Here is a 72,089-nt window from a genome sequence, read left to right as displayed (position 1 = left end):
GCATGCTTTCCTCTAAGCTAAAAGAGTCACTGCTCCATATAAAGCCTCCAGAAACATAGTTTGTATTCGTCAGCCCAATAGTCACCATGTGTCTCCTGATGTGTCAAGAATTAAGGGACTTCTGGCCAATCAAAACCTCTATCACTCATAATGACTCTTCTAAATGCAAAAATCTACATATAAAAATGTATGTATATTTGAAATACAGCTCTATCATTTTGAAAACTGTGTATTTCATGTAACCTATATCTCTATCAAGACATAGACTATTTCCATCATACCAGCAAGACCCCTCAGGATAACTTTAAACAGCATTAACTAAAATATATGTAAAAATTGTCAAAGTTGGCTTATAGAAGAGGCGGCCTTATGCTACATGCAAAGGATGGTTCTATGTGATCTAAAAGTATGAAATAAGCAAATTGGCAAAGATGTATCAGCTTAATAAAACAAAACAAAGCAGGACATCCAATATTAACCTTAGTCAAATTTAAATATCAGGTACTGACAACTAGAGGGTAGAAACCAGAGATGCTTCTAAACATCCTACATTGCTGTGGACAGTTTCTACTGTCCCCAGTAAACAATTATCTGGCCCAAAACATCAATAGTACCAAAGCTGAGAAGACAGTATACATCAAACTCAATACCAATAATAGGAAAAGAATACTGTATTGTAGAAACAAGTATAATTGATATTTAGAAAATATAAATATTGTTAGTAGTATCCTAATAAACAAAGCAAATTTCAATGACATTCTAAACTTTAGGATATATACCATATTCTCTAAACAAACAGCAATTTCAAACCCTCTAAAAATTTCACATCTTTCCTTTAAACAATTATTCTGCTATGAAGAATCAAGACGGAAACTGTAGAACAATTAGAAAACAATATTTTAAGAAAACACAATATATCCGCAGAAGAAATCAATACTCCAACATTCAGATGATAATGAACAAAAAATAGCTAATTAAGTACCAAATAAGAAACTCAAAAAGAAAACAAAACTAATATACCTAAGACATTTGGAATTCACTAAAAGTAGAAATTAATGAGTTTTAAAAAACAGGAAAAAAAAAAAAAACCCTAAACCCACAAACCCAAGAACAGATTCTTTAAAAAGGAAAACCAAATAAAAGTTAATACTATTATCTGATATAGCTTTTTAAAAAATAAGAAATGCATAAACACACAAAATTAGAATAATGCATTTGCAGATTATCCTAGTCAGTTTGGAGCACCATAACAAAATGCCTTAAACAGAGTGGATTAAAATCAATAGAAGTTTATTTACACAGTTCTGAAGGCTGGAAGCATGGTCAGGTTCTGGTAAGAGCCCTCTTCCAGGTTGCAGACTGTTGAATTTTCATTGTGTCCTCACCTGGCAGAGAGGAGGGAGAAAGCAAGTTCTTTTGTGATACTTAGAAGAGCATCTGTTCCATTCATGAGGGCTCCAAAATCATGACCTCATCTAATTCTAATTAACCTCCCAATGGTCTCATCTCCTAACATCACATTAAGGAATATGGTTTCAGTGTATGAATTTGGAAGGGACACAATCAGTCCATAACAGAAAAAAATACAGAGTCCAAGGAAAGACTGTGTGTGTCCTCAGTCACTCAGTCAAGAGCAACATGAGGATCATTTTCTTATCTCTATGTAAATAGATGTGGAAATTACATGAATTGATTCAACATTTATTCTTGATTTTTTAAAATGTATTTGTAAAACGGCACTATAATTAATTAAAAAACAGATAACATTCCCATTAAAATCATGAAAAAGACAAGGATGTTCATGCTATATGACATAAAAGTTCTGGGAAAAAGTCTTATGATTTTTAGAATTTGCAGATGATAACAAATACTTGGGAATGCTTTAAAAAATGCTATTAAATATAATCAGATAATTCAGTAAAATGTGACAGTACTAAAATATTAACATTTCTATATTTAAATATAATTATAGAAATTTATCTGCATATTAGAAATTGTTCAGATGTATACAGATGATAAACAATAAATGAAAAAAGGAAAAAACTATGTTCTAAGGGCCAATGTTGTAAAGATGTCATTTTTCCCAAATATAATCTATAAATTAAACTTGATTACTGTAAAACTACAGTGAAAAGTTTCATTTGCAATGTGAAAAGCTGATTTAGATACATGTTGAAAAATCAATATGCAAAAATAGCCCATAAAATTTTCAGAAAGAGGAATAATCTGAGGGTAATGACCTGACAGATATTACAACATAGTGAAAGGCTAGAGTAATTAAAACAATTTGGTAAAACCATATGAATAGAAAGACAAATCAATACAATTGAATATAGTCACAAGCATCTTTATCATTTGGTAAATGACAAAAGGGACATTTAAAACAGTGTGGAAATGAAGAATTATTTAATACATGTTATTAGGGTAATGGACTAGTCAAGGGTGTAAGAAGGAAAAAAATTAATGCCATGCCTCATTGTACACAAAAGTAATTGTTAAACTGACAAGCATTTAAATACAAAAAAACAGATGGTTATTATATGAGAGAGATAATACTCAGAACCAAAGAAGGAAATATTTTAAAAATATTTGTATTGGGGGGAAATCACCTAAATTCAAATTATAAAAGCCAAGGAATTTTTAAAGACAAACAGAAGACAAAGGGCTGATTTCCTAATACTCAAAGAAAAATCAGTAAATAAACAACCCACAAGTACAAAAGCAAATGGCAAATCTATTAAAGTAGTTTGAGGAGGAGAGATACCAATAACACAAGGAAATAATGCATAAGTTTGGGTAGAAGATTAAACTTGGGACCTGAACAGACCTAAAACTGCCTGGAAGGGTGACCTGATCTGCCTCCACACCATATCATTACTTTTGAATCTTCTGATTTAAGATAAATGTGGACTGTGAAGTCGTAGGAAACAGATTTTATTAGGAAGCCCCTGTTTGAATCATAGCTGAGAAAGCTTTGATTCCTATGGAAGTCTTGGGACTGTGGGATTATAACATAAAGACCTGGTGGAAACAAAGGTAACAGCTTCTCTGGGGCAAGAGGAAGTACCTTGATCTTATCCTCCATGAGACGAGTGTTCTATGTGTGGATGAGGAGTCAGGGGAGGGAGACAGGAAGCTCCATACAGGGGCTATGCTATGGCAGCTTCACTATGGAGGCAGTGTATGAAAGCCGCAGTGAAATTAAGACACAGCAGAGTTCAGTTGAGTTGCTCAGTCCTGTCGGACTATTGCAACACCATGGACTGCAGCACACAAGGTTCCCCTGTCCATCACCAACTCACAGAGCTTGCTCAGACTCACGTCATTGAGTCGGCGGTTCCATCCAACCATCTCATCCTCTGCCCTCACCTTCTCTGCCTGCCTTCAATCTTTCCCAGCATCAGGGTCTTTTCCAATAAATTAGTTCTTCTCATCATGTGACCAAAGTATTGGAGCTTCAACTTTAGCATCAGTCCTTCCAATGAATATTCACGACTGATTTCCTTTAGGATGGACTGGTTGGATCTCCTTGCAGTCCAAGACACTCTCAGAAGTCTTCTCCAAAACCACAGTTCAAAAGCATCAAGTCTTCAGCACTCAGCCTTCTTCACAGTCCAACTCTCACATCCATACATGACCATAGGAAAAACCACAGCCTTGACTAGACACACCTTTCTTGGCAAAGTAATGTCTCTGCTTTTTTTTTTTTTTTTTTAGTGTGACACTTTTATTTATTTTTTTTTTTTTACTTCACTTTCACTTTTCTTTTTTTTTTTTTTTTTTTCCCATCCTGAACCCTCCTCCCTCCTCCCTCCCCATACCATCCCTCTGGGTCGTCCCAGTGCACCAGCCCCAAGTATCCAGTATCGTGCATTGAACCTGGACTGGCATCTGCTATCTAGGTTGGTTATAACTTTCCTTCCAAGGAGTAAGCATCTTTTAATTTCATGGCTGCAATCACCATCTGCAGTGATTTTGGAGCCCCAAAAATAAAGCCTGACACTGTTTCCACTCTTTCCCCATTTACTTCCCATGAAGTGATGGGACCAGATGCCATGACCTTAGTTTTCTGAATGTTGAGCTTTAAGCCAACTTTTTTTTTCAATTTCATCAAGAGGCTTTTTAGTTCCTCTTCACTTTCTGTCGTAAGGGTGGTATCATCTGCGTATCTGAGGTTATTGATATTTCTCCTGGCAATCTTGATTCCAACTTATGCTTCTTCCAGCCCAGCATTTCCCATGATGTACTCTGCATATAAGTTAAATAAGCAGGGTGACAATATATCAAAGTCTCACAAAATGCAAATGAAGAGTGTAGAAACTTTGCATATTTATCAGTAGTTCAACATGACATACACACAGAATAACTGAGAGTGGGAAAGAGGATAATTTTAAAAAAGAGATGAAAGAGAAGAATTAATATCAACTAACTGGATGTAACAGAAGGAAAGTTATGACCAACCTAGATAGCATATTCAAAAGCAGAGATATTACTTTGCCCACAAATGTCCATCTAGTCAAGACTATGGTTTTTCTAGTGGTCATGTATGGATGTGAGAGTTGGACTGTGAAGAAAGCTGAGCGCCAAAGAATTGATGCTTTTGAACTGTGGTGTTGGAGAAGACTCTTGAGAGTCCCTTGGACTGCAAGGAGATCCAACCAGTCCATTCTAAAGGAGATCAGTCCTGGGTGTTCTTTGGAAGGACTGATGCTAAAGCTGAAACTTCAGTACTTTGGCCACCTCATGCGAAGAGTTGACTCACTGGAAAAGACCCTGATGGTGGGAGGGATTGGGGGCAGGAGGAAAGGGGACAACAGAGGATAAGATGGGTGGATGTCATCACCGACTTGATGGACATGAGTTTGGGTGAACTCCGGAAATTGGTGATGGACAGGGAGGCCTGGTATGCTGCAATTCATGGGGTCTCAAAGAGTTGGACACGACTGAGCAACTGAACTGAACTGAAATGAACTGGATGTAACACTAGAAAATAAGCACACAGTGTAATTTAGTAAATATTTTCTCTTGACTAAGTATTATGAACAAGATACATTAATTATCCATTTGATCAAGGCAATGGCACCCCACTTCAGTACTCTTGCCTGGAAAATCCCATGGGCGGAGGAGCCTGGTAGGCTGCGGTCCATGGGGTCGCTAAGAGTCGGACACGACTGAACGACTTCACTTTCACTTTTCACTTTCATGCACTGGAGAAGGAAATGGCAACCCGTTCCAGTGTTCTTGCCTGGAGAATCCCAGGGATGGGGGAGCCTGGTAGGCTGCTGTCTATGGAGTCTCATAGAGTCAGACACGACTGAAGCGACTTAGCAGCAGCAGCAGCAGCAGAGACTGTCTAAGAGAAAAATATATACATACGCTGCATGTGGACAAATCCATAATAACATTTACATCTGAAATATTCTCTGGGTTTTCTCAAATTTAAATGTAATTCCTGTTTGTTAAAAAAAAATCAGTGAATCTGTAAAATGGCAAAGTGAACATTTCCTCCCCAAATGAATACATCTTTCTCTTAATTCACACAAATATACACAAGATTGAAGGCACAAATATGGGGTTATATAATAATTATTTGACTTGATTTTTTTCTTTCATATATCAGCACATATAGATCTATTTTGGTCCTTTATGCTTATAAAATATGTTCTATGATTTTAATGAAGAATTTTTATTCCCTTTTTCTTTATCTCATAACTCCAATTCCTACTCTTTACCCATATTCTCATCCCTGAAATTCAAATAATATTGTAATTTGTGTGTTTGTGCATGTGTGAATGAATAGTTTCATCTAAGGGGTTGAATTATATAAGCAGATGAATGAATTTTTACTTTTTTAATATTATTTCCTTGTAAAGAGGTATAATATTAGTGTTTATATATGTTTCATTTTTCTAGCAACTGTCAAATAGAATATTCAAAATGAATTTATATGTCAATTTTACTTTATCAACCTTAAAGTGTACATATATTTCCTGGATATATACACAGTATACATATGTACATAGTATATAAGTACATACATATATATATATATATGCTTTATAAAGTTGACATTCATTGTAAGTATTACATTTGAAAATTGTTGGACAAATAAAATATTTGAAACACTCAGATCAGATCAGTCACTCAGTCGTGTCCGACTCTTTGAGACCCCATGAATCGCAGCACTCCAGGCCTCCCTGTCCATCACCAACTCCCGGAGTTCATTCAAACTCACGTCCATCGAGTCAGTGATGCCATCCAGCCATCTCATCCTCTGTCATCCCCTTCTCCTCCTGCCCCCAATCCCTCCCAGCATCATAGGCTTTTCCAATGAGTCAACTCTTCGCACGAGGTGGCCAAAGTACTGGAGTTTCAGCTTTAGCATCATTCCTTCCAAAGAACACCCAGGACTGATCTCCTTCAGAATGGACTGGTTGGATCTCCTTGCAGTCCAAGGGACTCTCAAGAGTCTTCTCCAACATCACAGTTCAAAAGCATCAATTCTTCGGCGCTCAGCCTTCTTCACAGTCCAACTCTCACATCCATACATGACCACAGGAAAAACCATAGCCTTGACTAGACAAAACTTTGTTGGCAAAGTAACGTCTTTGCTTTTGCATACGCTATCTAGGTTGGTCATAACTTTTCTTCCAAGGAGTAAGCATCTTTTAATTTCATGGCTGCAGTCACCATCTGCAGTGATTTTGGAGCCCAGAAAAATAAAGTCTGATACTGTTTCCACTGTTTCCCCATCTATTTCCCATGAAGTGATGGGACCGGATGCCATGATCTTTGTTTTCTGAATGTTGAGCTTTAAGCCAACTTTTTCACTCTCCTCTTTCACTTTCATCAAGAGGCTTTTTAGTTCCTCTTCACTTTCTGCCATAAGAGTGGTGTTATCTGAGGGAAGGCACCAAGATGGCGGAGGAGTAGGACAGGGAAAACACTTTCTCCCCCACAAATTCATCAAAAGAGCATTTAAACGTCGAGTAAATTCCACAAAACAACTTCTGAATGCCGGCAGAGGACATCAGGCACCCAGAAAAGCAACCCAACTCCTTGAAAGGAGGTAGGAAAAAATATTAAAGACAATAAAAGAGACAAAAGAGGGAGGGACGGAGTTCCGTCCCGGGAAGGGAGTCTTAAAAAGAGAGAAGTTTCCAAACACCAGGAAACCTTCTCACTGCCGAATCCGTGCCGAGCTTTGTAAGCACAGAGGACAACATAACAGGGAGAAAAAATAAATAAACAATTAAAACTCGCAGATTGCGAGCCCTACGGTAACTCCTCCAGCGGAGAAGCAGCGCAGACGCCTGCATCCGCCATTAGCAAGCGGGGGCTGGGCAGGGAGGCGCGGGGCGGGCTGCATCGCTGAGAGTAAGAATCTGGCCTGAATACCCTGAGCACTATCTGAGCGAAATAATTTGGGCTAGCAAACCAGACTGTGGTATATCTACCATGCGAAAAGCCAGCCCTAACCTAAGACACCGCCAGCCCACGCACGGAACAAAGGACTAAACAGAGGTAGCCGGCTGCAAACCTTCCCCCTCTGGTGACAGGCAGCCAGAGCCGGAAGGGGGCAATCGCAGCCCCAGAGAGACATTATCTATAAAACTGGCTTCTTTGCTAACTAAAACTTATTGGGGGTCTGGACGGTCAACATATGCCTGAGAAGGTGCGCTGGTTTTACACCCAGATAACCAAGTGGCAGGGAGGCGATAAGTCGCAGCATTGGCGCTCGCCAAACACCTCGTCACCTGAGCTGCTCGGACCTGGGAAGAGCACAAAACGCAGCCCCAACTGAGTCTGCGCCTCTGAGGACTACCTGAGTGCCTGAACCTGAGCGGCTTGGACCTGGGAGGTGTATGCAACCCAGGGCCAGCCTCGGATTGTTCCCGGCGGAACAACCTAGAGCCTGAGCAGTGTGGGCAGGGAGGCTACACGCGCCGTGAGCGGGGGCAGACCCAGTGTGGCTGAGGCACTGCGAGCGCATGCCAGTGTCATTTGTTTGCAGCATCCCTCGCTCCCTCCCCACAGCGCGACTGAACAAAGAGAAGAAATACAGCTCCACCCACCAGAACACCGACACAAGCTTCCCTAACCAGGAAACCTTGACAAGCCACCTCTACATACCCACACACAGCGAGGAAACGTCACAATAAAGAGAACTCCACAAACTGCCAGAATACAGAAAGGACTCCCAAACTCAGCAATTTAAACAAGATGAAGAGACAGAGGAATACCCAGCAGATAAAGGAACAGGATAAATGCCCACCAAACCAAACAAAAAAGAGGAAGATATAGGGAATCTACCTGATAAAGAATTCCAAATAATGATAGTGAAATTGATCCAAAATCTTGAAATTAAAATGGAATCACAGATAAATAGCCTGGAGACAAGGATTGAGAAGATGCAAGAAAGGTTTAACAAGGACCTAGAAGAAATAAAAAGAGTCAATATATAATGAATAATGCAATAAATGAAATTAAAAACACTCTGGAGCCAACAAATAGTAGAATAACAGAGGCAGAAGATAGGATTATTAGTGAATTAGAAGATAGAATGGTAGAAATAAATGAATCAGAGAGGATAAAAGAAAAACGAATTAAAAGAAATGAGGACAATCTCAGAGACCTCCAGGACAATATTAAACGCTACAACATTCAATCATAGGGTTCCAGAAGAAGAAGACAAAAAGAAAGACCATGAGAAAATACTTGAGGAGATAATAGTTGAAAACTTCCTAAAATGGGGAAGGAAATAATCACCCAAGTCCAAGAAACCCAGAGAGTCCCAAACAGGATAAACCCAAGGAGAAACACCCCAAGACACATATTAATCAAATTAACAAAGATCAAACACAAAGAACAAATATTAAAAGCAGCAAGGGAAAAACAACAAATAAATACATAAGGGAATTCCCATAAGGATAACAGCTGATCTTTCAATAGAAACTCTTCAAGCCAGGAGGGAATGGCAAGACATACTTAAAATGATGAAAGAAAATAACCTACAGCCCAGATTATTGTACCCAGCAAGGATCTCATTCAAGTATGAAGGAGAAATCAAAAGCTTTTCAGACAAGCAAAAGCTGAGAGAATTCTGCACCACCAAACCAGCTCTCCAACAAATACTAAAGGATATTCTCTAGATAGGAAACACAAAATGGTGTATAAACTCGAACCCAAAACAATAAAGTAAATGGCAACGGGATCATACTTATTAGTAATTACCTTAAACGTAAATGGGTTGAATGCCCCAACCAAAAGACAAAGACTGGCTGAATGGATACAAAAACAAGACCCCTACATATGTTGTCTACATGAGACCCACCTCAAAACAGGGGACACATACAGACTGAAAGTGAAGGGCTGGAAAAAGATTTTCCATGCAAATTGGGACCAAAAGAAAGCAGGAGTCACAATACTCGTATCAGATAAATTAGATTTTAAAACAAAGGCTGTGAAAAGAGACAAAGAAGGTCACTACATAATGATCAAAGGATCAATCCAAGAAGAAGATATAATAATTATAAATATATATCCACCCAACATGGGAGCACCACAGTATGTAAGACAAATCCTAACAAGTATGAAAGGAGAAATTAACAATAACACAATAATAGTGGGAGACTTTAATACCCCACTCACACTTATGGATAGATCAACTAAACAGAAAATTAGCAAGGAAAAAAAAAAAAAAACATGTATCTATAAAGCTCACTAAAGCAAAGCACAGTAAAATGAGGTATGGCAATAAAAGGCGTTAAATTTATCAAATAAAAAAAAAATAAAGTGCTGAAAAATTAAAGCTGTCAAAAAAATAAATAAATAAAAATAAAAATAAAATACCCAGTTATTGAATGAAAAAAAAAAAAAAATACTGAGAGAAATGTTTCTACCCATCACAGATGCTTCCAGCCATATCATTACATGATCTACAAAATAAAAGTCCATTAGTTAAAGGAAACAGTAATTGATACTCAACTTAGTAATCTGAAGGAAAATGTATCTCAAGGCTCAAAGGCATAAGTTGAATAGAAGTTCTTACGCTAAAAATAAAGATAAAAAAAAAAAGAGTGGTGTTATCTGCATATCTGAGGTTACTGATATTTCTCCCGGCAATCTTGATTCCAGCTTGTACTTCATCCAGCCCAGTGGTTCTCATGATGTACTCTGCATAGAAGTTAAATAAACAGGATGACAATATACAGCCTTGACGAACTCCTTTTCCTATTTGGAACCAGTCTGTTGTTCCATGTCCAGTTCTAACTGTTGCTTTCTGACCTGCATACAAATTTCTCAAGAGGCAGATCAGGGGGTCTGGTATTCCCATCTCTTTCAGAATTTTCCACAGTTTATTGGGATCCACACAGTCAAAGGCTTTGACATAGTCAATAAAGCAGAAAGAGATGTTTTTCTGGAACTCTCTTGTTTTTTCCATGATCTAGTGGATGTTGGCAATTTGATCTCTGGTTCCTCTGCCTTTTCTAAAACCAGCTTGAACATCAGGAAGTTCACGGTTCACGTATTGCTGAAGCCTGGCTTGGAGAATTTTGAGCATTATTTTACTAGCGTGTGAGATGAGTGCAATTGTGTGGTAGTTTGAGCATTCTTTGGCATTGCCTTTCTTTGGGATTGGAATGAAAACTGATCTTTTCCAGTCCTGTGGCCACTGCTGAGTTTTCCAAATTTGCTGGCTTATTGAGTGCAGCACTTTCATAGCATCATCTTTCAGGATTTGGAATAGCTAAACTGGAATTCCATCACCTCCACTAGCTTTGTTCGTAGTGATGCTTTCTAAGGCCCACTTGACTTCACATTCCAGGATGTCTGGCTCTAAGTCAGTGATCACACAATTGTGATTATCTGGGTCATGAAGATCTTTTTTGTACAGTTCTGTGTATTCTTGCCATCTCTTCTTAATATCTCCACTAATGTGACATAATTTTACATATATAATTATACTCATTTTTATTTTATAAATAAATAATAGAAAAAATAATATAAATAATAGTGTCTACTCTCAGATGACTAAGCTATATTAATGCATATTTGTATACGCATTTACCTTAGCATCATTTTCTTGGGTATACTGATTTTCTTAAGACTCACATGCTGTGGTAGAGTTTTAGTATTTACCTCACAGCTCTTAATCCCCTGATGAAAGTTTTCTGAAGAATTAATCAATTCTAAAAGCAGGCATAATACACTTGCAGTGTATTCACATTAACATCTCCTTCACCCTTTGACTTTTGGGCTAATTACACTCATGATCCTTCTCTCTATGGACACCTTGAACTCAATGATTTTGAGTGAGTATGTTTGCTTCACTTTTCTTTTTTGAATTTTTCTGTTTAAATTTTTCTTTTTCCATTTTTCTGACAATTTTAAAAAGCGTATCTATAAATTGTTAATATCACCTTTCTTTTAAAGCATTTATTGTTATTGAGGATACTATATAAGAAGCTTAAAAATCATGGGGTTTAATTAAATTCAAATGTATTTCTATATCTGGTGTAGAAACTGACTCATTTTTAAGGTCAATGTTACATTCATTGGCACTGTTATTTTTAACTAAGAATTTATTCTTTTTTTCCATTTGTCCTCTTCATCTAATATTTATACTTCCATTTTCCAAATTTAGGAAGTTTTTAAAAAGCTTCAGTGATTAAGAAAAATTTCCACTGCAAAGGAAATATATTATCATTATAAACCTTGTAACATTAATATCTGTAATAAAATAACAACACCAACAAATATTTGCATAACTTTCTGTATCATGCAAAGTACCAATGTATTATGTCAGCAGATCAAAATAATAACCTAGTAATATGTAAATCAAGGACATTTGCAGATATTAAAATCAGGAGCCACAGACATTAAAGTCCTCCAAATAACTATTTGACAAGAGAAAAAATTTTACAAAATAATATCCAATACCCCAAAAATGGTTCCAGATAATTTCAAAATTCTCCAAACTCTTTGCCTATCATAGCTTTCTCTGAGGAAAACTTACATTTCCCTAATGAAACTCTTAACTTTACTACCAATCAACGGTCCGTCTAGTCAAAGCTATGGTTTTTCCAGTGGTCATGTATGGACTGTGAAGAAGGCTGAGCACCGAAGAATTGATGCTTTTGAATTGTGGTGTTGGAGAAGACTCTTGAGAGTCCCTTGGACTGCAAGGAGATCCAACCAGTCCATCCTAAAGGATATCAGCCCTGGGTGTTCTTTGGAAGGAATGATGCTAAAGCTGAAACTCCAGTACTTTGGCCACCTCATGCGAAGAGTTGACTTATTGGAAAAGACTCTGATGATGAGAGGGATTGGGGGCAGGAGGAGAAGGGGATGACAGAGGATGAGATGGCTAGATGGCATCACTGACTCCATGGATGTGAGTTTGAGTGAACTCCGGGAGTTGGTGATGGACAGGGAGGCCTGGCGCGCTGCGATTCATGGGGTCACAAAGAGTTGGACACGACTGAGCAACTGAACTGAACTGATGAAATCACAATACCTGTATATAGGACCAATCAATGTACACTTAAGATGTACAAAGTACACATACACACTCATACACACACACACACACACACACACACACACACACACATACAGCACTTACTGTGTGGCAGGCATGATTCAGCCAGAGAAGTTTATAAAAATCCAGTTCTTATACTTAGGGGTTCTGTGGTAGCTCAGCTGACAAAGAATCCGCCCGCAATGTAGGAGACCCAGGTTCAATTCCTGGGTGGGGAAGATTCCCTGGAGAACTGGGAATGGTTACCCACTCCAGTATTCTGGCCTCTCTTCTTTAACTAAAGAACATTTATTTGTTTTTCACAAAGGCTTTATCTTGAGGATATAACTAAACTGTGCCACTGCCCCCCATCCCAGTCTGAAGAAGGATTAGTTCAGTGGATGTTATCAAGCAGGAATGAACAGTTTGAGGGACTGGAACCAACATTAACTGACAAAAACCAACTTCCATCTAAATCATCATAAAAATGTATAAGTGAAAAATGGAGGGGGGGTGGTCAAAGGGGGTTTCAGATTGAACAAGATCATCACACTTTATCTAATACATTCAATTCTGGCTAGGGTATACCAAAATGGAAACAGGATAACTATAATACAAAACTTGCACAACAGCACACTGTACACACCTGTGTTCCAAGCTCACTCCCGTTCCTCTAATGCTTCCAAATGTGCCAGCCTGTTGGGCCTGTAGATTAAACAGCACACAGATTTTCTGTTTTATCCAGTCTTTGTCATAAGGCTGGTATGTCTGGGTATCAGCTCAGTAAACAAGGCAGATGCCAGGTCATCAATAAAATCAAACAACTGATTGATATCATATGTGATAGGCTTTTGGGATTCATTCTCTTTAGATGTTCTTCATAATTTTATAAACACCTTCCATACACTCATTCACAGATTCATAGTCAGCCTAAGTTCTGCCTTCTGGCCTATCGGTAGGCTGTACCAGCAAGATGGTGCGAGACTTCGCGCCAAAGTCTCCCCCTGCAGCCAATGCCGACTCTGCCGCCCCAACGAGCTTATCCGCAAGGCCACCGACAGCCAATACTCCGGTATTCTGGCCTCGAGAATTCCATGGACTGTATAGTTCAGGGGTCGCAAAGAGTCAGACAGGACTGAGCAACTTTCACTTTCAAGTGTCAATGTACTGAAGAAGGTGGAACCATAGGAAAATAATTTTATACATGTTATCATAATGTAGGAGTCTGATAGAGGAACATGGACTTTTTGAAGTGCAAGTGAATTCAAAAGGAAGATCTTCCCAAGGGATAAAAGACAGAAAAAAAATCTTTCTTTTAGTTTGGCAATCTATCATAGCCAACATGATTATATACCTTGTCAGTTACTAATTAGTATCTAGAAAAACAGGCATAAACTGGGACTTTCCTGTGTAAACCCAAGCTTATGGGGCCCTAACTTCCTCCAGAAAAAAAGACTATAGTATAAACAAGACTTACAAACAGCAATACCATTCTATTTATTCTCAGAAGTCACTCTGACATCGCTATCCCATGTATCATGTAGTGCTATCACACTGCTCATTTATTCATGACAAAATCTCAGGATCATTCTAGACCTTCCCTATCTGCTCCATAGATCCTATTATAATATAAAGCATGTAAAACATATCTGTTCTTTTGTTCCATCACAATTGTCATGACTCTGAATGGGATCTTGTCATCTTATCCCTAGACTTTTTCAGTACTCGCTAATAAGTCTCCTTTCCTTCTGCCTGTTATTCTCCATGAGGACCCAGATTAAATTACTTACAATCTGTATGTAATCATGGCATTCACTGGGACTCTGGGTTCAGTACATATACATTGACTGGTACATAGGCTTCTCCTGATTTGCCCCACCGATCAGTTTGCTTTCTAACTTGCTGCTTCTTTCTCACTCTTTATATTTCAGACTTAATATATCCCCAAATAGAGATACTTTTCTTCTACCTCTGATTTTTCTATATGCTGCTTCCTCTGCATATGTATTAAACATAAAAGTTCTCATTTATAATAATAATCCAAGATGACACAGAGATGGATGACAAAGGGGATAATGTAGAGAGGAGGAAGTATTTTAAAATAAGTTAGGAAAACTTACATCAGATTTAGTTCAAAATTAGAATCAGGTGGACAATTAATCTGTTACATATTTATTATTTGTTTAGGATAGAAGAAAATCCTACATTAGATTAATTATATAATGTCTAGAATGTACCTTAAAATATTTAGAGACTGGCCTAATATATGCAAGTCATTGTGTTTTAACTGTTAAAAAAAAAAATGAAACTGCTCTACAAAACACAAATTTAACTACCCCATGAAGCTAACAGGTTCCAACCCTTTATGAAAAATTCTATAATTTTTTTACTAGAGACTAGAGGAGAACTGTTAGTTTCACAGGTAAGGCTGAGAAGTCTAATAAGTTTGTATCCTACTGTTTGCCAAACCTACAAGCTGACTCCACAGGCTACATGACTGCAAATGTGTTTCTGGCATAAGCTCCCTTGTGAAAACTCTGAAAGCCAAATTTACCATCCTTAGCTGAGACGAGAAGCCACCGAGGGCATCAGTAGCACCTCTGACCTTGGAGGAAAAATCTCACTGTTCAAAGTCAGAGAGTCACCTTTGGACCTTGAAAGGCTTGAAAGAAATACTGGAAATCAGGAGCTCTATTATTCTCTTAAAAAACAAACCAAAACCACCAAACTATACTTAGTACATATCTACAGCAAACTTTTAGTAAATTAATGAAAATCCAAACTTTACATTGAATCACATCGCTTTGTTGTTCAGTTGATAAGTCGTGTCTGACTCTGCAACCCCAGGTACTGCAGCACGCCAGGCTTCCCTGTCCATCACTATCTTCACATCACTTTAGAATATTGATTATAAGTTGAAGAAACAAATTGGAAAGTGTGCCCTTGACTGTGAATCTCTAATACACCAGGATGAAATATGCTCAAAGCCATAAATGCAAGAAGTCAGCCTAATTTTCATATCAAAGTATTTTGATGTTGAGTGATATGGAATTTTGGTGATTACATACTCTATGAGCCAATGATTTATTTTTGCCATTCTTTTCAATTACAAGATACACTGCAGTTGTCCTCCCATAGTCCTGGTTTATTTATATTAGTCAAAACTTGAAAAACAACCAAGTGGTGCATCAAGTAATGAATGAATATACTAGTTGTGGTACATCCTTAGAATGGAGAATTTACTCAGCTATAAACATGAAAGAACTACTGATTGATATATGCAACAGCATAAGCTCAAGAAAGAACACAAAGAAAAATGGATTTGAAAAAATAGTGAATGAATACTTCTCAAATTTGGTGAAAGTTTAAACTTACATATTGTTAATAAGTTCAGTTTATCTAAAGTAGGAAAATGTGAAGAAAACAAGACCTTGACATATCCTGAACAAATCATTAAATATAAAGGTAAATAAAAAATGTTAAAGGTATCCAAATAAAATGGACACACTGCATACCTGGTTGCTTATATAGAAGACAAAAATAAAAAATAAATCCTCATCATAATCAATGCAGATATGAATACAACTTTAAAGTGCTAAAAGAAATAAAATAGCTTTTCAATCAAGAATTTATACCCAAACATATTATCCTTCAAAATACAAAGATATTTTAGATTTTAAAAAAATGGTAGAATCTACTACCAGCAGATCTGCAGTAAAAGAACTGTCAAAGGAAGCTTTTCAGGCCGAAGTAAAATGATACCAAATAAAAACTCAGGTCTATAGAAAGGAATGGCATTATCCAAAATTATATATGGATAAATATTGAGATTATCTACGGTTGTAAATTGTTTAATAAGACAAGGAAGAAGTAACGAATATATCTACTTAGCACCCTCTTAATTGGTCTTTGCATCTTTTCCAGAGTGTATTTTTCTTTGGCCTAATACATTCACTTGGAAATAAACTTCAAAACTTAACTAAGCCTTTATCAATTTCTTCAAATAACCATTTGTTTTACAATTATTAACTTCCTTAACTAAATGGTAAAAGATAAGACAGGTATTTTCTTTTGAAAAAAAATACTTAAATATTGAAACATTATAATAATAGAACATAGCATGTTATATTATTGAAATAATAATATATTATATATTAACATATAATCAGGAAATTACCAAAAAATTTTGTTATTAACTTTTTAAAATAGCCTGTATGCATTTAAGACAAAGGTATTGAAAAAGCCCAAATTATATTTAGGAAAGTCTTTAGGAATGGCAAATCTCTGTAAGAAAACATTCAATGTCAAGATTTAGGCTATCCTACATAAAATTTAGAAAGTACATAAAATGCAAGGTACATAAGAATATACAGTCAGGCCTTCTATATCCATAGGTTCAGCCAACCTAGGATTTCAATCCGCAATTGGTTGAACCCCCAGAAGCATCACCCGCAGATAAGAATAAATGGAAGGGCAACTGTACTCTGCCATGTTATATAAGGGACTTGAACATCTGAGGAATTTGATACATGTGAGGATCAAGAATCCACCTGCCAATGCAGGAGACTCAGGAGACATGGGTTCAATCTCTGGGTCAAGAAGATACCCTGGAGGAGAAAATGAAAATCTACCCCAGCATTCTTGCCTGGACAATCCCACTGACAAAGGAGCCTGTCAGGTTGAGATTTATGGGATTGCAAAGAGTCAGACACAACTGAGTAAGTATGCAAGCACGAGGATCCTAGAATGAATGCCCCATGGATATCAAGGGGATTGTGCTCTTCATAGTCATATTTTATTAATTATATTATGTATATAATATATATTATTGTGTAATTATAATAATCATTCTATCTAGTCAGAAAATTTGTGAAAATATTAGACACACATTTCTGAAGAGGCAACTAACTTAAAGAGACTGTTTAGCATCTAATCTCACTTTAAAGAGAAAATAGTAACTTTTGAATGTGAATCATAGAATAAATATGATTGTAAAGGATGAGGCAAATTTTTAATATAAAACATCAAATGGTACTATAGACTAAAAGTAATCATTTTCTCCACTACTATCATTCTTCCTTACTTTCTGTGTCTCTTTTAAAAATGTTCAAATAAGTTCCTTAATTTCTTTATAGAGACATGATGATATTAACAGTAATTTTTATAATCCAATTCTTCTCTAAGTGCATTAAAGTTTAATGTAGTCTGGCAATGGCAATTCTAGCAAAAACATAATTTGCATAAAACATGAGGCAGCATGAAGCAGAGTTATTCAGAAGGGATTCAGGCTTCCGATGTTAACACTCACAATTTAATTCTATGCCTTGAAAACACACACACAAGTTTACAATTCAGAATTAATAAAAGTTTCAATGTTTCAGAGATGGATCTGTCATACATCCTCTTTCCATCTAGATACTTCCAACTGTTCAGATCTCAGATATGAAAGTATACATCCCTGTAGATTACCTGTAGAATAACTGTAAATTAAAGGTAATTTAACATTAAAATAACTCATATTATTAAACACAGCTCTAATGAATTTAGCAATATCACACATATACAGAGAATTTGAAATGCTTGGTATTAAAATAATTATGTTCAGCTATAAACTGCATCCTGATTTACCATAACAAATTATATGTAGAAGAGAGCATGCTGTCCTTGAGGAATTTAAAATTTATTATCAGACATAAGATCTGAAAAACAAAAGGAGTAAAATTCAGGATGGGACAAGCTGCTACTTAGGAATGAGAGACCTTTCATTTCCTGCTAGGATCTGATGAATCATGCAATCACATAAACAGAACAGACACCAAATGAATTAATTTATTCATGTACTGATAACACCAGAATAGTAAGGAATGAGCTGCTTCTCCTCTCACAGATTAAGGATAACAAATGTAAACTTTAAACAGTTTAAACCTGCTCAGCCATTATTTTATTTTATGTATTTGTTTATTGTTTGGTTGGTTTTTTAGTTGGAAAGATAATTTTGTTGGTATTTATTAGTTTGCTTTTAAACAAAACTATAATCCACGTGGGAAATCAGTCACTTTCACAAATGCACTTTTGCTTTCTTCTCATACAAGTAATTATGTTTATCATAAACCTAATTCTTCAATACAATAGAGTGAAATGAGTCAACAAAAGTTTGCTTACACCTCTCATTTTACTCCCAAGGGTTAAATCCCCAAATTCAGAAATAACATTGGTGACAAATAAAAGCAATGCTGTATCATCTGTGTGGTTCTCCCAACTCACTCCTACCATAGAAACAAGCCTCACTGTGCTGTTCAGAAGTTAATCAGTACACCAGGCAGGCAGTGATCATATTTATGCATCAGAAGAAAACTCAGTGGAGAAGGAAGGAACTCAGCCATAAACATACATGTATCCATTCTTCCCCAAACTCCTCTCCCATCCAGGCTGCCACAAAACATTGAGCAGAGTTCCATGTGCTAATCAGTAGGTCATTGTTGATTATACATTTTAAATATAGCAATGTGTTCATCCTGAAACTATCACAACATTGTTAATCAGCTATGCATACGTGCTCAGTCGCTTCAGTCGTGTCCTACTCTTTGCAACCTCATGGACTATAGCCCACCAGACTCCTCTGTCCATGGGATTCTCCAGGTAAGAATACTGGAGTGGGTTGCCATGCCCTCCTCCTAGGGATCTTCCCAACCCAGGGATCGAACCAGCATCTCCTGCATTTCCTGCATTGCAAGTGGATTCTTTACCCACTGAGCCACTGGGGAATCCCTAATTGGCTATATATCAATGCAAAATTATAAGTTTAAAAAAGAAGAAGAAACCAGTCTTCTCTCTCTCCACTATGTGAGGATACAGCCAGAAATGAGTTATTTAAAAACCAGGAAGAGGGCTCTCACCAGACACTGTATCTATGAAACCTGGATCTTGAACACCCCAGCCTTAGAACTGTGAGAAATATTAATAAATATTTGTTGTTTCAAAACAACAACAACAACTCAATGAAACTCCTTGCAGATACACAACATTTTGGATAAATTACTCAATAGAGAGAGCAACTAATTGAAACTCCTCTCCTCATTTTTCCATATTTGATTGTGCTTTATCTTTTCCTGATGCTTCATCTTGATTGTTCCTGAGCAAGACCGGAGGGAAAGATTTATACTTGCCCAAATAGAAAGTTTAGGAAGTTTCACCCAAGCCTGTATTTCTATAAAACATACTGCCATTACCTGTAGAGGAATAGATCATTACAATACAAAGCTAATGGTAATTGCAATCTGTGTGAGAAAACAGTAATATCAAAGAAAAGTTAAAGCATAAAATTTTAAAAAGACACATTGAGCTTGACAGAAATGATCCTTTCTTTCACAGGTCTCAAGAGGATAGCCCTTGGTGAGAAACCATGCTGACATCCTGTATCAGCTCACCTTGTACAAGTGGATATAAACTTCACACAAAGCAGAAGCCAATTTTATTGTAAATTTTTTCATTGCTGCCATTGACTCACAAGAGACTCATTTTCTTGTGGGTCCCAAAGGAGGGCAGTCACACAGCATTGTTTAAGCAAATGCATTACCGTGCAAGAGATGCCACATAAACCTTCCATCTTAAACAACAGATTCAGTTGTATAAACAGTATAAACATGGTTCTTTAAACAAGCACTTTAAACCAAAGAAAAGCTGTAGTTACAACAGGAATCAAGACATTGCTTATAAAGACTGTTAACATAGGCACCAAGGCAGACTTCATGTACATATTTTTGAGTGCTTGCTCTGTGCTAAGTGATTTAAAGGAATAATCACACTTGATATAAGAACGTAACTGACACACAGAGTCTGACTCTAAATTCTGGGTTCTTGGTACTTCAATCTCTTTAGCGTTGATAGTTTTCAGCCCCAAATCTGGACTTCCTGAACTCCTATTTTTTATGTTATCTGAAAGTTTCGCCCCATTCCAAACTCCAAGGTTCTTGCTTCTAGTTATTGGAAATTTAGTAACAATTAATATTGTGAGTTTTAGAAGATTATTAGGCCTTGATGGGCTTCACAGGGAGGACATTGATGAGGTCTGTTATTTCCAAAAATGGGAACCTCTACTATCCTCTATAAGCTCAGGCTTGGGACTCAGGTAACTTGTGGTTGTTGAAAGGTTTAGGACTGATAATGCCTACTAACCTATAATCATTGTGGCTGACACAAAGTATTAAAAATAAAAAGGTGATTATTTATCAGGTGTTTTTTTCACAACACACCTAAGCCAAATGAAATACCTGATGGTTCTATTTAGTAAGGAATTTGATCCAAACAACTTAGTAAGGTTTAGATTCTAACAATTTAGTACCATTAGAAAAACTGATAAAAATAAATTTAAAATATTTTATTTCATTTTTAGATAAGCACAATCACTTGCTAAGGAGATATATGTATCTGGGCTCTGTGAAATTTCTCCAACCCTGGAGTCAAACTGTGCAATTACACCTTTATTTCTTGTCCTATAGATATTGTTGCATTTCTCTCAAAAATTTAAATTATTGTGTAAGATCCGGTAAATCCACCATGGCATCCCAGAGCACCTCATTACTTATTCTTAAAACTGTACATGTAGGCATGCCAAAGGTAATTTTCTCCCAAACCTTTCACAGCAAATCAATAATCAAGATTTACCCATTCCACCATTTCAATACCATTTATTTATCCTTCCTTCTCTATATCTACAGCTATTCCACTACTTCATTCACTTTGCACTTGGATTTCTGGATAAGCTTTATAACTTCTACCCCAAGTTCCCTGAGTCCAATCTATTTTCCATCTATATCTCAGGCTTTCTATTTAAAAACCCAAGTCTGATTGTGTCTTTATTAGACAGTGAAATCCTTCAAGGGCTCCTTTGTTTTTATGATCTGCACCCTGTGAACTCTAATCACTCCTTATGTTTTCACTCTCTCTCCCAGCTGTATTCAGAAGTTTACAAAGCCACATACTCTTGCTTACTTTGCTGATACTTATTACTGCTTTGTCCTAATAGAAAAATCTCTATAGTCCTTTATTTAACTGGTCAGTGTCTACAGAGGCTTCAAACATTAGCCCTACCATCATTTTCTTGATGTTGCAATCCTTATTGTGTCTCACTTGTCTGTACCAATATCATTCTGTGAAAATCTTTATAGGAACACTTTTAAAACATGTAATGTTCAGCCCAATTATAAGCTAGCACTTATAATTGGCCCAATAAATATTTGCTGAAATGATGAAATGCAAATGAATGAATACATGTCAATTTAGTCAATGGAGAAATGTTATACAAATCTTGTCAGAAACCTAAAGTAGACAGAAGCTGTCTTCTAGAATGAGTTTCCAGAGGTGTTGACCAATTCTTTGGGGGAAAGCTGCCATAATACATTTAGCATAAAACTGATCAAGCTTGATAACATGGTGCAAAACTCAATCACATGCAGATGTTCACAATTTAAGCTTTAACTCCCCTTTTCATTTCATCATGCTCTGACTATGTCATTGGGAAGCCAATCCAGTCTATTGCTACTGCAATAGTATATCCCAGTACTCTAATTTTTCCAACAAAGCCTGATATTCTGTAAAGTGCTACCATGCTAAAGATACATTTTTCTCGAAAGACTCCAAACCAACAGGATGACAGTCTTAGAGTTATCTGAGAACCATTGTTTCTATGCTATGGCCTCTAAATGACAAGCAAAATGTAGAAATCATAAATCTGACAAAGTCAGAAACCCAAGGAAACTTCAGAGACTGAGTTTTCAGAAACTGCAAGAGCAAAAATTAACCCTAACCAAGCATGCCTTCAGTAAGGTAGGTAAGTATCACTGGGTATTATCAAGGAAATTCTGCCCTTTGAGCCTAGGTGAAAGACCATAACAATGAACTGCGACTACACAATCCACCCAACCAGGAAATTACTAAAACTTCTTACTTCCTTGTTTATGGAAATTGAGTATGTGCTGTGACATCATCATATAGATCATATATCTAATGGTCTCAAACTCCTACTACCATCATCTTGGCAAATCAGTGAAATTCTAAAGTATCAATCATTTAAAATACTTCAATTATTCTCCTACCACATTACTCAGAGCCTTGATATTCTTTTCATGGGAAAAAGAAAGATGAGCTTTGTGGAACTCCTATAGAATCACCATTGGAATTTTTCTGGTACCTCTACATCTCAATCCTTTGAACCATTTGTGTAATGTTCAGATTGTCCTCAAGTTGGAGTCCTGAGGAATAAATCAGAAAATTTAAATAAAAAATCTCACCTTCCAATTATAATTAGGTACATCAGAAGTCTGATTAGGAAAGTTAACTTTATATGTATGTTCCTATTTCAAATTGATGGATCTGCCACATGGCTGTGAATGAGATTTTTCATAATTCATTAATAAAGGGGGCAACTAATGAACTAGCCATAAAATCTGAGAATGCTCATAGCAACATTTTGTATTACTACTTTAGAAAACATTCAGAGTGAGTAAATCAGTACAGCTATGAGACAACTGCCACTCAAAAAACAAACAAAAAAAACAAAAAAAAAAAGGAAAGGAAGAGAGGGAGGAAAAGAAGAGAAAGAAGATGGGAGAGAGTGAGAAGAGAAAGGAGAAAGGAAGGAAGGTAGAAAAAAGAAATGAAAGAAAGGGCATTAGTATTTTTTTATATATATTTTTGAACAACTATTAGTCTAGTCAAAGCTGTGGATTTTCCAGTAGTGATGTTTGGATGTGAGAGTTGGACTATAAAGAAAGCTGAGTGCTGAAGAATTCATGCTTTGGAACTGTGGTGTGGGAGAAGACTCTTGAGAGTCCCTTGGACTGCAAGGAGATCCAACCAGTCCATTTTAAAGGAGATCAATCCTGAGTATTCATTAAAAGGACTGATGCTGAAGCTGAAATTCCAATACTCTGGCCACCTGATGCGAAGAACTGACTAATTTGAAAAGACCCTGATGCTGGGAAAGATTGAAGGTGGGAGGAGAGGGGGACAACAGGGGATAAGATGGTTAGATGGCATCACTGACTCAATGGATATAAGTTTGAGTAAACTCCAGGAGTTGGTAATAGACAGGGAGGCCTGGCGTGCTGCAGTCCATAGGGTTGCAAAGAGTCGGACGTGACTGAGCGACTGAACTGAACTGATTAGTATCAGTGTCTTTTCTTAGATGCTTCCTTCAAGGAATATCCAGCAAAATTAAAGTACTTTATTCGAATTGCCAGCCACTGAAGAGGTGTCCAAGAAAATTGAATGATGCTTCTCTCCCAGGTACACTGCCACACAGTCAGCCAAATGGAGCACTTGGTCATGTAAGCCTGGTAAGAAGTACTATGTCTCATAAAAAGGGTTAAAATATCCAGTCCTAAGTTTTTCAGATCACTGTGTGTATTAGTCATTCAGCTCTGTCTGACTCCCTGTGACTCCATGGACTGTAGCCCACCAGGCTCCTCTGTCCATGGAATTCTCTAGGCAAGAATACTGGAAAGAGTAGCCATTCTTTTCTCCAGGGGGTCTTCCGGATCCAGGGATCAAACCCAGGTCTCCTGCATTGCAGGCAGATTCTTTACCATCTGAGCCACCAAGGAAGCCCCTTTCAGATCATTACCTTATTCATTCAACTATTTGTTCACATACTTAGTCAATGTTGGAGAATCTTTTCTGTGCAAGGTACTAAACTAAGTACTGGTAATATAAGAGAGCTAAGGTCTCACATCTCAAGAGAATTACATTAAAATGAGAGTTTGATCGGTACTGCTTTTAGATCTGAGCCCTAAATGATGGCTTGATCCACATATGCTGCTGCTGCTTCTGCTGCTGCTGCTGCTAAGTCACTTCAGTCGTGTCCGACTCTGTGTGACCCCATAGACGGCAGCCCACCAGGCTCCGCCGTCCCTGGGACTCTCCAGGCAAGAACACTGGAGTGGGTTGCCATTTCCTTCTCCAATGCATGAAAGTGAAAAGTGAAAGTGACACCACTCAATCGAGACTACAACAAGCAAGCACAAAAAATGCAATTCATTCACTAAAAGGCACCTGGGTTCCCCTTACTCTCAGGTTCTGGTTTTTAGCATTGACTCAGGAGCAACCACCAACTTTAAAAGTCATTCAGACCCCAGGGAAACATTTCACATCTTATGCTCTGTTTTCAAAACCAAAGTATACTAAGCTTGAAAGCTGTGAAGATTTGTCTATTACGCTGCCAGCAGTGTTAGAGGAGAGCTTTGGAGTGTGGAAGGCAGTTAAACAACACATTAACATAGGTAAGGGAAGTGAAAATCTAATTGAATTGATTCATATTTCAGTATTACTCCAAACTGTGAAACTTGATCTTCCAACATGGAATAAGGGGAAAAAATACCCAGCCTTCCTTCCTATGGGGAACAGACATTGAAATTAGATTCTACCCATCAGATACTCAACATTCAAAAAACTAAGATCGTGGGATCCAGTCCCATCACTTCATGGCAAATAGATGGGGAAACAATGGAAACAGTGGCAGACTTTATTTTCTTGGGCTCCAAAATTACTGCAGATAGTGACTACGGCCATGAAATTAAAAGATGCTTGCTCCTTGGAAGAAAAGTTATGACCAAACTAGATAGCATATTAAAAAGCATAGGCATTACTTTGCTGAAAAAGGCCCCTCTAGTCAAAGTTATGGTTTTTCCAGTTGTGATGTATGGATGTGAGAGTTGGACTATAAAGAAAGCTGAGTGCTGAAGAATTCATGCTTTGGAACTGTGGTGTTGGAGAAGACTCTTGAGAGTCCCTTGGACTGCAAGGAGATCCAACAAGTCCATCCTAAAGGAGATCAGTCCTGAATATTCATTGGAAGGACTGATGCTGACGCTGAAACTCCAATACTTTGGCCATCTGATTCTAAGAACTGACTCACTGGAAAAGACCCCGATGCTGGGAAAGATTGAACGCAGGAGGAAAAGGGGACAACAGAGGATGAGATGGTTGGATGGCATCACTGAGTTGATGGACATGAGTTTGAGAAAGCTCCAGGAGTTGGTGATGGACAGGGAAGCCTGGTGTGCTGCAGTCCATGGGGTTGCAAATTGAGTCGGACATGACTGAGCAACTGAACTGACTGACATCAGATACTTCCTGGAACCCAGAAAACAACTATTTAAGAAAACAGGACAAGCAAAGGGCATGCATGTTCTTTGTGAACATTTATTCTCCTATATTTATTTTAGAATCTGTTTGTCAAAGTTCTTGGGAAAAAAAAAAAAAACCTAATAGGGTTTTTATTAGAAATACATTAAATGTAGAAATTAATTTGGAGAGAATTTATAATTTTAAAATGATGGATGTTACATCCATTAATATAGGATACCTATATATTTATTTAGATTTTCCTCTACAATCTTTTAAAATGTGTTGTCAGCCATCTTAATTAGTGAGTTTGATATATTACACTTAATCTTCATTTTTTTCATATTTTTACCATCTGTTATATTCATCTTTCATCTTATTTTTTTTCATTCTTTTTGAAGTTTAATTTATCTTATTTTCACTTTTGCATTACTATGCTCATATTAATTTGCATATTAAATTTTCTCAGTTTCTGGCACAAGTGCACCCAAACTGTGCTCAAAAAAAATAAATAAAAAATTATCATTAAATTTAACTGAACAAAGATTTATGATGCCTAACATGTGTATATTACTTTCATATAGGTCTAAAAACTGATTGTGATAACAAATGTAAATACGATCCCTTTTCATGGCTCAGACAGTAAAGAATCTGCCTGCAATGCAGGAGACCTGGGTTCAGGCCCTGAGCTGGAAAGATCCCCTGGAGAATGGAATGGCTTCCCACTCGCGTATTCTTGTCTGGAAAATTCCACAGACAGAGGAGCCTGATGGGTTACAGTTTGTGGGGTCACAAAGAGTCAGACACAACTGAGTGACTAACACATTCACTTTTTCACTTTCATGAGAATATAAATACTCTGTCACATCTCTCTTTCCATTGTTACAGAATTTGTAGTCATGGTGCGTGTAAATCACTATGAATATATACTATGGAACTTTTCTCATCTTTATCTTTGCCATAGGATAATGAACTACTCTTTTCCAATGAAATGCTGAAAAAGGGAAAAAATTAAAAGCAAAATAATTTTAAAAATCCTGATACCTTTTAAGTACAATAAACTTTAATAGTAATAAATGTAAAATTATTTAGGGCATGAAATAAGCTCATCAACTTTTTAAGCTAATATTCATTTTTCCTGGGGCATCAGCTTCCACTCAGATATTTATAAATACTGTGGTGATTAGAAGAACATATAAGGCTAAGCCTTTGGTTGCTTTATGTAATCTGAACCTAGTTCTTTGGGAGAAAAGGACAAAAATACTCCCAATAACTAATTTGAGGTAAACATAGCTTTACAGTCAATCAACAGAAGGGGAAGAGGAAAGAAAACAGACTCAGGAGCTGTAGTAAAATAAATTTCTAATTGCTCGAAGAAATTACAAGTGTCTAAGACTCAGGCCCAGAAAGTATATTTCTGAAGACTAATTGGCATAGGAACATTTTAATGACATTGTCAAAATTCTATTGTTACACCTGCTAATGTAATCAGATTTTTGTTTCCTATTCATCAAATATAATGTGTTTAACCCTGATGAGAAGTAAAATTTTATAAGAGAATTTGAAGACCTTCAGTTCAGTTCAGTTCAGTTGCTCAGTTGTGTCCAACTATTTGCAACCCCATGAACTGCAGCACATCAGGCCTCCCTGTCCATCACCAACTCCCAGAGTCCACCCAACCCATGTCCTTTGAGTTAGTGATGCCATCCAACCATCTCATCCTTTGTCGTCCCCTTCTCCTCCTGCCCTTAATCTTTCCCAGCATCAGGGTCTTTTCAAATGAGTCAGCTCTTTGCATCACGTGGCCAAAGTATTGGAGTTTCAGCTTCAACATTAGTCCTTCCAATGAACACTCGGGACTGATATCCTTTAGGATGGACTGGTTGGATCTCCTTGCAGTCCAAGGGACCTTCAAGAGTCTTCTCCAACATCATAGTTCAAAAGCATCAATTCTTCGGTGCTCAGCTTTCTTCACAGTCCAACTCTCACATCCATACATGACCACAGGAAAAACCATAGCCTTGGCTAGACAGACATTTGTTGGCAAAGTAATGTCTCTGCTTTTGAATATGCCATCTAGGTTGTTCACAATTTTCCTTCCAAGGAGTAAGCGTCTTTTAATTTCATGGCTGCAATCAGCATCTGCAGTGATCTTGGAGCCCAGAAAAACAAAGTCAGCCACTGTTTCCACTGTTTCCCCATCTATCTCCCATGAAGTGATGGGACCGGATGCCATGATCTTAGTTTTCTGAATGTTGAGCTTTAAGCCAACTTTTTCACTCTCCTCTTTCACTTTCATCAAGAGGCTCTTTAGTTCTTCTTCACTTTCTGCTATAAGGGTGGTATCGTTTGCATATCTGAGGTTATTGATATTTTTACTAGCAATCTTGATTACAGCTTGTACTTCCTCCAGCCCAGCATTTCTCATGACGTACTCTGCATATTGGCTTATTCCCTGGTGGCTCAGAGGTTAAAGCGTCTGCCTGCAATGCAGGAGATGTGGGTTTGATCCCTGGGTTGGGAAGATCCTCTGGAGAAGGAAATGGCAACCCACTCCAGTATTCTTGCCTGGAGAAGTACTCTGCATATAAGTTAAATAAGCAGGGTGACAATATACAAGCTTGAAATACTCTTTTTTCCTATTTGGAACCAGTCTGTTCCATGTCCAGTTCTAACTGTTGCTTCTGGACCTGCATACATATTTCTCAAGAAGCAAGTCAGGTGGTATGGTACTCCCTTCTCTTTCAGAATTTTCCACAGTTTACTGTGCTCCACACTGTCAAAGGCTTTGGCATAGTCAATAAAGCAGAAATAGCCGTTCTTCTGGAACTCTCTTGCATTTTCAATGATCCAGCAGATGTTGGCAATTTGATCTCTGGTTCCTCTGCCTATTCTAAACCCAGCTTGAACATCTGGAAGTTCATGGTTCATGTATTGCTGAAGCCTGGCTTGGAGAATTTTGAGCATTACTTTACTAGCGTGTGAGATGAGTGCAATTGTGTGGTAGTTTGGGCATTCTTTGGCATTGCTTTTCTTTGGTATCAGAATGAAAACTGACCTTTTCCAGTCCTGTGGCCACTGCTAAGTTTTCCAAATTTGCTGGCATATTGAGTGCAGCACTTTCACAGCATCATCTTTCAGGATTTGAAATAGCTCAACTGGAATTCTATCACCTCAACCAGCTTTGTTTGTAGTGATGCTTCCTAAGGCCCACTTGACTTCACATTCCAGGATGTTTGGCTCTAGGTAAGTGATCACACCATCATGGTTATCTGGGTCGTGAAGATCTTTTTTATATATTCTTCTGTGTATTCTTGCCACCTCTTCTTAATATCTTCTGCTTCTGTTAGGTCCATACCATTTCTGTCCTTTATTGAGCCCATCTTTGCATGAAATGTTCCCTTGGTACCTCTAATTTTCTTGAAGAGATCTCTAGTCTTTCCCATTCTGTTGTTTTCCTCTATTTCTTTGCATTGATCTCTGAGGAGGCTTTCTTATCTCTCCTTGCTATTTTTTGGAACTCTGCATTCAAATGGGTATATCTTTCCTCTTCTCCTTTGCTTTTCTCTTCCCTTCTTTTCACAGCTATTTGTAAGGCCTCCTCAGACAGCCATTTTGCTTTTTTGCATTTATTTTTCTTGGGGATGTTCTTGATCCCTGTCTCCTGTACAATGTCATGAACCTCTGTCCATAGTTCATCAGGAACTCTATCAGATCTAGTCCCTTAAATCTATTTCTCACTTTCACTGTATATTCATAAGGGATTTGATTTAGGTCATTACTGAATGGTCTAGTGGTTTTCTCCACTTTCTTCGATTTCAGTCTGAATTTGGCAATAAGGAATTCATGATCTGAGCCATAGTCAGCTCACGGACTTGTTTTTGCTGACTGTATAGAGCTTCTCCATCTTTGGCTGCAAAGAATATAATCAATCTGATTTCACTGTTGACCATCTGGTGATGTCCATGTGTAGAGTCTTCTCTTGTGTTGTTGGAAGAGGGTGTTTGCTATGACCAGTGTGTTCTCTTGGCAAAACTCTATTAGGCTTTGCCCTGCTCCATTCCATACTCCAAGGCCAAATTTGCCTGTTACTCCAGGTGTTTCTTGATTTCCTACTTTTGCATCCCAGTCCCCTAGAATGAAAAGGCCATCTTTTTTGGGTGTTAGTTCTAGAAGGTCTTGTAGGTCTTCATAGAACTGTTCAACTTCAGCTTCTTCAGCATTTCTGGTCAGGGCATAGACTTGAATTACTGTGATATTGAATGGTTTGCCATGGAAACAAACAGAGATTGTTCTGTCATTTTTGAGATTGCATCCACGTACTGCATTTCAGACTCTTTTGTTGACCATGATGGCTACTCCATTTCTTCTAAGGGATTCCTGCCCACAGTAGTAGATATAATGGTCGTCTGAGTTAAATTCACCCAATTCAGTCCATCTTAGTTAGCTGATTCCTAGAATGTCGATGTTCACTCTTGCCATCTCCTGTTTGACCACTTCCAATTTGCCTTAATTCATGGACCTAACATTCCAGGTTCCTATGCAATATTGCCCTTTACAGCATTGAACCTTGCTACTCTCACCAGTCACATCCACAACTGGGTGTTGTTTTTGCTTTGGCTCCATCCTTTCATTCTTTCTGGAGTTATTTCTCCACTGATCTCCAGTAGCATATTGGACACCACTGACCTGGGGAGTTCATCTTTCAGTGTCCTGTCTTTTTGCCTTTTCATACTATTTCTGGGGTTCAAGGCAAGAATATTGAAGTGGTTTGCCATTCTCTTCTCCAGTGGACCACATTATTCCTGCATATAGTTTAATATTATTAAAGTAAAAGGAATATCAATTTTATTCTTGTCATCTATAAATATCTCTTCCATAATATCCTGGGCAAACCGTGTCAGTCATTCAAGGATCAAAACTTATTTCCTTCAAAACAATCTAATCAGTTGTTGAGCATTTTTAAACTGTTAAAATGTTTTTCCTTTTTATTAAGTCAAAACTCACCTTCTTATAAACTATCCATTGGCCACTACTCTTCTCTAGGAACTTCTGAGTCTATTCTTACTTCTACACTAAAGCCTCTAATTAAAAAATAAATAAATAAAAAGCTCTCATATCCTTTTCTGTCCTCTTTTCAGACCCATACTTCATGAAATATGGCTTCTAAACACTTGATCTGATCACCCTCATATATTTTGAACACACACACACACTCAAAACAATTTATCAGTGGCTTGGATGAAATGTGAACTTGTTTAAAGCTGTAATTTTTAAATAAATAGGGAACAAAATATCCCTTATTTATCTAAGCTCATGATAATTAGATTTTTCACCATAATTTATAATCATTCATAAAAATGACTTCACAACTTTTCAATTTGTAACTTTAGTAGGTTGGTTCTTTAATATATGGCAAATTAAAATAGCTAAACTTGGCTGCAACCCAGGACTTACAAGGTGTTACTTTTGTAGAAACTTAAAGTATAAGTGATAAATTATTTATTCCTCCCCTTCTTTTTTCTCTCTCTCTTTTGATAACTCAAAAAGTTCGAGATAGAATTGTGATTATTTTTAAGCTAGGCCATGTGTGAAATATGATGAGAATAAACCTAAGGTTTCTAAAATCACCTATGACACTCTTCTATCTTTTCTATAACAGTTTTTTTTTTTTATTCATTGTGAAGAGTTAAAGTCCTTTCCTTGCAGTTGTTTCCTCATCATTCTGCCCCTTAACAGTCAACCCACTTTTTACATGCTCTCTGTTCTTTCTCTCTCAACAAAAGCTAGTCTAACAATATCATGCTCTTTATATAGAGATCCATATTGCTGATTAGGTTTCACTGTGATCTTTCTGATCAATAGGTGATTTATATGCACATTAAATACTGAAAAACACTACTCTAGGCTCATTTTTGTAATCTCTGGTCTCTTTCTTGACAGTGTTTTTGAATTAAAATGTTCATGTCTCTTTCATTTACGGAAAAAACCCTTCTCATTACTCTAAACTTTCTTCCTGAATATATGATTACCCTTTCCCACCCTAAGTTTCAATAGAATCACTCTATACAGGATATTTTCATAAAGGTTCTAACTTTGACCTCTGTCATCCTACTGCCTCCAATAACAAAATTAATTACAAAATGTCATGTAATTTTGTATGTCCTGGCCTGCCTCTCTTACTCTACTCAACTGACTGAGCAGACACAGCCGGCATTGCTTTTCTTATTCTTCTTTCAGAATAGAAATCTGATTTCAGAGAGACATCCAGCCCTATTTCAATGAAAGGTGACCCCATGCCCATATCTGGCAAGAGAACATAAGTTCATACAGTAGTTTTCTTCTGCCTCTTCTAGAGCAATGGGTACATGACCCAGAATTGGGCCAAAGAAAAGTGTGTGGACTTAAGAATCATTTCCCTCACTTATTATAACATCGGAGAAGGCAATGGCACCCCACTCCAGTACTCTTGCCTGGAAAATCCCATGGACGGAGGAGCCTGGTAGGCTGCAGTCCATGGGGTCTCGAAGAGTCGGACACGACTGAGTGACTTAACTTTCACTTTTCACTTTCATGCATTGGAGAAGGAAATGGCAACCAACTCCAGTGTTCTTGCCTGAAGAATCCCGGGGATGGGGGAGCCTGGTGAGCTGCCGTCTATGGGGTCGCACAGAGTCGGACACGACTGAAGCGACTTCATTCCTTTTGACCCTGGATATTAATATTTTTGTAGTGTTAAACATGAAACTAATATAATCATCCTAAATCACAAGTGAAGTCAGTAGAGTGAATATATTAATAGAAGAAAAGAGACTGGAGTCTTGATGCCAAAACTGATACAATTTTTCTTGCTGTCAACCATTTTAGAAAGTTTTATTTTAATCTTATAGGGCCTTATCAGACCTTAATTTGCATCACAGTTCTGTATAATTCTCTCCTGTCCTTTAATAAACTATAAGTTATTTGAGGACAGTTGTATACCTTTCGTACACACACAGCATAGTGTCTTTCAGGAAGTAGACTTTCAGTACATGGTTGTTGGTTAAATAAATGAATATTCCTCTACTACTCGGCTTATCTTCTTAGCTCATAGTACCTCTTCTGGGTTTTCCTTAGTTTTAAGATTAAGTGTTTTAATAACAAGTAGCATGATGACATTCATTTGACTATAGCTTTTACTTTTAATGAACTAGATAAAGCACCCAGTTCCATGCTGAAGGCAAAATAGCTTAGGTACAATCTTTTAACTATGAAAAATAACTAAAAAGACATGAAAATGTTATATTGGGGGGGTGAAGAAGAGCTGTCTAAATAGTACACATGGTATTTCCCACAGTGAAAAAATTTTAAATTGCAAGTGATTCACATTTGACACATGCAAAACATGTGACATTGCATAGTGTTTCCATATTTTCTCCTCTATCACTAGCCCATGGTTATGGACACAATACCAAATCATGAAATTATGCATCTAAGAAAGGACAATGAGAAATGTTTCCCTATTACCACTGGCTAATTTCATTAATCTACTCAGAGGCATGTGCAAATTTGAGATAACATACTCTGCAAGTCCCAGTGCTTCAGAAGCATTCATTTTTGTAATTCAGATCTAATTATATAATTATTAAATTTAATGCTGGATTTAGAAACACTGATAAGTAACAATACCTTCATTTTTCTAAAGCATTATTTTGTTCCTCGGGAATGAAAAGTCACTGATTAAAATATCTTCAAGTACATTTCCCAGTAAGCCATACTAGCATTTGGTTTGATATGAGGAAAGCTGTTTGTTTGTTTGTTTAAGTCTCTCAATGTTTGGGGCCACCTGTCAGCCAGTCCCAATTAGAGGCAGTGCCTGATTAAACTGCTCTCTCTAGAACCATTCGGACAACTTCATTATTGCTTCAGTTTATGATAGCAAAGCAGCCATGTGGCAGTGCAGAAAGTCTTTGACAGCTTAGAGAGAGCCCATTTGGGTGCATAGGACATAGGTTTCGAAATTGTGCACAGTTGCAAAGTTTTGATTGCATGAATTATACATGAGGGGTGACCAGCCATTTATGCTCAATGATTTTAGCCAGTCAGTACAGGTGCAGGAAAGAAAGTAGACTGGGAGAGAGCAAAATCATATAACTCAGGAAAGCACTTTCTTTTGGCTCTACCAACCCAATGCATGACATTGCAAACCTTGGTAGAACACATTTACGCCACTTAATAAAATTTCTCAGGTAGTCTAGGAATTTCAAATAAATAGAGGAGAGTAGAAAGGAGAACAAAATTTAGATGCTCTACTTGCAAATCACTCATACATCAATAAGTTCTATAGGTGATCATAGGCAGGGTCTCTGAAAGCTCACTTTGTTATCTTATCAAACATAACTCTCCTCCTTGCACCAAATGTTTCTCTATTCTGTTATCCATTCATTATATTAAAGCATGGAGGTTTGCTGTCTTCTTTTGATTTTCACTTTAGTTGGCTTTAAAGAATTTCAAATGTTTACAAAAGAAAGAAGCAACAATATTTATACATAATTCAGAGAGATGATTATACATTACTTTTGTGGATAAAAAGAGAATTTTGAGTTAGTATTGTAAATAAGATACTACTTGTATCAAGATTTTTTAAATATAAATTAATAGGGATAAGAAATTAATTTTGATAAAATACAGTATAAATTGTAAAGAAAAAGAATCACAACAAAAAGGAGTGCTTTTCTTCTTTTTCCTCTCTTATCCTTCATTTACATGAGAATAGAAAATGCTGCTTTTTTTCCTACCCTTTTATTATTTAACAGAGGCTTTCATATCAATTGCTATTATTCCTGGGTTAAGAAGCACATTTCCTGAGAGTGTAAAATAATTGAGATCTACTGTAAAAAAACAAACCACTTTCTTACCAACAGGACAGCAGTGAGGCTGTTCATAGAGAAGAATGTTTCAGGGTCACCATTAAATAAATTTGCAAGGCTGCTGGCTTCAGGACAGAAGGAAGCAGAGGAAGTCAGCAGGGGAAAATTGTGTATGTGTCAGCACTGACAGTTTGCTTTATGGTGGACCCTCCTCCTCTTTAAAGTAATTCCCATTCAGTTTATGGTAGATTGGTATACAATGAGGTCAGGCACAGCAAATCAATTCTGATATGATTGCATTTTAGCCATAGTCATATTTCTCCTGGAAATCGTGCCAGAATCAGCTATTCATTTCACAGGAACATTGATTTCCCTACCCTTACGCTGTTACTCTAGTCCATCTTCCATTCAGCAGGGTTCCTCCTTTGAGGAAAATCATGGAGGTCCCAACATTCTCTCCAAGGGTGACTGTGTGCACAGACACATAGACAGGTGCCTTTATTCAATGGCTTTGACCACTGCATAGTATTATTTGGTGCCTCCCTGCCTAAGGTTGTATAGGTAATTTTGCCTTCATACCATCTTTATATTGGCCCACGGGACTGCTGCTGCTAAGTTGCTTCAGTCATGTCCGACTCTGTGCGACCCCATAGACGGCAGCCCAACAGGATCCCCCGTCCCTGGGATTCTCCAGGCAAGAATATTGGAGTGGGTTGCCATTTCCTTCTCCAGGCCCATGGGACTACTGCTATGATTAATGCTGTGTTTTCCCCTTTCACATAAAGAAATGGGCAAGTAGGAAAGAGAAAAAAACACACCTAAAACCTTTCCCTGCTTAGTCTTCCTCTTCTAGCATTCAGCTCCCTTTTACTCTGAGCTGCTAGTTATTACTATCTATCCTTCCAGTCATACACCCAAATCCAAACAACTTCTATTATTCTTAGAAGGTCTCATGGTCTGTTTTTAGGTTGAAAAAAAATTTCCCCAGATATCTGTGAGGTCTCAAGGTTAGGTTATACAGAGAAAGCCAGAAGTCCATGCTTATTCATCATCATGGCAAGACTTGCAATCAGCGCATTCTTACATTTTCCCTTGTTTTGGTAGATTCAATTATTGTTTTAGTGAACATTCCCTTTTTTCCTCCAAACCTTGGTCTCCATGGAAAGGAAATTCTCCTTGTCCCACTGATATTTAGGGTGTAGCCATGTGATTTTCTTTATGCAATGGTATGATAGTGTACATGAAAAGACAACATATGCATATGCCTTTAGGCAAACATTGTTGGGCTCTGGTTTTTTCCCCATAAGAGTTTCCCCCAGGTTGCTTCTAGCTCTTATAGTTCTACCTCCAGAATGAATTTACTTGAACAAACATGAATTCAAGCACAGGCTCTGAAACCAAGGTTCATTTCAGTTCAGTTGCTCAGTCGTGTCCGACTCTTTGCGACCCCATAAATTGCAGCACGCCAGGCCTCCCTGTCCATCACAAACTCCTGGAGTTCACTCAGACTCATGTCCATTGAGTCGGTGATGCCATCCAGCCATCTCATCCTCTGTCATCCCCTTTTCCTCCTGCCCCCAGTCCCTCCCAGCATCAGAGTCTTTTCAATGAGTCAACACTTTGCATGAGGTGGCCAAAGTTTTGGAGTTTCAGCTTTAGCATCATTCCTTCCAAAGAACACCCAGGACTGATCTCCTTTGGGATGGACTGGTTGGATCTCCTTGCAGTCCAAGGGACTCTCAAGAGTCTTCTCCAACGTCACAGTTCAAAAGCATCAATTCTTCAGCACTCAGCTTTCTTCACAGTCCAACTCTCACATCCATACATGACCACTGGAAAAACCATAGCTTTGACTAGACAGACCTTTGTTGGCAAAGTAATGTCTCAGCTTTTGAATATGCTATCTAGGTCGGTCATAACTTTCCTTCCAAGGAGTAAGTGTCTTTTAATTTCATGGCTGCAGTCACCATCTGCAGTGATTTTGGAGCCCCAAAATAAAGTCTGACACTGTTTCCACTGTTTCCCCATCTATTTCCCATGAAGTGATGGAACCAGATGCCATGATCTTAGTTTTCTGAACCAGATAGTCTCACCCAAATCTGAAGTAGAGACATTCTAGGCAAATCACAGATCTTTAGGGGCTTCCCAGGTGGCCTGAGTGGTAAAGAACCCCTGCCTGCCAATGCAAGAGACATAAGAGATGTGCGTTTGATCCCTGGGTTGGGAAGATCCCCTGGAGGAGGCCATGGCAACCCACTCCAGTATTCTTGCCTAGAGAATCCATGACAGAGGAGTCTGGAGGGCTACAGTACATGGGGTAGCAGTCGGACATGACTACAGCAACTCAGCATGCACATGTACAGATATATAACAAAGAAGTAAGTACTTGTTTTTGTGTGCCACAAAGATTGTATGGTCACTTGTTATGCAAAAAACAAACAAACAAACAAACTGGTCAAAACACAGTTGGTTCTAGAATCATGGTTCCGCAAAAATTAAAACCTAAACTATGTGGCGGTGATTTGGGGAACTGGCAGGCTGGTAAAGAAGTTGCTAAATGCAGTTGAGAAAAAAGACCTGCACCATGTGGTGGCAAAATATTTGGTCACTCTAGTGGTAATGAGGTAAAAAGAGAGTACACACTGAGCTGGCAGTGTTGAGCTTGGCAGTTTGGGGAAAATATTTTCAAAGTGTAAGCTAATTGTTAAGTATATTAGTGTGATGGTTAATGTTATGTGTCAGCTTGACTGGGCTAACGGATGCCCAGAGAGCTGGTAAAACATTACTTCTGGATGTGCCTGTGAGGGTTTCTGAAAGAGATTAGCATTTGATTCAGTTGACTGAGTAAGGATAGCCACTTTCATCAATGCGAGAACTATCATCTAATCAGTTGGGAGCTTTGAAGAGTAAAAAAACGTGAAAAAAGGGAGAATTCTTTCTCTCTTCTTGGGAGGGTGCATCCATTTTTTCTTGCCTTTAGATATCAGAGCTCCGGGTTCTCAGACCTTCAGAATTGAGGATTTACACCATGTGCATTCCCAGTTCTCTGGTTTTTCAACACAGACTGAATTGTGCCACCAATTTTCCTCATTGTGCAGCTTGCAGATTGCAGGTAGTGGGACTTCTCAGCCTTTACAACTGTATGACTGAATTCCTATAAGAAATCTCCTTTTCTATATATGCATGTATCTAGCTATCCTAGTGGTTATGTTACTTGAGAGAGTCCCTATTAATACAATTAGTTATGATGTTAAAAGTAGAAGATAAGTTCAGAAAGGAGTTGACCCATTAGCAAGCAAAGTTATGAGGAAAGAGAAACAGCCCTGAATCTACAGAATTAAAGAATTAAATTGGTGCGAGGGAAATGGTGAAATCAAAAGTGTACTTGCAAAATTTTTTTAGACCTCTAAAAAAGTAAGGTGACTATAGCAGATTCTTTCAACTGGCTCAACAGGAACTTAGAAAGTTTGATGGCAGCAAAATCAAATATACCCAAATTACTGATAATTAAGTCTAAAAAGAAAGACAGGTCTGAAAATAAATTGTGGGTATAGCTTTGAACAAATAAAACTAGCTAGAAACAAAGGCATAAAACACATACAACATTTTTGAAAGAGCTATATTGGCAAAAGTACAAGCAGCCCAGATTAAATGAAACTGAGATTAAATCAAGTATAAGAAGAAGACTGGCTTCCAAATTTCTAGACGCAGAAAGAGGCTGAAAAGCTACGCCTTCGCCAATGAATGACATGTTTCCCAATACTTTCTTCAGAAATGACCAATACTTTCTTTAGAAAGGGAAATGAAAAAACTGAAGCACTCCCCCAAGGTGAATCTAAGAACTGTGGAAAACTATGGACTGGAAAGCCACTTTGAGGAAGTTAATTGGGAACTGGTGAAGTAAACTTCCCTAACAGGAAAAAGCCCTGGTAGCATTTGCTTGTCCAAACTTGAGAATTTTTATGTATCAGTGAATGCTATATTCTTATCTTTTTGGATGGGGTTGTTAATGTAATTATACTGCCCCCGTTCCATTTTATTATGTTGGGTATATAGCGAGTAAATAACTCTTCCTTTCAGTTCCTTGGTTTCTGGTTTTCACAGGGGCAAATTCTTGGCATAATGGAAACCACAAGATCCTAGGCAATGAACTTGATGCCATGAATGAATGAAACTTTTCAGTAAGATTTCTGTCATATTCTATTTAAGGAGACATTAACTTCATGAAGAAAAGAAGTGAATATCTGTGAACAAGAGGTAACATTGTGAAAATTAAGATTACTTTTCAGCATTTATTCATTCCTGCCCTTGCCTCACCAGGAATGCCGTGTGGTACTTATTTACCTAACTGAACTTGGCTTAGATATACACCATTGCTTTGGTCAGTGGGATACTAATGGATGTGATGCCAGCGAGGCTTATCATGTGCATCAATTAATGCACTCTAGAGATCACTACAAGATGAGATTCCCTTGAACATCTGTTGTTCCTTTAGCTTGGTCCCTGAATGAGACACCCGGAGGTAACTGAACCCCATTTGTAACCAAGCTAAGTTGGATCCACAGTCTGAAACAGCTGCTCTGGCTGAACCTTATATTCACAGCTGAAGCAAATCTACTGAAAGGAGTAACTGATACATGAAGAAGAAATAAACACTTACTTGGGTATGTCGCTGCAATTTTGTGATTATTTCCACGGATAAACTTGGCTGATATGCCTTGCCTATGCAGAGTCTAGACTTGTCTAGGTTTCCTCATGTATTTATTTGATGATTTCTGTGCTAATAACACAGAGTATTCATTTGGCAATGAAAATATATAGTCTCTGTCAGTTTGTTATTTCCTGTCTACTCAGATATTGTTACTTTCCCTGTACAAGAGAACTTAAAATTATTCATTTACTTATGGAGTCCTTTATATACACATTGGCTTATTAACACAATTATCCTTCAATTCTCTAAACTTCTCTGTCTCAAAAAAAAAGTCCCCAGAATAATCATTCATTTCCATACAAAATATATTTAGATCAAACAGTATGTACAATATACATGAAGAAATACTTTATTGAAGGCTTACTATATACAAAATATTAAAAAATAGCTTTTTAAATAAATTACAAGTGACATATGAATTAATATGCTTATGTTACATAACTGTAAACAAATTTAGAAGGATATGGCTTATTTTTTAGTGAATGTGCACTTCAGATATTCACAATATATTTTCTCTATTTTTATTGAAAATTTATCAGTGTCATAAGTCTCTAACACACACATATATAAAACTCTGAGTCAGTGATCTAGAAAATGCCTTTTATAAAAAAAGAATCATAATTTTGAAAATTGTGAGTATATTATCTGCATGAATAAAAGCTCTTAGCTCTCAATAAGGAATATGACCCTTTCCTGCAAATGTATTCTGTCTCTGTGCACACCACTAAACAATAAAGAGTAGAGTTAACCATCTATACATTCTCAAATCCCTGAATGCCTGACTAAATTTTTTACTTTGTCAGTTGCATGGATTAGATTCACATACAGACTTCATTGGTGGTTCAGATGGTAAAGGATCTGCTTGCAATGCAGGAGACCTGGGTTCAATCCCTGGGTCAGGAAGATCCCCTGGAGAAGGGAATGACTACCCACCCCAGTATTCTTGCCTGAAAAATTCCATGGACAGAGGAGCCTGGTGGGCAACAGTCCCTGGGGTCGCTGAGTCAAACATGACTGAGTGAAACACACACATGTATAGCCACAGATAATTCATCAGGTACAGACCTTTCCTCTTGACGGTATGATTAATAAATGGTAAATTTGTGTCAGTTTGTGCTTTCACACACACACACACACACACACACAGCAAAACCCGAAACTCTAGGGCGACTTCCTTTTAGACATCAATATCTATTTTATTCAATTATCTATATGTTTTGAACTGAATTGTATCCTCCCCTCAGATGCGTAAGTCAAAGCCCTAATCCTCAATGAGACTATACTTGGACATAGGGCTTTTAGGAGGTATTTAAGGTTAAATGAAGTCATGAGAGTGGAATCCTAATCTGATAGAATGAATGACCTTTTAAAGAGAAAGAGAGAGGCGCCAGGGGGTTTGTCCATGTATACACACCAAGGAAAGACCATAGGAATATACAGTGAGAAAGAGGCTGACTACAACCTATGGCGAGAGCCCTTACCAGACGCCAAATCTGCTGGTACCTTGATCGTGGATTTTCCGGGCTTCAAAAGTGTGAGAAACCAAGTTTTGTCCTATAGCCACCCAGTCTGTGTTCATTGTTGTTGTTGTTGTTGTTATGGGAGTGCAAACAAAAAAATGTTGCCTGCCACTCCAGTAGGCTATGAATGTTGCCCATCATCACCATCAAGGCATCACCCCCCCGCCGCCGCACCCCCACACGGTGCACCCAGAGGAGGATTCAGGATGGGAATAAACAAACAGGATACTAGCCCTAGATAGTTAAGATGCATATCTAAGGAGTAATTTCAATGAGCCCAGACTTTTGCATCTTCCCAAACACAGAAAAGCACTAAAATCATTAACTGGAGATGTCTGTGTTGTGTGATGTGCAGGAATCTCTTGATGTTTGACTACAGGTTTTTGTTGTTTTCCCTGCAAACATTCCTATACATCCTGGCTCCTCCCTAACCTTTCTGGAGCAGTTCCTCTGAGTTGAAAGCCTATCTCCCAGGCTCTCCTCCTCAGTAAGGTCCCTGACTAAAACTTAACTCACAATTTTTAAGTTGTCTTTTCTCTTCAGTAAACAGCAGCCTGAGGTGACTAAAACATGATACAAGTAAAATGCCCCATGAAAAGTTGTTTAAAGTTTAAAATAGATTTATTTAATACTAATAGTTGAGGAAAATGTAAAAGGAATCCCCTGTAAAAGATATCACTTAAAATAAGTTAAAAACGTAAGCTTCTAAGAGATGACAGTTGTAATGGAATATTATATAGAATTATTTTTAAACATTTGGGAAAGTAAAAAAAAATCTAAGAAAACAAGGTGGATAATGTTTGCCTTATAGAAAAGCACCATATCTAAAGATTAAAAGTTTTGTAACCCAGTACTTTGCATTCATATTAGAGGAAGGCAGAAACACATTTCCCTAAAATTTCAAGTTTTTTGATATATGACAAAATATATATTTGAATTAGGAAATTGGATGACTAACATTTTCTTGCCTTTGAATATAGTTAACATAATCAGTGAAGAAGTACTTACTAAGTGTTTACTATATTACTCCAAGCACTAAAATTCAGCAGTGGATAATATAGACAAGGTCTCCATCTCATGATATTTATTCCTAGTGTGTTAGAGATAAAAATAATTACTGAGAGTCAGAGTAGACCAAGTTGGCAACACAGGAGTCTTCCTTCTTCTCAGAAACACACCAAATGTATAGCTACGCATGCAGCAAGCCTCTCAGAAAGAGATCCAGAAGCTAGCTGACTGATGCCTACACATCAAATAAATGAGAAAATACCCACATCAAAACACATAGGACAGGCTGAGATACACTTTTCTTCAAGAAGAGATTATTGACATTAAGTATGTTCTTATAAATCAAAAAATAATAAAAGATCTATACAAATCTCTGACTCCAACATACATTAGCTCTGCTTTTTTCCCAGGTGGTTGAATTGAGTATTTCAATTTATATAGGGAAAAATATGCCAATCAGATGGAATTGCTTGGATATATTGCTTCAGTGAGTTAACTGAATTTTTTTGCTGTTTTACAGTAAGTCTGATAGATGACATTTCATAAGAAAACACTTCAATAACTTTATTTCCCCTAGATTTTTGGGTGAAAGGAAGAGAAAACTTGTGTATATATATGTGTGTTTCTTTTCAAATGCTAAATGATTGTTGTTAACTATGCTGGAAACTATGTTAACTATGTGTTAACATATGTTAACTATCATATGTTAACTATGATAGAATAAATTCCACAACACAAATTTTTAATTTGGTGATTTCAATTTATCTTTTCTGCATCTTTACACATTTCCAATTGGAATATGTTTACTTTGACTCAGCATATTTTACCTTAAACTAAAGTTTTTCTGACTTAAATATTAGCTGATGATACTAGAGGTATGTCATTAAATTCTTCAAAGATCAAAATAAAATGGTACATTTAGTGTTCAATATGATTATGATTGAAGAAGACATATTTAAAGATATTGGAATTATCCATGTGGCCTAATAAGCTTTTATATTAGAGACTATAGCTTACATTTTTAAAAATTATAATTGGTTATTATCCCCCAAATATAATAATTGTTGAGAAACTCCACTATCTAAATGATTTACTGATTATTTTATTTCTGTCCTGTTCTTAAATATTCTTTCAATTACTAATTGTTTTGTTATTAGTATTTTTTTTAATTTTATTTTATTTTTAAACTTTACATAATTGTATTAATTTTGCCAAATATCAAAATGAATCCATCACAGGTATACAGTTATTAGTATTTTTAAAGGTTTCTTGAGTTACGGTTTCATACACAATTGTTAAAATGATTATAAACTCCAAAAAGGATTTAAAAACCTGAAATTATACTTGATATACAAAATATTACCATGTAAACAATGTATTTTGTTAAATTATGAGTCAATATTGATTTTTCAGCCAGTAAATTAAGTATGTTACTCTTTTAAGTCCTATCATTTTAGATACATTAAGTAGATGAAGTCTATAAAAAATAGCAATTGATTATAACTTCTCTCGTATATCCTCAAATTTTTAATGATGTTAAACAAAAACTAAGGATACTATGCTTATGGAAGTAAAAGGGTTCATGGTACTCTAGAGAAAAAATTTCAATGAAATTTTGGGATTACAGTGGAATAAGGAAATTTCTCTCTTCCTTAGATCTTTAAAAAAATAAATTCCACAACACAAATTTTTAGTGAAATGTAAGCAGAGGAAAAACTAGATATCAGGAATCAAAAACTATATAAGGAAAGATATGTTATCTTTAAATATGAAAATGTCATCATAAAACACAAGAATAGATATATTACTTCAATGGATAAAATTTTCCAAGAATAAAGGTCTCTAAACACTCTAACAGAGAACATTCTCATAAGACAACAATGTAATTTCACTGCCTCTAGAGGATATATTTGCTGAATTAAAGCCTTATTAAGCTTAAACCCAAAGCAGATTTGTGCTGCATGTTTCCAATAAAGGTTCTATGGTTCTCGACATCCTTGAACCATTGTTTTGTTTTGTTTTTAAATTTTATTTTATTTTTAAACTTTACAATGTTGTATTAGTTTTGCCCAATTTGCCATGATTTCACACATGATTATAAAATTTACAGGTAATATTTACATAATATATATGCTCAATATTTACAAAAACACCCAATTTTTGCTAACAAGTCTAAATAGAGATCCAGAAGGGAAGTATTCTAGACTGAGGGTTGGCAAATTAGGGTCTGAATGCCAAATCCAGATAATTGCCTGTTTTTAAAATAATCCAGTGACTAGTAATGGCTTATATGTTTTAATTGGTGGACAAAATCAAAATAAGAATAATATTTCGTGATGTAAAAGTTATACAAAATTCAAGGTCCAGTATTCAAAAATAAAATTGTATTGTAAACATCATCAGATTCAGGCATTTCTATATTGTCTACAGATGCTTTTTTGCTACAATGACAGAGCTGAGTAATTGGAACAGAGACTTTGTGGCCCATAAGGCCTAAAATATTTACCATTTGGACTTGTACAAAAAGATCACCCACTTCTGTTCTAAACTACTAGAGGACACGAGTCTGTACACTCTGGAGAAGTAATTACCAATGTAAATAATGATAATAATAATACATATACTATTATGTGGATTCAAGGAAGGAGAAAGAATTCTCAAATATTTTGCCAATCAAAAGAAGTCATCACACTCTGAAAATTTATAATCACTATTGTAGATTCAAATGATATCTGAAATAGTAATATCCAACCCAGTCCTCCACACTGAGGTCTTTTCTGGTATTTCCTGTTTCAGAGAACCACCCAACAAGTGGTACAGGCCAGGGAGGTAAAAATTTTGCTTGTCATCTCCCTCTCCCTCACATACTATATCCATTTCATTAACAGAGCCTGTTGATTTTTACCTCCTTCTTTTCATATCTCTCCATCCCCATTATTATGCTCCTAGCCTGAGCACTCATCTACCTGAACTATGACAACTGATTACCTTTTAACTAATTTCCCAATATTAATATTTTAAAATACATGCTTTAGAGAAAAAATGGTATAACTCACTATAAAACACAGAAAAGTACAAAGAAATTAAAGATTGAGGATGGGGAACACGTGTACACCCGTGGCAGATTCATGTTGATGTATGGCAAAACCAATACAATATTGTAAAGTAATTAACCTCCAATTAAAATAAATAAATTTATATTAAAAAAAAAGGTCAGTGCGTCAAATATTTATTTAAACCTATTATTTCAACCAAATTTCAACCTATTTTTCTGTCATGCCATAATCCTTCCTGATCTCTTTAATTTCATCGCACTCATCCATTGGTTGGCTTTATTTTGTTATCAAGTAATGTATCTTTCAATAATAACTCAAGGGAAGACATCTTTTTTGAGTTTTATGAATTTCAGTATCATGCCTTGAGAGAAAACTAAACTGAGCATGATCATCTTAAACTGTCCAATGTTGTCTCTTGGCATCCTACAAAGTATGAAAAAAAAAATCTTTGGCTTTCTGTACATGTGTTTTATTATTATTATTATTATCATCATCATTAACCTTTAAGTTCTAAACCTCACAATGTATGTTTCAGTATTGCCTTTTTTTTTAAATCAGATTTTGTGGGATATGTAACACCTTTATGATAAGAAAGGCAATTTTATCATCCACTTATTTTTTTCCACATGCCATATTTTCTTCCTGATAACACAAATTAAACATCTGCTGATTTCCTTTGTATGTCTTCCAGAAATACTATTCCTGCTAATATTATTTGTGCCATTTACATTTTTTATAATTTTCTCAGTTTTCTAATTTATGTTTATTGAGATGCTTTAAGATAAATTCATTCTACTTGTATCTCTAAACTTTTCTTTAAATCAACAATGCTTTTGTTTTTCTCTTTCATTTCTTCCTCAGGTATGTCAGTTCCCTTTGATTCTTTTTTGCTGACCCAGAATTGCTTCTTTAAGCTCTTCTTTGAATCCCCACAAAACAGGTATAAACATACACATTTTCACAATTGCCACATTCCAGACCTCTTCTGATTATAAAGATAATACTTGCTAGATGTTACTTTCATCTTCCTTTCTTTTCAATTTTTTGTTGTTGTTGTAACTGTCATGTGTTTATAAGTTTCTGCGATTGTTTGCTTATTGTGTTTGTTTTAGTTTTATTTACAGCACTCTGCACAAGTCGGGCATCTGTTCCCCTCTGAAGTGTGACTGGTGGCATTCAGCACAGTCTGAAATACAGTGATAGTCAGGAGACTCTCCTGGGGCTATCCATTAATATAATTTCAAGTCCTGAGTGAACCACTCACCCAAAATCCACTGTATTAATTTGGTGGTGGTTGTTGTTTAGTTGCTCAGTCATGTCCCCCTCTTTGTAACCCCATAAACTGTAATCCACCAGGCTCTTCTGTCCATAGGATTTCCCAGGCAAGAACACTGGAATGGGCTGCCACTTCCTTCTCCAGGGGACCTTTCCGACCCAGGGACTGAACCCACATCTCCTTCCTGTATTACAGGCGGGTTCTTTACTGCTGAGCCATCAGGGAAGCCTGCTCTTTTGGTTAGGTGCAATTTTATGCTCTGATTTTGGAAGTAGCAATTTGAAGTTATTCATACTCTCTGGATTTTCATTTCCTAATCCCATGTCCCTTCCCCTCTCATCTTTCAAACACTTTGCCTCCAACAGGCTCTCTCACCAGGAGGAGGAGGTTACTGTTGCTGCTCAGTCACCCAGTTGTGTCTGACTCCTTGCGACCTCATGGACTGCAGTGTGCCAGGTCTCCCTGTCCCTCACCATCTCCTGGAGTTTGCCCAAATTCACATCCATTGCATCTGTGATGCCATCCAACCATCTCATCCTCTGACATCTTCTTCTCCTTCTGCCCTTAATCTTTCCCAGCCTCAGAGGCTTTTCAATGAGTCAACTCTTCACATCAGATGACCAGTATACTAGAGTTTCAGCTTCACCATCAGTCCTTCCAATGAGTATTTCAGGGTTGATCTCCCTTAATATTGACTGGTTTGACCTCCTTGTTGTCCAAGGGACTTTCAGGAGTCTTCTCCAGCACCACAGTTCAAAAGCATCAATTGGTTGGTACTCTGCCTTCTTTATGGTCCAGCTCTCACAACCATGTGTGATCACTGGGAAGACCATAGCCTTGACTATATGGACCTTGGTCGGCAGAGTAATGGTTCTGCTTTTCAACACACCGTCTAGGTTTGTCATAGTTGTCCTGCCAAAAAGCAAACATCTGATTTCATGGCTGCAGTCACCATCCGCAGTGATTTTAGAGCCCAAGAAGAGGAAATCTGTCACTGCTTCCAACTTTTCCCCTTCTATTTGCCATGCAGTTATGGGGCTGGATGCCATCATCTTAGTGTTTTTAATATTTAGTTTTAAGCCAGCTCTTTCACTCACCTCCTTTACCCTTATCAAGAGGCTGTTTAATTCCTCTTCGCTTTCTGCCATTAGATTGGTATCATCCGCATATTTGAGGTTGTTGATGTTTTTTTCACCTATCTTGATTCCAGTTCCTAATTCATCCAGCCTGGAATTTCTCATGATGTGCTCAGCTTATAGATTAAACAAACAGCATGACAGCAGACAGCCCTGTCGTACTCCTTTCTCAATCTTGAGCCAAAAATTTGTTCTATACAGGGTTCTAACTGTTGCTTCTTGACCTGCACACAGATTTCTCAGAAGACAGGTAAGATGGTCTGTATTCTCATCTCTTTAAGAGCTTTCCACAGTTTATTATGAGCCACATAGTGAAAGGCTTTGGCATAGTCAATGAAACAGAGGTAGCTGTTTTTCTGGAATTTCCTGGCTTTCTCTGTGATCTAGAGAGGAGGAGGTTAATAGATGATAAAGTTGTCCTCCCACTTTCCCATCTCATGCAACACTCTACTCTGAGGCCTGTGACTAGCAGTGTCTGGGACTCTCCTTACTTTGCCTTTGATCCATCCAAATTCTTTGATCTTTTTCTATTAATCAAGGGAAAATAGAGTTTTTTATACTTTCAGAGATATGGCACTTTCTATACAAGCTATCTCTGAAAGTCCCATACCTCTGAAAGTAGGGGAAAAAACTCAATTTTTCCTTGATTAATAGAAAAAGATCAAAGCATTTAGATGGATATGGGACTTTCTATACAAGATATTGGAGAAGGCAATGGCAACCCACTTCAGTACTCTTGCCTGGAAAATCCCATGGATGGAGGAGCCTGGTAGGCTGCAGTCCATGGGGTCGCTAAGAGTCGGACAGGACTGAGCGACTTCACTTTCACTTTTCACTTTCCTGCATTGGAGAAAGAAATGGCAACCCACTCCAGTGTTCTTGCCTGGAGAATCCCAGGGACGGGGGAGCCTGGTGGGTTGCCGTCTATGGGGTCGCACAGAGTCGGACACGACTGAAGTGACTTAGCAGTAGCAGTAGTATACAAGATATAGTCAACCTGAGGTTTTTATTTGTGTTAGCTTTTATTTTTTTTTTAATTTTATTTTTAAACTTTACATAATTGTATTAGTTTTGCCAAATATCAAAATGAATCCGCCACAGGTATACATGTGTTCCCCATCTAACATGCTGTCCTAATTTGGACCATTTTTAAAGTATTATTTGGCAAATATTATTTAAAATGTGTTGGCACCATAAGTATTTGATATTTGAAAGTGAAAGTGTTAGTCGCTCAGTCATGTCCAACTCTTTGTGACCCCATAGACTGTAGCCTGCCAGGCTCCTCTGCCCATGGAATTCTCCAAGCAAGAATATTGTGCGGGCAGCTCTTCCCTTCTCCAGGGCATCTTCCTGACCCTGGGGTTGAACCCAAGTTTCCTGTATTACATGCAAATTCTCTCCCATTTGAGACACCAGGGAAGCCATTTGACACTTTATGCACACACACACACAATTTTTCTTTCTATATGTTTCAATAAATAAAAGTACTTTATTTCACCAACTTTAATCCTATGTCTACATATTTTAACTTTCTTCTCTAGTCAATTATCTCTATGGGCAAAAGCATTCTTTGAAAAATACAAATGCTACTACTCATCCCTCTTTGTGAAACCCTTCAAAGTATTACATTTCTCTTAAACAAACACTAACACTGGTTGTAAAGTCTAGATGTCCCTGCATGATTATGTCCTCACTCCGCATCCTCACCTTGCAGGTTAGCATCTTTCTATAGTTCAAATGTATTGACTTTCTCTGCTGTTCTCATTTGCCTCAAAGCCTTGTGCATATAGATGGTGAACACAATGTTCTTTTCATTACCAACCCACAACTTTGCCAAATTAATAGGTCTTATGACTCAGAAGTCAGAGTTTCTTTCTTAATAAAATGTCTGACCTCCCTACACTATCCTTTTTGGCTTTCCTTATAGCTCAGTTGGTAAAGAATCTGCCTGCAATTCAGAAGACCCCAGTTGGATTGGTCTACTCAAAATCTGCAGCACTTTTTCAAAACAATCAGAGTTAGGACATTACACACTTACTAAATGAATCATTGAATGAGAAAAATGAATGACAGAAATACCTTGAAAATCATATTTAACCATTTTAAATGGTTGACAGAAGAATTTTAAATAAATAATATAAAACAATATTCATTTAATAATTATCAATTATTACATTTTGATGTGATTCTTCATTCACTAAGACCTATATTATGTGATATTTTAGCAGTTTTGCTTGATTTCTTCTGAAAATGATTCTCATAAGCCTTTTGCTCCTGTGCTCACATACTTTCCGTCACCTCCTCACTGTCCCTCTCTGTGTATATTACATACATATATACACACACAATTACATGTGTATATGTGTATGCATATGTATGTATAAATTAACTTACAATGAATTATATAAAACCTTATCATACAAACACTTATAAGGGCATTAAGAGCACAGGAAACTTACAATAAGTTTCTGTCCCTGATTCTTAGGACCCCAAACAAGGTCATATATCTGAATTCACATGCCTTATAAATTATGTAAGTATCAGACTAACTTGTTCAGTTTTCAATACAATGAAGGATTTTCTCAAAGTTAATACTTCAATTTATTGCAAAACATACATTGTCCATTTCAGACAACATGCATCTAGCAATTATAACTTCTTTCAGCTCAAAACCTAACATCGACAATATTTTCAAAAGAGCTTAAAACTCTATATAGAAAATTTTCAAATGTCAATCTATCTTTCGATCCAATTTATGAAAAAATCAGCTTTAGTTTGAATGCTAGGGTCATAATACTACCCCTATGCTTACAGTGTTTTCTCCCTATGTTACAAAGTTATGAACAATACACATTAAAAAATAGTGAATAATCAATTGGAATATTAGGGCCAAACTGCATTAGCTACATCTATTTTCTTGCTCACCCATCAACAAAGCCCTTGAGAATGACATTTAAGTTTAAGTAAACATCACAGGCTATCTTAGCCTTCTACATGTCCCATCATTTGCTGTTCACCTTTTCTTTCCTTTGATTATTTTGATCTTTAACTATGTCACCTCTTTGATGCAGTTCTGAGTTTAAATCCTATGTGATGAAATTCTCAAAAACAAAAAAGTTTTAAAAGTTTTAGCCTTAATGTAATTAAAATTAAATTTTCTTATTGAAAACATTTATACCCAATCATTTATTATATGAATAGCTGTCTTCTTTCTACCCATATGGTTGGTTCACTGCACACTAGCCATGCTCTCTAAAGTAAAAGGGGAACCTGCCTAGAAAAAGCTAGAAAGCATCCCATGGGTCTTTTGCCAATTTCTCATCTCTCTAATGCCCCTGCCATTTAACCCAGCACTTCCTCTCTTTCCTATTTAATAAAAAACTGCTTTCAGCTCCTGCCAGATTTCTAACAAAAATCTCACAATAAGCAATCATATCAACTCACTGAAAGACATCTGACTTACAAATCAATTGTTGGGAGGACAAGCCGTAATTGTATCTACTGCAGTGCATTCCCTGAACAATGAACGCAAAGTTATTATTGGATGTGGATCATATACAATTCCTTCCATCCATGCTCAAGGCCATCCTGCAGTTTTCAGAGCATCTCAGCCTGTTAGCTCATCCCTTCCTTGTGAGGCAAGAGTCATCTCTTCCTGACCCCACCTTTGAATCTGATCCCAATCATGAAAAGGACTCATTTACCATTCTGGGTCCTTTCCATTGTTTTCCTTTTTAAGACATTTCTCAGAACCCCTTTGATACTCTAATTTCTCTCCTTTCTCTTTCTAAGTTTCTGTTCCAGACTGATAGATCTCACACCCCACCTTCCCACCTGCCCTAAACTCATTCTTCAACATATAATCATTAAGTGTTTTCTTCGTCTATGAGCAGTAGTCAAAGTTAGTCTTGTAGAAAGTCTTGAAACAATTAGGAGAGGGGAGGGAAGGGAATTAAAGGTCCCCATTAATACTGCTAATTGATGTTTCTACAAGAGAAACTGCTTTATTTGAAAGTCAAAGGGACTTAAAAAAAGTTATGATTTGACCTAATGGATATCAAGGTTAACTAAATAGAAACTCCCTTTCTTTTTTAAAATTTAAAAAGGCTATTTTAGACCAGTTCTAGGTTTATAGAAAAATTGAGCAGAAAATATAGAGAATTCCCATGTACTCACATATGCACAACTTTCAGGAGAACAAGATGGCAGAGGAGTAGGTGGATGTGGAGTACATCTCTCTCCATGGATACATCAAGAATAAACCTTCAGACACAGAAGTGCATGCAGAACACCAGCTGAGAGAGGACAGGATTACCTGACCAGCAGAAAAGAATATATAAAACCATGCAAAACTCAGTAGGTTGAAGGAACTAGGGGAAAAAACAGGAGTGTTAGTAGGACTGGACCTGCCCTCAGCAGGTGGGGGAACTGAAGCAGGGGTCTGAGCCCCACCTTGGTGCAATTGTCTGAGTCAGAGGAGAAACGTTTAAGGCTGAGGGTGAAACAGCTGATCTGTGGCAGCCTACATGGGATGAGAATCAGACAGTCCTTGCCGGAGCCATACATACCCCAGACAGGGACACAGGTCCCCTGGAAGGCACAGCATCTGGGAGCTGGAGTTTAGAGATTGTGGAGCAATCCCAGGGCAAAGGCTGCTGTTGACTGTGGAGAGATAGACCAAGGAGATGTGAAGGAGGAGATTCTGGTAGGAAATGTCAGTGGAGGAAAGCCAGGCAGAAATAAAACCACAATTGAAACCCAGGGGCAGTGTGGCTAAAGAAGACCCAAAACCTTCCCACCAGCTATACAAGCTGCAGATTAAATCCACATGCTCAACTAGGCAGACCCTGTGTCTATGGACTATATAAAATGACACTGAGAGCTCCCACACAAGAAAACACACTAGTTCTGACAGCAGTGGACATTTGAGGCAAGAACTCACAGGAGTAGGAACAGATTAGAATCTCTGTTGTACTTGTCAATTACATTGGCACTATGAAATCTAATTCAGCTTTTGAGCTTTTTTTTCCCCCCTCAGTAATATTTTTTATTGTGTTATAAACCTCTGCCTCTATGTTGGGCTTTTGCAGTTCTGTGGAGTTTTCCTTATTTTTTTCCTTAAAAAATTTTTTTTAAACTATTATTATTTTTTTTCTACATTTATTCCTTTGTTTGCTTTTCCTACTGTTCTTTTCCCCTTGCAGTTAATCTTTAATGTATATAAATCTTTTTTTCTATCTCTATTTAACTTTGCATATGTATTCTTTCTTTCTTTCCTTTCCTCTCAACATATTTGTTAGTTTAATTTTCATTGCTTTATTCCCCAATTGGCACTTTGCTTTAGTTTTATTTTCCAGTTTGTGCTTTACTTAGTTTTGTCCTTAACTGATAAATATAATTTTTGATTTCCTTTGATTACCACATCAATCAACTGTATTTTAGTTGTACTGTTTTGACTTTGCTTATGGATGTGTATGTGTAGATTCCATTATTTTAATTATTATTTTCCGGTCTTTGTAACTGCCATTTGTCTGGGGTTCATCTTTGGTTTCTCGTTTTTGGGTATTTATTTTAATCTCACTTAATGCCATAACAAACCACTTGTGGAGGCTTCGTTCCTGACCAGAGATCAAGCCCTGAGCCTTTGAAATAGGAGCACTGACTCCAAGACCCTACACTACCAGAGAACGAATCCTAGGGAGTATCAAATAGTGAGAACTCACACAAAGGAAACCACCTGAATACAAGACCTGGCATGACCCAACCACCAGTAGCACCCTGTGCAGGACACCTCATCTAAACAACAAAGAAACAAAAATACAAACCCAATCATCAGACAGGAGTACCACCTCACTCAGCCTTGCCCATCAGAGGAAAAACAAACAAACAAATAAACAAAAACCTTAGGAGGGCAGAAACCAAAAGGAAGAAAGAATTCAACCTTGAAGCCTGGGAAAAGAAGACCTCAAACAGAATAAGTTAAAAAAAAAATAATGAAAAGGCAGAGAAATACTACACAATTGAAGGAACACATTAGAAACACAGACGTCCAAATAAATGAAGAGGAAATAGGCAAACTACCTGAAAAAGAATTCAGAATAATGATAGGGGTCCCAAAAGAAGAAGAGAAAAAGAAAGGGTATGAGAAAATTTTTGAGGTGACTATAGTTGAAAATTTACCCAACATGGAAAAGGAAATAGTCAATCAAGTCCAAAGATAAATCCAAGGAGAAACATGCCAAGACACATACTAATCAATCTAACAAAGACTAAACACAAAGAAAGAATATTAGAAGCAACAAGGGAAAAGCAACAAGTAACAGCTAGTCTTTCAGTAGAAACTCTGCAGGCCAGAAGGGAATGGCAGGATATATTTAAAGTACTGAAATGGAAAAATCTACAACCAAGATTACTGTACCTGGCAAGGATCTCATTCAAAATTGATAGAGAAATAAAGAGCTTTTCAGACAAGCAAAAGTTAAGAGAATTCAGTACCGCCAAACCAGATTTACAACAAATGTTAAAGGGACTTATATAGTCAAGAAATACAAGTGAAGGAAAAAGATCTACAAAATCAACGCCGATTAAGAAAATGGCAATGGGAACACATATATCAATAATTACTTTAAATGTAAATGCATTAAATGCTCCAACCAAAAGTCACAGACTAGCTGAATGGATATAAAAACAAAGACCCATATATATCCTGTCTACAAGAAACCCAATTCAGACCTAAAGACACATATAGACTGAGTGTGAGAGGATGGAAAAATATATTCCATGCAAATGGGAAGCAAAAGAAAGCTGGAGTAGCAATCTCATATCAGACAAAATAGACCTTAAAATCAAGATTACAAGAGATAAGGAAAGACACTACATAAGGATCAAGGCATCAATCCAAGAGGAAGACATAACAATTGTAAATATGTATGCACCCAACATATGAACACCTCGATACATAAGACAAACACTAACAAACATAAAAAGAGAAACTGACAGTAACACAATAACAGTAGGAGACATTAACACCCCACTCACACCAATGGAAAGATCATCAAAACAGGAAATTAATAAGGAGACGCAAGTCTTAAATGATACATTAGATGAGATGGATCTCATTGATATCTTCAGGACATTCCATCCAAAGGAAGAAGAATACACCTTCTTCGCAAGTGCCCAAGGAACATTCTCCAGGAAAGACTACATTTTGGGTCCCAAATCAAACCTCAGTAAATTAAAAAAAATTGAAATCACATAAAGCATCTTCTCCAATCACAATGCTATGAGTTCAGTTCAGTTCAGTTGCTCAGTCATGTCCAACTCTTTGGAACCCCATGAACCGCAGCACACCAGGCCTTCCTGACCATCACCAACTCCCAGAGTCCACCCAAACCCATGTCCATTGAGTCGGTGAAGCCATCCAACCATCTCATCCTCTGTCGTCCCCCTCCCCTACTGCCCTCAATCTTTCCCAGCATAAGGGTCTTTCAATGAGTCACCACTTCACATCAGGTGGCCAAAGAACTGGAGTTTCAGCTTCAACATCAATCCTTCCAATGAACACCCAGGACTGATCTCCTTTAGGATGGACTGGTTGGATCTTCCTACAGTCCAAGGGACTCTCAAGAGTCTTCTCCAACACCACAGTTAAAAACCATCAATTCTTTGGTGCTCAGCTTTCTTCACAGTCCAACTCTCATATCCATACATAAGCACTGGAAAAATTATAGCCTTGACTAGATGGACCTATGTTGGCAAAGTAATGTCTCAGTGTTTTAATATGCTGTCTAGATTGGTCATAACTTTCCTTCCAAGGAGTAAGCATCTTTTAATTTCATGGCTGCAATCACCATCTGCAGTGATTTCAGAGCCCAAAAAAATAAAATCTGACACTGTTTCCACTATTTCCCCATCTATTTCCCATGAAGTGATGGGACCAGATGCCATGATCTTAGTTTTCTGAATGTTGAGCTTTAAGCCAATGTTTTCACTCCCCTATTTCACTTTCATCAAGAGGTTCTTAAGTTCTTCACTTTCTGCCATAAGGGTGGTGTCATCTACATATCTGAGGTTATTGATATTTCTCCCGGCAATCTTGATTCCAGCTTGTGCTTCTTCTAGCCCAACGTTTCTCATGATGTACTCTGCATATAAGTTAAATAAGCAGGGTGACCATATACATCCTTGACGTACTCCTTTTCCTATTTGGAACCAGTCTGTTGTTCCATGTCCAGTTCTAACTGTTGCTTCCTGACCTGCATATAGGTTTCTCAAGAGGCAGGTCAAGTGGTCTGGTATTCCTATCTCTTTCAGAATTTTCCACAGTTTATTGTGAGCCACACAGTCAAAGGCTTTGGCATAGCCAATAAAGCAGAAATAGATGTTTTTCTGGAACTCTCTTGCTTTTCTGATGATCCAGCAGATGTTGGCAATTTGATCTCTGGTTCCTCTGCCTTTTCTAAAACCAGCTTGAACATCTGGAAATTCACAGTTCATGTATTGCTGAAGCCTGGCTTGGAGAATTTTAAGCATCACGTTACTAGTGTGTGAGATGAGTGCAATTGTGTGGCAGTTTAAGCATTCTTTGGTATTGCCTTTGAGATTGGAATGAAAACTGACCTTTTCCAGTCCTGTGGCCACTGCTGAGTTTTCCAAATTTGCTGGCATATTGAGTGCAGCACTTTTACAGCATCATCTTTCAGGATTTGAAATAGCTCAACTGGAATTCCATCACATCCACTAGCTTTGTTCGTAGTGATGCTTCCTAAGACCCACTTGACTTCACATTCCAGGATGTCTGGCTGTAGGTCAGTGATCACACCTTTGTGATTATCTGGGTCCTGAAGATCTTTTTTGTACAGTTCTGTGTATTCTTGCCACCTCTTCTTAATATCTTCTGCTTCTGTTAGGTCCATACCATTTCTGTCCTTTATCAAGCCCATCTTGGCATGAAATGTTCCCTTGATATCTCTAATTTTCTTGAAGAGATCTCTAGTCTTTCCCATTCTATTGTTTTCCTCTACTTTGCATTGATCACTGAGGAAGGCTTTCTTATCTCTCCTTGCTATTCTTTGGAACTCTGCATTCAAATGGGTATATCTTTCCTCTTCTCCTTTGCTTTTCACTTCTCTTCTTTTCACAGCTATTTGTAAGGCCTCCTCAGACAGCCATTTTGCTTTTTTGCATTTATTTTTCTTGGGGATGGTCTTGATTCCTGTCTCCTGTACAATGTCACAAACCTCCACCAATAGTTCATCAGGCACTCTATCTATCAGATCTAGTCTCTTAAATCTAATTCTCACTTTCACTGTATAGTCATAAGGGATTTGATTTAGGTCATATCTGAATAGTCTAGTGGTTTTCTCCACTTTCTTCAATTTCAGTCTGAATTTGGCAATAAGGAGTTCATGATCTGAGCCACAGTCAGCTCCCAGTCTTGTTTTTGCTGACTATATAGAGCTTCTCCATCTTTGGCTACAAAGAATATAATCAATCTGATTTCGGTGTCAACCATCTGGTGATGTCCATGTGTAGAGTCTTCTCTTGTGTTGTGGAAGAGGGTGTTTGCTATGACCAGTGCATTCTCTTGGCAAAACTCTATTAGCCTTTGCTCTGCTTCATTCTGTACTCCAAGGCCAAACCTGTCTGTTACTCCAGGTGTTTCCTGACTTCCAACTTTTGTATTCCAGTCCCCTAGAATGAAAAGGCCATCTTTTTTGGGTGTTAGTTCTAGAAGGTCTTGTAGGTCTTCATAGAACTGTTCAACTTCAGCTCCTTCAGCATTACTGGTCGGGGCATAGACTTGGATTACCATGATATTGAATGGTTTGCCTTGGAAACGAACAGAGATCATTCTGTCGCTTTCGAGATTGCATCCAAGTACTGCATTTCGGACTCTTTTGCTGACCATGATGGCTACTCCATTTCTTCTAAGGGATTCCTGCCCACAGTAGTAGATATATGGTCATATGAGTTAAATTCACCCATTCCAGTCCATCTTAGTTCACTGATTCCTAGAATGTCAATGTTCACTCTTGTCATCTCCTGCTTGACCACTTCCAATTTGCATTGATTCATAGACCTAACTTGACTAGATATCAATTACAAGAAAAAAAAAAACTGTAAGAAACACAAATACATGGAGATTAAACAATACATTTCTAAATACCCAACAGGTTACTGAAGAAATCAAAAGGGAAATCAAAAAATTTCTAGAAACAAATGACAATGAAAACACAATAACTCAAAACCTATGGGATACAGCAAAAGCAGTTCTAAGGGGGAAGTTTATAGCAATACAATCCTACCTCAAGAAACAAGAAAAACATCAAACAGACAATCTAAATTTACACCTAAAATAACTGGAAAAAGAACAACAACAACATAATTAGTAGAAAAAAAGAAATCATAAAGACCTTAGCAGAAATAAATAAAAAAGAAATGAAAGAAAGACTAATAAAGATTAATGATTAATAAAGCTAAAAGCTGGTTCTTTAAGAAAGACAAATAAAATTGAGAAACCTTTGGCTAGTCTCATCAAGAAAAAAAGAGAGAAGAAGCAAATCAACAAAATTAGAAATGAAAAAGGAGAGGTTATAACAGACAATGCAGAAATACAAAGGATTATAGGAGACTATTATGAACAAGTATATGGCAATAAAATGGATAACCTGGAAGAAATGGACAGATTCTTAGAAAAGTTCAATCTTCTAAGACTGAACCAGTAAAAAACAGAAATTATGAACAACCCAATTATAACCACTGAAATTGAAGCTGTGATAAAAAAATCTCCCAAAAAAACACAAAAGCCCAGGACCAGATGGCTTTACAGGAGAATTCTATCAAATATTCAGAGAAGAGCTAATGTCTATCCTTCTAAAAGTCTTTCAAAAACTCTCAGAGGAAGGGAGACTTCCAAACTCATCCTACGAGGCCAAAACCAGACAAAGACAACACAAAAAACGAAAACTACACACCAATATCACTGATGAACATAGATGCAAAAATCCTTAACAAAATTTTAGTGAACAGAATCCATCAACACATCAAAAAGCTCATACACCATGATCCTGCTGCTGCTAAGTCACTTCAGTCGTGTCCGACTCTGTGTGACCCCATAGATGTCAGCCCACCAGGCTCTCCTGCCCCTGGGATTCTCCAGGCAAGAACACTGGAGTGGGTTGCCATTTCCCTCTCCAATGCATGAAAGTGAAAAAGCGAAAGTGAAGTCGCTCAGTCGTGTCCGACTCTTTGCGACCCCATGGACTGCAGTCTACCAGGCTCCTCCATCCATGGGATTTCCCAGGCAAGAGTGCTGGAGTGGGATGCCATTGCCTTCTCCACACCATGATCCAGTTGGGTTTATTCCAGGAAATCAATCAGTATGATACACCATATTAACCAATTGAAAGATAAAAATCATATGATCATTTCAATAGATGCAGAAAAAGCCTTTGACAAAATTCAGCACCAATTTATGATTAAAACTCTTCAAAAAATGGGCATGGAAGGAACCTAGCTCAACATAGTAAATGCCATATATGATAAGCCTACAGCAAACATTATCCTCAATGGTGAAAAACTGAAAGCATTCCCCCTAAGATCAGGAACAAGACAAGAGTGTCCACTTTCACCACTATTATTCAACATAGTTCTGGAAGTCCTAGCTACAGCAATCAGAGAAGAAAAACAAATAAAAGGAATCTAGATCAGAAAAGAAGAAGTAAATCTCTACTCTTTGAAGATGACAGGATACTGCACATAGAAAACTCTAAAGATAGTATCAGAAAATTACTAGAGCTAATCAGTGGATTTAGCAAAGTTGCAGAATACAAAATCAATACACAGAAATCACTTGCATTTCTATATACTAACAGTGAAAAATTAGAGACATTAAGGAGTCAATCCCATTCACCATTGCAACAGAAAGAATTAAATATCTAGGAATAAACTTACCTAAGGAGACAAAAGAACTGTACACAGAAAATTATAAGACACTAATGGACAAAATCAAAGACAACATAACCAGATGGAGAGATATTCCATGTTCCTGGGAAGGAAGAATCAATATTGTGAAAATGACTATACTACCAAATGCAGTCTACAGATTCAATGTGATACCTGTCAAATTACCAATGACATTTTTCACAGAACTAGAACAAAAAAATTCACAGTTTGTATGGAAACACAAAAGACCCTGAATAGCCAAAGCAGTCTTGAGAAAGAAGAATAGAGCTGGAGAATCAACTTTCCTGACTTCAGATTATACTATAGTCATCAAGACAGTATGGTACTGGCAAAAAAACAGTAATACAGATCAATGGAACAAGATAGAAAGCCCAGAAATAAACCCATCCACCTATGGGTACCTTATTTTTTACAAAGGAGGAAAGAATATACAATGGGGAAAAGACAAGTCTCTTCAAAAAATGGTGCTGGGAAAACTGGACAGCTACATGTAAACAAATGAAATTAGAACACTTCCTAACACCATATACAAAGATAAACTCAAAATGGATTAAAGACATAAATGTAAGACCAGAACCTATAAAACTCTTAGAGGAAAACATAGGCAGAACACTAGATGACATAAATCAGAGCAAGATCTCCTATGACCCACCTCCTAGAGTAACAGAAATAAAAACAAAAGTAAACAAGTGGGACCTGATTAAACTTAAAAGCTTTTGCACAGCAAAGGAAACTGTAAGCAAGGTAAAAAGACAACCCTCAGAATGGGAGAAAATAGTAGCAAGTGAAACAACTGACAAAGGATTAATTTCCAGAATATACGAGCAGCTCATACAACTCAATACCGGAAAAACACACAACCCAATACCCAATCAAAAAGTGAGAAAAAGACCTAAACAGACATTTCTCCAAAGAAGACATACAGATGGCTAACAAACACATGAAAAGATGCTGAACATCACTCATTATTAGAGAAATGCAAATCAAAACTACAATAAGATATCACCTCACACCAGTCAGAATGGCCATCATCAAAAAGTCTACAAACAATAAATGCTGGAGAGGGTGTGGAGAAAAGTGAATGCTCTTGCACTGTTGGTGGGAATGTAAATTGATACAGCCACTATGGAAGATGGTATGGAGATTCCTTTAAAAACCGGAATAAAACCACCATATGATCCAGCAATCCCACTCCTAGGCATATACCCTGAGGAAACCAAAATTGAAAAAGACACCCGTATCCCATTGTTTATTGCAGCACTATTCACAATAGCTAGAACATGGAAGCAACCTAGATGTCCATCAACAGATGAATGGATAAAGAAGTTGTGGTCGATATACACAATGGAATATTACTTGACCATGAAAAGGAACACCTTGAGTCAGTTCTAGTGAGGTGGATGACCCAGAGCCTATTATACAGAGTGAAGTAAGTCAGAAAGAGAAAGATAAATATTGTATTTACTTACAGGGCAGCAATGGAGAAACAGACATAGACAATAGACTTATGGACATGGGCAGAGGGGAGGTAGGGTGAGATGTATGGAAAGAGTAACATGGAAACTTACATTACCATATGTAAAATAGATAGCCAATGGGAAATTGCTGTATGGCTAAGGAAACTCAAACAGGGGCTCTGTATCAACCCAGAGGGGTGGGATGGAGAGGGACATGGGAGGGAAGTTCAAAAGGGAGGGGATATATGCATACCTATGGCTGATTCATTGTTGAGGTTTGACAGAAAACAAAATTCTGTAAAGCAATTATCCTTCAATAAGAAATTAATTTAAAAAAATGTACAACTTCCCCTATTAACAACACCATTCACCACAGTGGTATATTTGTTACTATCCATGAATCTACATAAATGCAGTATCACCACCCAAAGTCTACAGTTTATATTTGGGTTAACCCTTGGTATTTGCAGTCTATGGACTGGGACAAATGTTTAGTGACATGTGTCTATCAATGTAATGTCATACCAAGAAGTTTCACTGCCTCTCCAATTCTCTATGCTCTGCCTATTCATACCTCCCTCTTGTTCTATTCCTTGGCAACAACTACTGACCTTTTTCCATCATTTTAGTTTTGCCTTTTCCAAGTTTATCATTGGAGTCATAGAACATGTTCATAGCCATTTTCAGTTTTACTTCTTTCACTTAGTGATATAGATTTAAGGTTGTTCCATATCTTTTAATGGCTTAATAGCTTATTTCTCTTTAGTGCTGAATAGTGTTTTATTGACTAGGTATATCACAGTTTATGTATCTATTCACCTATTGAAGGATATCTTGGTTGCTTCCAAGTTTGGGCAATTATGAATAAAGCTTCTATAAATATCTGTGTGGAGGCTTTTATGTAGACATAAATCGAAGAAACTGAACTCCTTTAAGTAAACACCAAGGAGCCTGATTGCTGGATAATAAGGTAAGGGCATTTTTAGTTTTATAAAAAACTGCTAATAAGTCTTCTAAATTGCTGGAATATTTGGCATTCACACCAGCAATGAATCAGAGTTCCTGTTGCTCCACATCCTAACCAGCATTTGGTGGTGTTAAGGTTCTGGAATCAGGCCAGTCTGGTAGGTTTGCAGTGGTATCTCTTTGTTTTTTAATTTACATTTCCCTGATGACATATGATATGGGACATCTTGTTTCCTATAACTACATACTTAATTCGTAAGTTTAACCTAGGAAAGGAAAACAGGAAAATAATTCCAGGAAAAGACTGACACAAAGAAAATATCAAAACTCTTCTCCTGTTCTTGGAACCCCCTGTATAATTTTAAAAACAACCTGAATCACAAAGAAGTTTGCTATATTACACAAAGATTACTGCAGCAGTGTATTTAAATGACTGTGGATTTCACTCATAATTTGAAAGACACTAAAATATAGACACATGAGCAATAAACAGTGTATGTACCAAGGTACCCTAATGAGGACCAAGAGGACATTATGGAAATCTGTAGACAGAATTCTAGAATGGATGAATATTAATGTGAAATTTGAATAATAATGGCCTAATAATGGAACGAACATATAACAGTCATATTTGTACCCATGCTAATTTAAATACGTCAAAGGATTATAATTTTTATTGCAATGAGGTGTAGCATTTTAGGCTTAGAAATTTTTTAAACAATTAATCAGCCATCAAGAGGGGCTCTGTTAAACAAAAGGTGGTACATAGAAGACATGATTTTATTCTTATCCTTTTGTTTCCATTATTAACATGTAACTCTGCTTTGGCATAAATATGTTCTTGAATTCTCTTTAAGATTTATCTCTAAATATCACACACCACAGACCAAAGAAATCAGCATCTTTTCTTTGTTTAGCACAGTGACTATATTTCATAACAGCCAAGCAGCATGCAATTCAAATGTAAAGAAGACAAACACAGTCATGTTTTAGAATTTAAAAAGCTTATACCAAAGTTACCTCTTTCCACTCTAACAAAGAATAATTCTGAAGTAACAGAGGAAAATGACTTTCAATTAAGCCTAAAGCATATACAAATCAAGTCTAATTAGTCCAGTCCTCTAAATATGATCTGCAATTATGAGATAAATCTACCCACAGAGATTTATTAAGCCTTATCATTTTTGAACTGAAACTTCAATGAGCCTGCCTTTAGCTGCCCCCTGCAGTGACTGGCAAGGTTTGCCTAATCCTTCTGGTTCCGCAGGTGCACTTTCCAAACAAAATTCTGTAAGAAAATGATTTTGTGTCATTATTGCTGCTAGAACTAGATTTTTGTCAGTTAGCTCCCTTTTTGTTTTCCTGTCCTTTATGTATGCTCTTATGTTTTCCTACCAATGACAACTGGAAATAAACGATGGTGGCTCTATTGTATTGAACAGAGGCAGGAGTTTTCTGCTTCTGACACCCATTTAATGCAATCAACAAAAGTTAAGGTTGTGCATAAGCACAAAATGGTCACACAGGGATGGGCAGAGGTAGCAGAGGTGTGGTTCTGAGTGTACCCACTATGCTGCACTCGTGATCACACTGGTCCCAGGATGGCACAGATCATGAAAAGAAGCATCAACCTGAAGTAATATGCTGCCCTGAGAAACAATCTTGAGAAAGACCGTCACATGCACGTGACAGAAACTATTGTTGGCAGTTTACCTTGTCCCCAAAGTACAATGTTCCTAAAACACTAGCAAACGCTTTGTTTATATTTGCTCTCATTGGCCAGGGAATGGTTTCCTTGACTTTTAACAATGTTACCAAGACACGAGGTTGAGCCAACTGTAGGAGAAGATGAAGGACAAGGAAGTCTGGCATGCTGCAGTCCATGGGGTCCCAAAGAGTCGGATATGACTGAGTGAAAGAACAACAGCAACCAAGACAAAGGATCTTTCTTTACTAAATACTGGGATTTTTCTATTAATAAAGTCATTGAGTTATATCTTGCTAATATTGCAAATAACGCTTTTTCCTCCTAGCAGATAAAAATGATCTTCCCAGTTCATTTTTAACAAGACACATTCTTTCAGTTGTTTTGTTGGCTGCCATGATGAGACTGTTCAGATACATTGCTGTGTCATTCTTTTTCTTGTGAAATGCTTGCCAGCTAACCAGAAGAAGTTAACAGTCAAAGCCAATTTAGGTAGTCCATGTGCTGATTATGTGGTAACCTTGATTTCATTCATAACATAAAAGTAAAACTGACCACTCTTAAGTAAATAAGTTGTCAGGCTTAGAACGTGTCATCAACAACAGCACTACTAATTAGCTGAGATGTCACTGGATAAGGATGTTTCCTACCTTCAGCAAAGGCTCACACATTTACGTTTGTATGTGCTAGCATTTCTGTTACCACCACTCGAGTGGACTTATCATCTCCTCTGGTACATTATAAGTTTTATCTGGGTAAGAATCTGGCATTTGATTTTTAGGCAAGTAATATAACTTTAGTGCATAATACACACAGAGTGGCCCGTTCAGTAATCTAGTTGTAGGTAGTGATGATGACTTTGACAAAGATAATACTAAAGGCTTGCAGGCTAGCATTTAATATTTCTCTGTCATTATCTGGCTAAATGATTTATTAAAAATTTCTGCATTATACACTTAGATGATTATAACCTAGGAAAATAGGTATAAATTCTGTTCATATTTTCTCCTCCTCTGCCAAAGTTGTATCAGTTTAAAAATGTTCCCATTTTTATAACTATGTTTTGCCCTAACATAATTTTTCCAAAGACTCAAAATTAGGTCACATAAGGGAGTATAGCCTGAAAAATTACCTCAAAGAGATAATAGCAGGTGATGTTGACTGAAATACAATCAAATAGAAAATCAAAGAAATGTGGTGTTTGTGGAGATGGTTGAATGGCATCACTGATTCAATGGACATGAGTTTGGGCAAACTTCAGAAGATGGTGAGGGACAGGGAGGCCTGGCTTCAGTCTATGGGGTTACAAAGAGCCAGACATGATTTAGGGACTGAAGAACAACAACTGGGTCAGTGTCCCCCTAATATTCACAGCTACCCAGAACCTTAAATGTGACTTCATTTGGAAGTAGGAGTCTTTGCAGATATAATTACTTTAGAGGCAGTCATATTTGATTAGAAAAGGCCCTAATTGAATGACTCATGTCTTTATAAGGAAACAGAGACACACAGGGAGAACACCAAGTGATGATGCAGATGAAAACAGGAGCAATGTGCCTCCCAGCCAGGGAATGCTAAGGACTGCTGGTGATTACCGGAAACTGGGAAGAGACAAGGGAGGATCCTCATAAAACTTTAGGGAGTGCATGGCCCTGCCAACATCCTGATTTCAAATTTCTAGCTTCCGTGGTTTGAGAGAATAAATTTCTGGTTTTAGCCATCCCATGTGTTACAATTGGTTACAGCAGCCTTAGGAAACTAATACAATTTCTATAATATATACATATATTTGTCCCATGTAATTCCAAAATAGGTTTGAAGGAACTGGTAATAAAATCACATATCAAATAGAATTATTGAACAACAAGTCAATTAGATGTTAGAATTGCAATTTTGTAGTTGGATGGAAGACTGGAGAGCATTACATTCAGGTAAAGTTATATTCTGAATACAAATACACTGGCTAGCAACACTGGACTGTAAGCTTTTTTCCTACTCTTTTCAGTAACAAGAAACAAAAAACCAACCAAACAAAAAAACCCCACTGAAGTACAAAGTAAAAGAGAGAAAGTATGTTTGCATAAAACATGGACAACATAGATATGTTTCATTGTCAGATGACAAGACATATCTACCTTTGTCTGGAAAGGCTGGATTTTTCTTGACAATAAATTTTAAAAGAAATCCATTTAGCATAAGGACAAGCAACCAATGTACTTCGATGGTTCCTATAACTGTATAGGACAGAATAATCATTGGTGTTCATGGACATGACCCTGAGTCATCAAGAAAAGCTTCTATTCAATGTATTCTGTTTCATAAAGCAGGGCTGTCTAATACATTTATAAAGTGAATATAAGTGAGCCTGAAAGAGATGACTGACAGTTTTAGTCATGCCTCATGTCAGTGGGAAAAGAATTGGCAATATGACAGAGGGTGTTCAATGGGGTAAGGAGGGGCAATTTGACAGCTGGGAGGAGAGAGGTGGTAGGGGCTTCAGATTGATGGAGAAAGGAGAGTGGCGAAGAGGACAGAGACTGGAAGTGACTCTTTTTGCCAGAAAAAAAAAAATGTTGTAGAGGAGAGAAAGATGGAGCAGAGGGAATGGAGCAGAGGAAGGGTGGAGGACTAACAAGATAGACAAGTTTTATTCCTTTCCCAGTTGTCAGCACCAAGTGTGTAAGCCGTATCTGCCACTCGCTGATACGAGTGTGTCTGCCACTTGCTGAGCGTTTTCTATGTGCCAGTCATGAGCCAGGCCTTATAGATACGTTACCTCTTAAATCTTCAAAACAAGCCAGAAAAGTGAACACCATTATGCCCGTTTTATACAGGTCAGGAAACTTTCCAAACCACATAACTAATAGTAAACGGTGGAGACAATATTGGAGGCCAGGCTTCACTGAGCATGAAGGTCATATCTTAACCATTTCCTTCTAAAGTCAGTGAATTTCAGAGTAACTCAGGGAGTCAAGCAAACAGCTGTGAATGCCAGAGAGATAATATACTTACCTGTATCTTGAAAGATTATATTTGTAACTGAATCTTTACGGAAAACTACAGAAGTAGAAAGGTAGAAGAAAGCTGTTAGAAAGTTGAATCAGATAAACACCTTGCTAATTCATCCTTGGAAGAAGTGACAGGTATATTAATGAATAAGATTTTAGTGACATGGGGTAATTACTATTTCCAAGTGCCATTTATTGAATTATTCTAATATTACATCATTTTGATGTTACTTTCTATTAACTGTTTTCCCTCAAATTCTGGTGGTTAGTACTTTTTTTTTTTTTGAGTAGGCCACATCTGTTTTTTATTTTGGATTTTTTTTTTTTTTTTTGGCCAATGTCTGACTAAAGATCTGAGGTAAAAGAATTATCTTACACTAAGCACCGGCTAAGAGTTCTGAGAAGTTGGAGCCTGTATCTCATACTAGGAACTTTTAAATATGCCTACAGTAACATTTAACCATCCTAGATCACTGTCATGTACCACCAGGGCTATGTCCCAGGAAATTTGGGCACAGCTGCCCTGACAGCTGTATTAAACATTTTAGAGAGGTTTTTTTTATTTAAAATGTCTTAAATATGGCTTAATAGGAATAGGTGCCACTTTCTCTCAGAATATTTACTCCCAGATGATAGCAAGTAAGTAGGCATCACTAAGTAAACTGAGTGAAATTACACTTTTATTGAAATATTTATGAATATATAGTTATACATTTACATCCACTTCAGTTCAAAGAGTAAAGGTGATGTATTGTTTAAAAGGAAAAACATGCTAAAATAATAAAATGCAAATGATTCTAGTAGATACATTTAAGAAATAAAAAGATCAGTTACATATGATTCAGGTTCTAAAACACTTTGACTAAAATGTTACCTCTTTCCATGAAACATATGAAGTTGCTTGATGTATTAAATTTCATGTGGTGTGGGAAGTTTAACATGATAGAAATCAGGGGGCAAATTTTGAGGTACCCTCGATTTACCTGTTCAGAAAACAAACACACTTGTAAATCCACACACTCTTAATAGAGAATTATAGGGCTCAAACTATTTAGTTTTCATGTTTATATTGAATGACTTACCCAGGGAATCACTAAACCCTGACCAAACAGCTGAAGAAAACAGAGTCAGAAAGTTACATGTGCAGTGATCTTCACACATCGCTTAGTGTTGGGCTCACACGGCATGAAGGACGGTCATTATTTGGCTGGGGGGGAGGGGTTGGATGAGTGGTCCTCCTTGACAGAATGACCTTGTTTAATACCCTCTGTGCCATTCACTCCTCCATTCTTGATCAGCCAGTTCCATTTATCATTCTAATTAGGCAGCATCTTGCCAGCTCAATCAGCCTCAATTACTTTAGGCCTCATTAGTGACTGACATTCTGTAACAAGTGCATCTTTGAAGGAGCAAGGTCAGATAAAGAAGTTGAATACGTACAGAACAAGTACGAACATTTCCCTCTACGTGAAGGTTTTAGTTTTGGTATGACGCTCATAAGATACTTTAACTTTTTAAAACACAGATTATAGCCCTGCAGTCAAAATATTTTGTTTATATTTAACACCATCTCAATGTTCTCAAAACCTGACATGGAATTCTCTGGCCAGAGAACTTAAAACAATATTTAAGTTTACAGATAACAGTTATCCATCATCAAAATGAATTCTCCTATGGTAAATTTTGTGTCATATAAGGTGATTGGGCAAAATAAAACAGAAAGAAGAAAAAGCTCCTTCAGAATCAGTGAACAATGGGTGAGATTTTCACCATTCCCATTTACTCAAACTTAGAAAAATATATGTAATATTATGAAATCATTGCATTTGATGAATTTTAAATAACATCAATACTTGGAAGAGTATTAATGATATGCTATTAAGTAAAAATTACAGAGTTTAACAACAATTATAGGTATATAATGGAGAAGGCAATGGCACCCTACTCCAGTACTCTTGCCTGGAAAATCCCATGGACGGAAGAGCCTGGTAGGCTGAAGTCCATGGGGTCGTGAAGAGGCGGACACGACTGAGCGACTTCACTTTCACTTTTCACTTTCCTGCATTGGAGAAGGAAATGGCAACCCACTCCAGTGTTCTTGCCTGGAGAATCCCAGGGATGGGGGAGCCTGGTGGGCTGCCGTCTCTGGGGTCGCCCAGAGTCAGACATGACTGAAGTGACTTAGCAGCAGCAGCAGCAGCATAGGTATATAAAATATGGATACATATGGCCAAGTTCTAGACAGTAATATGAAAAAAGGGTTCAACTGGTATAATTACTATCATTTTACTTTGTTTTGGTTGTATAAGTTTAATGTTAAGATTTTTTAAGTTTTCTTATTTTTTTTTAGGTGCAGATCAGGGACACAATATCAAGGTAAGAAATTTCTTGATTTTCTTTTTAGTTTCAAAATCCTGTAAATAATCTGCAATTTGTTTCCTAAACTAAGGGAAAGTTAATGGAACAGAATATGATTTCATTTGATAATCTATAAACAAATCTCTGCTACGTGTCAGACACCAGTGATTTGAGTTTATATAAAAAATTCTCTATCTAGGGGTACACCAATGAAAAGGGAAGACATATTCGTAAACAAGTAATTATCATGAAAAATGATAGATACAACAATATTGAATTTCCTGACGAAGAGACACCTAAATCTGTCCAAGGGGATCACAAAGAAATGAGATTTATGGAAACTTTCAGATACAGAGGTATTTAAAAGAGAGAGAGAGAGTGGAAAAGAACAGGAGAGAGTGGCAGTCCCAGCATAAGAAGGAGATGAGGAGAAAGGGAATGGGGGAGTTGGTAGGGTACTGGCCCAGGTGCAGTGAGGGGTGGGGGAGACCAGGGTGGCTAGCCAGAAACTTGGAACAGCAGCCCGGGCTGGAAGGACTTGAGTGGGGACAGGAAAGCCCTTATGTCCTGGGCTTTGCCCTTGAGAGAAGACAACCTCATTAATCAGCTACAGGAATCTAGTACTGAGGTTCTAACCTTTCTTCTTCAAGCTTTCACTGGTCTTCCTTGCTTCATCTAGCATTGCTTGCTAATCCCTTAGCTGTAGTCTAGGTTTCTGGTACTGAATTTGGGTCCAGACATTTTATTTGTTCCACATACTTTGAACAAAATACCTGGACTTCAGCTCTGGTCTTGATGCCCTTGATTCTGCTCCCAGATGGCTGCATACCCACAGTAGAGGCCCCCCCAGTTCTTCTATTTCCCTAGATCAGCCAGAACCTGTTTTTCAGTCCACAGATATTAGTATGTCCTTATAGAAAATTATACCATTCAACAAGGCTATACATTGTTTCACCAGGTTCAACATCAGTAAGTAAAATCTAAAATATGTTCCAACAATGAGGTTAAATAACGTTTAAAAGTGTTGTTATAAATCCACTGTTGCATTCCATAAGAGATACCATTCAATATATTTTTTTCAATCGTTGTAATTGATGCTTTTTAAGAAAAGGGTCATCAGGAAAATTGTTATGCTTACAGGACAGAAATGATGTATATTGGCAAGTTGATAAATGCAAAGATTTTTTTTTTCTGAGAATGAAATTCAACTATGAGAATTTGTATAAAGTTTCAGATTTTCTATCAAAATAATTAAACATGCTTTCAGGTTTCTTCCAATAAATGAGTCACAATAGGCAATGTGCACTCATGATTAGTGGAAAATTATCTTACAGTAAAAATCATTTCACAAGTCTGAACAAATTCCCAGTGAGAAGATAGACACATCTCAAAGATATGTTATCCTTTTCAACTATCAAACACAGGACATTCAATGTTAGAAAAAATGACTTCAAAGTATTGTTTAGTGACCTGAATAATATTAGCTCAGTCTAATATTTAACCTCTTGTACTTGGAAAATTAAGCAAGAAAATGTGTTTCTAGGTATTCCCCATTTGTTGTCAAACAGATAAGCAGGCTACTTGGCTATATCACAATACTGTAGAAACTAGAGTGTTCTTACAGGTAATGTACACTTTGTTTGTTTTTTTTTTTTTTTTTGTCTATTTGTCCCTAGCAATCCATGAGTAAGATTGGGTGCCAGCAAAAGAGAGGAGGTTTTATTGGCAACCACACTCTTCTACGCTCCCCTCTGCGCTCCTCATTTCCCTAAATTCTGAATCCGCTCTGGGAATGTATGGCTTTAATTGCAGGCATTGTTTTTCATCTTCAGCAGGACCTATGCAGCTTGGCTACATTTCTAAGTTTTTGCTCACCATTACTCAATCTCCACCCTTTATAATGTGACAGTCATTTTTTCCCTTCTGCCATGAATTGATTAATGTGATATCCACTCTTAAACTGTGCTTCTAAGACCACTCGGTGTGTATAACCTAGTAAACATCAGATAAAAGCCTACCGTATTGTTCATTTGCAACACTACGTTTGGTCCTGGCTGAGTAAATACACTGGAACAGATCCAGTGGTGTGTATAAATCAATTCTGTTCACACCCCTGAAAAGCTGCCTACTCCTGCCAGCTTGAGCTGCTGGCAGATGGAAGGCTGTGTGTGAAAACTTCTGCAGTTGTTTGCACCATTCCTAAAAGATATAAAGAGAATTATAGCAAAGGATAGTGGAAAACATTTCAGTGTCACGCATTACTGCTCCCGCTAAAACCTTTGTTTTTAACAGGGATACATAACAATCTGCCGAACACATTAAGTTTGGATCTACCGCAGGAGTTTCATTTTTCTACTTAGACTATTTTCATGTTTAATAGGTTTTAATTTGTTTTAATCTATAGAAAATTTCATAACCCTTTCTGAATATCTTAAAGATTGAGGTGCAGAGAATATGAAGAATTTATGAAGCATACACAAGCTTAAATACTTAACAGTGTGTTACCACTTCACGTGTGTTACCTCTAGCAATAGGGAAGAATAGCAGATACCAAATTTTCCCTGAGTTGATTCGGAACATTTGTATTTTTGGAAAATCTTTTTTGCTCATATATCTACCAACACATACTCACATACTTCTCAACAAAGAATTAAAAAAAAAAAAGGTACTACTATAAATTCATAGATATCAAGAGCCAATTAGCCAAAAACTATTTTTGATGCACACCAAGGTCCATAATCTTCATGAGTATCTTTAGAGCTTTGAAAGAAGCCTCTAGGTATTACCACTGTTGCTTATATATAGTACTTTTTTCCTCTGATGCAATTTAAGCAGTATTTTACATATGTTTATTCTTGGAAGAACAAGTAAATCACTATCAACAAAACTAAAATAAATATTTAATGTATATTTGTTCCATAGTTCAGAAATCTACTAAAAATGATCATTCAGAGTGTTGAAGGCAAATTACCCCAAATGCAGAGTTGGCACACAAATTTTACCTCCCAGGCCAATTCTCATCAACTTGTTGTAGCTCCCTGGAGGAGCAAATGGAGCAGGAATCTCAGGTCTTACCAAGGTTCAGCTGAAAATAGCCTGACTTGTTACTGATTTCTGACAGTAGTATGGGTGGGACTGCTGTTGGTCTCTCATTTACACATTTTTAAAAGGATACATCTTCACAGACCGAAGTGCAATAAAAGTACAATGGGAATCAAAGACTAAGAAGGAGAGCAAACACAAATTTGAAAATGACATCATGTGCATTTTTTAGTTTTTAAAAATCCATTAATGACAGCAACAACACAGAAATTAAAGAAAAGTTGGAAAGTAGCCAGAAGATATATAAACATATTGGTTGGTAACCTCAGAGTTTACAATAACCTGATTAAGCTACAGAAATAAAAAGCCTTTGCTCAGTTATAAA

At 37.2% G+C, this 72,089-nt stretch overlaps 1 pseudogene; it reads right to left on the bottom strand.

Annotated features, from left to right (window-relative positions):
- Positions 1-13,090: 13,090 nt before the first annotated feature.
- Positions 13,091-40,784, bottom strand: LOC102281297 (enhancer of rudimentary homolog pseudogene; annotated as a pseudogene).
- Positions 40,785-72,089: the final 31,305 nt, after the last annotated feature.

Source organism: Bos mutus, chromosome 9 (assembly GCF_027580195.1).
Source record: "Bos mutus isolate GX-2022 chromosome 9, NWIPB_WYAK_1.1, whole genome shotgun sequence".
NCBI lineage: Eukaryota > Metazoa > Chordata > Mammalia > Artiodactyla > Bovidae > Bos > Bos mutus.
The sequence above is the reverse complement of the archived record's forward strand: the minus strand, read 5'-3'. Positions and strand labels throughout refer to the sequence as shown.